This window comes from Phyllostomus discolor, chromosome 12 (genome assembly GCF_004126475.2).
Source record: "Phyllostomus discolor isolate MPI-MPIP mPhyDis1 chromosome 12, mPhyDis1.pri.v3, whole genome shotgun sequence".
Lineage (NCBI taxonomy): Eukaryota > Metazoa > Chordata > Mammalia > Chiroptera > Phyllostomidae > Phyllostomus > Phyllostomus discolor.
Genome location: NC_040914.2, coordinates 61,208,850 through 61,279,835, shown reverse-complemented (window position 1 = coordinate 61,279,835; position 70,986 = coordinate 61,208,850). Strand labels below are relative to the sequence as shown.

The 70,986-nt window shown below is 49.3% G+C and overlaps 1 protein-coding gene and 1 pseudogene across 4 annotated transcripts; both read right to left on the bottom strand.

Moving 5' to 3' along the window:
- Positions 1-17,660: 17,660 nt before the first annotated feature.
- On the bottom strand, positions 17,661-56,454 carry CDH3 (cadherin 3). Of its 4 annotated transcripts, none has more exons than XM_028501707.2 (16): positions 56,303-56,454; positions 55,973-56,093; positions 34,583-34,668; positions 33,107-33,232; positions 32,793-32,948; positions 32,556-32,700; positions 31,161-31,336; positions 30,383-30,511; positions 29,309-29,494; positions 27,925-28,166; positions 27,401-27,546; positions 26,091-26,315; positions 23,486-23,692; positions 21,032-21,162; positions 20,508-20,654; positions 17,661-18,521 (listed from the first exon to the last, which is right to left on the bottom strand). In XM_028501707.2, exons 1-16 carry the CDS (start codon positions 56,360-56,362, stop codon positions 18,312-18,314), a joined length of 2,493 nt encoding a protein of 830 aa, XP_028357508.1. In that variant the 5' UTR covers positions 56,363-56,454; the 3' UTR covers positions 17,661-18,311. The 4 variants fall into 4 exon arrangements, with proteins under 4 accessions (XP_028357508.1, XP_035867967.1, XP_028357509.1 ...); XM_036012074.1 differs by having other exon boundaries at positions 34,583-34,665; XM_028501708.2 differs by having other exon boundaries at positions 55,973-56,087.
- An 8,467-nt stretch (positions 56,455-64,921) lies between these two features.
- On the bottom strand, positions 64,922-65,706 carry LOC114488427 (annotated as a pseudogene).
- Positions 65,707-70,986: the final 5,280 nt, after the last annotated feature.

Here is a 70,986-nt window from a genome sequence, read left to right as displayed (position 1 = left end):
CTCTGTTAACCATGGTCAGCAGCTTGCACTTGTCCTCAGGGCAACAGAGCAACAGGGAGCCATTGCAGGATTTTATTTAAGACCAGGGGGGTTATCCGATCCAATTTGCAAATCCCTCAGGAGACTCCAAGAAGCCTATTTTTCCAGAGACCAGAAGCAACGTTCAGGGAGGTGAACACTCCCACCAGGTGTCATGCGGCAGGTTGGACATGGAATGGACGGAACCGCTCCCTTCTAGAACACCTTCCCCTTTGAACACCACGTGCCACGGGGGCTTCCCATCCATACACAGAGCTTTGGAGTTCTCGAGGCACTTGCAGATTACAAAGCTGTTCCCACTCATGCTCGTTTGATTTTCCACCACAACACTGCGTTACAGGCAGGGACGCCATTCCCATGCCACAGCTGAAGGGACTGCAATACAGGGAGGTTTCAAGATCTAGTAGGTAATGAAACCTCGGTTCAAATCCAAGCCTTAAGACTCCTCATCCACGTTGGCATTTGTGTTGGTCATTGTGGGGTATAAATACCGGAAACAGAAGTGGCTATTTAGAAAAAGGAAATCTGGGGGCTCATGTACTAAAAAGTTCATGAGAGATGGAATTCAGGCATGGATGGCTCCAGGTCTTCAAATTATGTCATCAAAGATCCTCCTTGCTCTGTCTTTGTTTTCTTCTATGTTGACTTTCCTCTTAGATTCTCCCATCAAAGCAGAGACAGGTTCCCACCCTACCAGTTTGGCAATCCCGGTCACAGAGAACTATACTTTCCCAAGAGCTACAGCAAAAGTCTCAGGTTTCATTTTATGCCCTGACTTGGCTCACGTGCACACCTCTGAACCGGATACTGGAGCCAGAGATAGCTGCGTGGTTATGATTGGCTAAGACTGGGCCATGTGTCCAGCCTTGGAGTCACGCAAGAGGGATCTGCCTCCCAGGACCACGTGGACTAAGGGTAGGGGAATTGTGTCTCCTCAAGGAAAAGAATGGTGCTCTCCTAGGGAACACAGATACATACTGGGTGTAAAAACTAACAGTCAAGTGATAGAACAGTTGCCCAGCATCGGGAAGAGGCTGCTCACCTGGGCTTGGGGAGTTCCTCTCTGACCAAGGAGCTCAAAGTGGTGGCTGGCAGGGTCTGCCTGGTGCCTGCCTATGGGGCAGAAGTCCTGCCCCTCCGAAGAGCCTCACCTTCCAGGGCCAGCCAGCCAGCTCCAGGCCTCACCCAGAAGCCACTTCCCTCCTGCCACATGCCAGTTTTCAGCCTGTGCTTGCTGGGGCTGGGGTGGGAGTCTGGTGCCTCTTAGCAGGCAGAACTTAGCCATGGTGGGACCTGAAAATCTAAAAATGCATAAAAATAAAATTTAAAAAGCCAAGAGTCCAAAATGACCTTATTTGCAATAAATATTCTTCACTTGTGAGTCTCTCCCCATCTCCTTCTCGATGAGACCTGTTGTTGGGTTAGGGCTTATACTACAAAACCACCCAAAAGGCAGAATTGGCTTGAGTTTGAGAATACAGACTCTGGCCCTGGCTGGTGTGGCTCAGTGAACTGAGTGTCAGCCTGAGAACCCAAAGGTCATAGGTTCGATTCCTAGTCAGGGCACATGCCTGGGTTGCAGGCCTGGTCCCCAGTTGGGGGAGTGTGATGTATCCCTTACACATTAATGTTTCTCTACCTCTCTTTCTCTTCCTCTGTCTCTAAAAATAAATAAGTGGAATCTCTAAAAAATATATTTAAAAAATGCAATTCTGACTAAGTGAATAGATTTGAAGCTTCACTAACGGTAAAAAAAAAAAAAAAAAAAAAAGAGGCAAGCCCTGACCAGTATGACATCATCTCACAAAGGTGAAAGGTTGCTGGTTTAATTCCTGGTCAGGATACACCCCAGTCCGGAAACAGGCAAGAGGCAACTAATCGATGTTACTCTCTCACATCCATATTTCTCTCCCTCTCTTTCTCCCTCCCCTCCCCTCTCTCCTTAAAAAAAAAAAAAAAAAAGAACAAGAAAGGCAAGATCCTTTCTGATCCAGATGGCTAGGAGCTTGGGCCCTGGGTGAAGAAGACTGGGTTCAAACCCGGGGACACTGGGCTGTGTTGATTTTAGCAAATTATGTAAACTCTGGGCACCTATATTTTCTCCTTAATAAAATGGAGGTAACAACAGTCCCGCTCCCTGGGAGTGGTGTGAGGATTCAATGAACTAATAGCTGCAAAGTACTAAATATATCTAGATGCTCAATGAAGAACTTTACCAAACATCATTATTATTTGAGAGAACCTATGTAACACCTTGTAAGGAACCTGGCAGAGAGTTAATGCTCAGTAGATGTATGGGCATTTTTAGAGATTATCTGAGCCTTCCTCTCCCCCTCAAGGGGAAGGGACTCAGTTTCCAAGAGCAAAGGGCACCTGCCCCAGGTCTCCAGTGAAGTCAGAGACGGGGCTCTGAGGCTGGGCTCGCAGGCAGCAGACTAAGGAGGTCCCTCAAAGAGGTGACTCAGGATACCCATGGAAAACCCCCTTTCCTCGCTGCCCAGAGCTTCCCAGATCTCAAACCTCCTTCTTTTTCTGTTTTAGCCTCCCCCCTGCCCATTTTAAACAATGAAAGGATGATTTACATTTAGTAAAATATGCCCTTTTTGGTGTTTGGGTCTATGAGTTTTACAGACACATGTGGTTGTATGTCCAGCCCTCTGCCAGACGGAGGCAGTGCCACGAGCCGAGACCTTCCGCGTGCCCCTTGCAGACCCACCACCCCGAGTCCTGGGCAGCCAACCAGCATTTGTGTCCCTGCCGTTTGCCTTTTCTAGAAAGTCATATAAATGGGATCACAGAGTGTGTGGTCTGTTGTAGGTAGTTTCTGTCCCTTAGCAAAAATGCTTTTGAGACCCATCCATGTCGTTGCATATACGTAAGAGTGTAGCCAAAGTGTGTTTATAGTTATTCGTATGGAAAAGATAATAACTGATAAACAATAACACAAGAATAAACTGTGTGTTTTGTGTACTCAATTGTAAACTGACTTTTGTCCCACCCTGTACTTTTCATTCATTCCCTCTCTCTCTCTCTCTCTCTCTCTTTCTCTCTCTCTCTCTCTCTCTCTCCCCCCCTACCCTGCCTTTAGCAGGATTCCATCCTACGGAATGGAAACAAATTGTTTATCCATTCAACAGCTAATGGGCATTTGGGCTGTTCCCAGTTTCGGGCTATTATGAATAAAGTTGCTAGGAACATTTATGTGTCTTTGTATAAACATATGTTTGCATTTTTCTTGGGTAAATAAATACCTAAGAGTAGAATTGCAGAATCATATCGCTAGTGTATGTTTGGCTTTGTAAGAAATTGTCCATCTGTTTTTGCAAAGTGGCCACACAATTTTGTAATGACGTCAGCAATGCATGCGAGCTCCAGTTGCTCCCCATCTTCTCCAGCCCGCAGTGTGATCAGTCCTTACAACGTTAGCCACTCAGATCGCTGTGTAGTCGGTGCTTCGCCGTGGTCTGCATTCGCATGTACTTAATGACCAATGCTGAGCACCAGGACATCTTTCCTCTTTCTTGATAAAAATTATATAAGTAATAAATATCCATAGTAGAAAACATTTTAATGCAGAGATACATGAAAAGAAGAAAAAATAAAATAAAAATCACCTGTTACGCTAGAGTTAACCACAGTTGACATTTTGAGCTCTAGCCAACGTGTGTCTCCTCAGACAAAGATATAGTTGCACTTTTTGTATTTATCTGCATAGCACATGCACCTGGCACCGAGTCTGACGGGAGTGAGAGGGTAAGTGTTGAGAATGAGTCTCCCACTCATTTAGTCGCCCAAGTTAAGAAGGCTAACTAAGCCTGTGTAACAGAGAACGTGGGTCACCAACCGTTCTTGGATGTGCTGGTGGGAACATAAAGAACAGTTCCAGTAAAACTAATCGTTCGCAAACCCGACACCCCGGAGAGTTCGTCCCTCAGCACGTTAGCACAGGGAACACCAGAAGCACGTGCAGCAGGAGATCCATACAAGAATGGTCACAGATGCATTATTCTCAACAGCAAAAATCTGGAAAAACCCAGATGTCCATTGACAGGATAATGGATTTTTTAAATGCAGTATATTCATACAATGGATGAATGCAAAGAAATGAGAAAAAAATGAATGGACTGCAGCCGTGTACAACGGCATCATAAATCTTAATAACATGATGTTGGATGGAAAACCTACACCCAAAAGATTCCATACAGCATGATGCTCTTCTTATAAAGGTTAGAAACAATTAAAAGTACGTGCTACATTATTTAGACTATATGTGTGTTTGTGATCAACCAAACAAAATAAGCAAAGGGAGGAAAAACAAACATCAGAAGACTGGGGGATGGAAGGGGGTGGGGTAGGGAAGCATCCCATAGGTAGATAGATGCAAGGTATCAGTATGTTCTGTTCCTTGGTTTGGATGGAGAGTTAAAAATAAATGAGTAAGTGAATTGAACTGAAAACTGGGCATGCACAGATCAGTACCAGTGCATCAGGAACCGGGGACTGTGATGGATCTGCGTGTGCGAGGCTCATCGAGTACTAAGGAGTAACTCTTCCTCTCCAGTCTCCCAGCCACTCTGCTCCCTCCCCAAGAGCAACTGCTCGCACCACTTTCTGTGCACCCTTCAACTACCTTTCTTCACCTGTTCTACAGGGTGACCTGTGTTTTTACTCAATACCAGTTCCCGGGCAGCCTGCCACATCAATGAATATAGATTTTCAGTAGCATTTTAATGGCTGTATAATTGCCCACTGTTTAGATGCCTGTCATTTATTAAACTAATTCCCTTTTTGGTGGACCTGGGTTTTTTCCAGTGTTTATTCTTATCAGCAATGTTATGAGGAACTCCTTCATACACACACACACACACACACACACACACACACACACACACATATATATATACACACACCTTTGAGGTTTGTATGGATATAGATCTTCAAGTGGATATACTCCAAGTGGATTTACTGGGCCACGGATTATGTGTGTATTTCACGTTTTTGAGTCCTACAGGGTAGGGCAAAAGTAGACTTACAGCTGTGAGTACGTGAAACAGAGTTTATTCTTGTATTATTATTTTTAATGTAGTTTTTATTTTAATTGTTTTTAAGTATAGTGTCCTGTCTTTTACTCCCATCCCAGCCCACCCCCCAACTTGTATTATTATTTTTTAATTATTGTATTATTTTCCGCATGAGCAGCTGTAAACCTACCTCTGCCCCACCTGCACACGGTGCCCACCAGCACCGGGGAGATGACAGTCTCTGAGGGGCCTGGCTGCAGGCCTGGAGCTGCGAGAAGGTCTTTTGTTACTGAAGTTGCTCCAGAGGTTACTCCTCAGCAAAGCAACATTAACCATTCCCAGGACCTCCCTGTGGGGCAGCAGGAAATGGGGTGGCTTCTAGGGCAGAGGAGAACAACAAGTCTTTATTAAAATGCTATTCACCAAGAATGCTTTATTAGCACAGCTCTTGGCCTTGCGCTTGGGCAACTCCCTGCAGACTGGAGTGGGTCTATGTCTCCTGGGGGGAGATGAGCAGGAGCCTGGGCTCCTGGGCATTGGCCCCACTTCCGTTCCCTCGGTTATGCAGTTAATATTGTGCCGTGGGTAAGAGCCGGCACTGGAGTCAGATGGCCTGGATTAAAATCCTCATTCCCCCCCTTCCTAGCTGGGTGACTTCGGGCAAATTTAGAAACTCTTTTTTTTTAAAGATTTTATTTATTTATTTTTAGTGATGGAAGGGAGGGAGAAAGAGAGAGAGAGAGAGAAACATCAATGTGCGGTTGCTGGGGGTTCTGGCCTGCAACCCAGGCATGTGTCCTGACTGGGAATCGAACCTGCGACACTTTGGTTTGCAGCCCACACTCAATCCACTGAGCTATGCCAGCCAGGGCAAATTGAGAAACTCTTTAGATAATAGCACACACCTCATGGGGTTGTTTTGGCATTTAAATGACTAAGTACATATAAAAGGCTCAAAACATGCTGAGCACTGCTGAAAGTGCTCTGCAGTTGTTGAGTATCACCAGGCACCTGCCCTGGGCTGGGCTCACAGCCCCTGCCCTCGGGCTGTCCTCAGACTGATGAGGGGAATGGACACACGGAAAGAGGCATTTACCCTTCAGAGTGGTGAGGGCGTCAATGCAGGTGCTAAGGAAATTCCCACAGGAGGGCTGCCCAGCCTGGAAGGCTTCCTGGAAGACATCACACGGCAGGAACCAAGTTGTCTGCAGGACAACACAGAGGCAACGTGGCTTTGGGAGACGAGACTAGCCATCAACTAACTCCTTTCACTGGGAATATGAAGATGGGATTCAGAGGCTTTCAGGCTTGGATTTCAGTCCAGGAATTTCCTAGAACCTGCCTGGGTCCTGTGTTCTGTGCCTGGCGCGAGGGGTGAGTACGGGCTGGACTTAATAGGGCAGAGGCCCTCAGGGAGCCTAGGGTCTAACTGGAGACGTGGACACGAAATGCCTGAGAACTAGACTCTGATGAGAGCTGCGAGAGGAAGGGGGAAAATGTCAAGGGAGCAGCTAATTTCGACACTCGCAGCATTGCGGAAGGCCTTGCAGGGAAAATGCTCCTAAGAATTGATCAGATATGGGGAGAGACAGGGCAAAAGGGACAGGTAGGGGAAGAGCACCAGCAAAGGGGAAGTGGGAGGAAAGCCCACGTACCAGGGTGGGGGGATTGTCCAGCCTGGCCCGTGGCACCCGTACCTGGGGAGAGGTGAGGGGCGGGCAGGAGTTGAGGCTATAAGGTCAACTGAGGCCAAGGGGAAGGTTCATGTGACATGCTACTGGGACTTGACGTAGTAGGTCCTTGGGAACGGAACAGAAGTGTTTAAGCAAAGGGACTCGACGAGGTCCGTGTTCCGGAAAGGTCACCCTGGCACAGACGGGGGAGGAGGCCTCGGGAGGCGGCAGGGCTAGAGGCCACTGTGGCTGTCTCAGCAAGAAGCGTGGTGGGCACAGAGAGGAAGGGTGGGGTGCCTGTAAGCAGCCCTCTGAGACGCTTGAAACCAAAACCCTGAAGTTGCTCCCCGGCGGCTCATGCGCTGAGAAGTCCACAATCCCTGGAAAAATAAACCTGTTCCTGACCCCGGCCAGCGGGAGTGGGAGCAACCCGATACGCTTGTTGGTGAGGGCTAGGGGAACTTTCCCCCCTTCACTGGGGGTCAACTGATTTATGCAGGGAAGTCAACAAGATTGTGACATCTAAATGTGAAACGACTTGATTTTATCGTTTTTCCTTAACGGAAACAATACGTCAGGTCAACATTTAAAATATTTCTCAAAGATCATGAGTAAAGTGTAGTCTCATTTCCACAGAGACACAGAAGGGAAGGGAGAGGGGGCTGGGAAGGGTGGGGAGACCTCAGGAGGAGGACGGACGGCTGGCCAAGGGGAAGCGAGGCTGACAGGCCGGGCCTGGAAATGGACTGAATATGAGGCTTAAAGTCAGGAGGTCCTGAGTTCAAATCACAGCCAAGTCTCCCCCCATGTTTCTTAGCCCCCATTTCCTCACCTGTCAGATGGGGATCGTAACATCTCTGTCATATGGAACAACGGACGTATCTGAGAAAGAGTAAATAAATCGCTCGGGCCGCCTGAGCTGCGTGGGATAAAAGAAAGTGCTCTGCAGACCACCTGGCATTTGGAAGCTCTGAGGACAAGGGACTACGATCACTATCGCTTTACTGATGGCCACCTCCTTTTGAAGTTCCGGCTGGCCGGCTTTTCTTCACAGTTCTTCAGCTGCTCTCGCTGAAACCTCCCCGGACTCACTGATTCGCGGGGCCACTCTGGGTGGAGAGTGCTCTTAGGCCTTCAGTCCTGGGGCTGCTTCAGTCCCCGACGTCCTGCTTCCTCCATCCCCAAACTAGACTTCTCACTGCTGGGCCTGCCAGGAAGCCCCAGGGGTGGACAGACGACTTGCTCCCCTGCACACCACCCCCACCCCGCCCCGTCCTCCCAGCTGCCTGGCAGCCCACAGGATGGCACAAGCAGAGTGTCTAAAGCTCTTCCTTCATGGCCATGACCCTCAGCTCTTCTTTCTCTCCCCAGGGGAGCACCCCAGACAGGACGGAGATGGGGAATATGAAACAGGAGACAAGCTTCCTTGTGATGAGGCCTGCCACTTCTCCTTCCCTTCTCCTCTTGCTTCCTCTCTGACAGCTCGCAACTTCCCTCTTCCAGCGCAGTGGGAAGCAGGGCAGAAGCTGTGGGAAGCTGGAACCAGGGCCCCTCCTGTCCCGGGTCCCCTCGCCTCTGCGCAGCCCAGATCTCTCCAGAACCCCACACCAGGAGAGCCTAACTTGCACCTGAACACCTCCACTTATGTGTGCCATGGACACCTCAGAATGTTCACATCACAGGCATGCTGAAAACCAAACTCCTCATCGCCCCTCTCCGCCTGGTCTTGCTTCTGTCTTCATTTCAGAAAACGGTGCCATTGCCAACTGGGTGCCCAGGCCAGAAATCTGAACATCTTATCCCTAGCTCCTTCCTCTCACTCACTGCCCACATCCGATCAGCCACCAAATCCTTAAATACCCCCGGAATCCACCCACTTCTGTCCATTCCCCACCACCACCTTGGCCCCAGCCACCATCACCCCTGCTTGGATGACACAGTGTCATCTGTGCTTGCCGAGTCCCCTTTGCTCATCAGTTCCACTCTCCTCTCTCTGCTCTGTGCCGCAGGAGCCTGACCTCTCTGCGCAGCACACTCCCTAGCTTTAGCTGGTTAAACTGAGGGTAGAAAATTATGGTGGGCCCTGGCTGGTGTGGCTCAGTGGATTGAGTGCCGACCTGCAAACCAAAGGGTCACAGGTTTGAATCCCACTCAGGGCATATGCCTGGGTTTTGAACCAGGTCTCCGACAGGGAGTGCTTGACAAGCAACCACACATTGATGTTTCTCTCCCTCTCCCCCTTCCTTCTCCTCTGTCTAAAAAAGGAAAATAAATAAATCTTAAAAAAAAAAAAAAAGCCCTGGCTGGCATAGCTCAGTGGATTGAGTGCAGGCCGCGAAACAAAGCATCGCAGGTTCAATTCCCAGACAGGACACATGCCTGGGTTGCAGGCCACGGCCCCCAGCAACCACACATTGATGTTTCTCTGTCTCTCTCATTCTCCCTCTCTTCCCTCTCTAAAATAGATAAATAAAACCTTAAAAAAGAAAAGAAAAAAAAAAAGAAAATTGATAGCTGGTGAGAGGTGGGATGGGAGGAGAGCTCTGGCTACCTAACCCAGCCCCTCTCTGCCACACTGAGGTTTGGCAATTCTGCAAACTGTGGCCAAGACTCCTGTCATGTGGACCCCTGGCCACAGCTCCGGCTCTCACTGGGGTCTCAAAGGCCATTTCCTCCCCCTGCCCCTTAGTCCTAAGGCTGTAGTAGCTTCCCATTTGCTAGTCCCAGGACGCCTCACAGAACTCCCACTGTTTTACTCAGTTAATCTTTTGAGTTTGCCCGTTTCTGCTCTCCCCCTGCTTCCTTCTGACAGGGTCAAAAATAAGACATCGAAGCTGCCAGTGCTGCCCCGTGAACAGGGCCATGGGCTGGGCTGGCTGCAGGCAGGCTGGCTGGGTCCGGCGCAGATGACTGTGACATCGACTGTGAGCAGCGGGGAGTGAAAGGCAGCCTGAGGACCAGCAGGAATGACAAATCTAGATGGAGAAGTAAGGGACCATGGGGATTGTTGTGGAGGTGTGGTTCTGGCTATTGCATGTTGGAACAATGGTCAGATTAAGGAACTTTGTGGTATTCATTGTAAAAAGAGGGTCATTTAACATGGAGAGCGCACAGAACTGAGGACTCAATGTTCTGACGCTGGAAGTTTGTTTGGGTTCCATTGACCCTGCCAGAGGGCTCTCTCTGGCATTGAGCTGATGGGAGAAATAACACTTAGCTATGCTTATATCCTCACAACCGGAAAACATTTCCAGAGTGCAGGGACAGGAGGGCTCCATGCCGCCACAGAAAGCCCTCACTCAGGTGGCAGTGGCACTTAACACTCGTTAAGGCAGCTCCTGTGGACCTGCGTCTTGGGTCCTCAACAAGACCCTGTGCAGCCAGGCACTCTAGGACCGTCAAGCTAGACCCGGGAGGGCCCTGTGAACAGGCAGCCCTGGGGAGACAGGCTCCCCGGTGCCAGAGCAGGTCAGAGGCTGACGGGTGGGGATGTGATCGGTGCACTCAGAACTGAGGCGCCGTGAGTGAGAGGGAACCTGCCGTCAAGCCCCACGGATAACGATCCCGTCAGAGAAAACATGCCTCCCAACCACGCATCCTTCCACTTCTTACAGGAACTTTAGCTTCATTATAATTGTATGGGGCTACCAACATATATGTGATACATGCACTAGAATAAAAACTCTAAGGCTTAGTATTTGTTGTGCTGGCCAAGTAGTTCCGTTGGTCAGAATGTCGTCCCAACACGCCAAGGTTGCGGGCTTGATTCCCGGTCAGGGCACATACAAGAATCAACCAAATGCATGCACAAGTAAGTGGAACAACAAATCGATGTCTTTCTCTAAAATAAACAAAATAAATTTTAAAAAATTTAATTAAAAAAAAAAAACCCAACATTTTAAGTGGAAAACCAGCATCCTTTGTCATACTAGAAAGTTAGTATAAAAACAATGACAACAGAACAATGTTGTTAAATTCTAGCCCTTCTTTCTCTGGTTAAGGCCGTCAAAGACTTGCTAAGTGCAAAAAGAGGGCGGACTCTTTCCTTGGTGCAAGCAGTGTTAAAAGAAAACGGAGAGTGGAGTGCCCTTCTGTGGATTCGGGACCACTTTACACATCAGCACCCCATGCGTGTGCCGCCCGAGGTCATCCCACAGCTCCCGTCCCGCCACGGGAACAGTGCCCACACCCCAGGGAGCAGTGGCTTGGTTGGGGCAGGCGGAACTGGTTTCTCCCACCTCCGCCATGCTCCAGCCTCAGTTTGCTCCTCTGTGAAATGGGTAGATCATACCCACTCCTGGGACGGTCAGGGTTAAATGAGATCACACGTGGAGTTCCTGGAGTCTCTTGGCTCTGCTGCTTAGCAACTGGGCACGACAGTGGGCGACTGGGCATGACTGCGGGCGACGTAGCCTGCCGCCCTGGGCCCCAGTTTCCTCATTTTCAAAAAGGAAATGATAAAACCTGCCTTAGAGGCTTGTAAAGCACTTTTCTTTCTTTCTTTTTTTTTTTAAGATTTTATTTATTTATTTTTAGAGAGAGAAGGGAGGGCGGGGGGGGGGGGGGGAGAGAGAAACATCAATGTGCGGTTGCTGGGAGTTATGGCCTGCAACCCAGGAATGTACCCTGGCTGGGAATCCAACCTGGGACACTTTGGTTCCCAGCCTGCGCTCAATCCACTGAGCTACGCCAGCCGGGGTAAAGCACTTTTCTTTGAAAAATATCTGAGTACCCACCATGTGCCAGGCACCTCTGCATAGGCTGGGGCTGTAGCAGTAACAAAGAGAGACAAAATCCCTGTCCTCATGGAGCTGACACTCAAGGGTGCAGAGGGAGGGAGGAGAAAGACGCCAACCAGGACAGACAGATTAAAAATATACTGTGCAGCACGGTAGGGAGGAAGACATGCCATAGAAAAATAAGGCACGGAGTGTGGGGTGGGGGTGCAATTCTAAAGAAGGTAATTCAGGACATTGAGGTCATGACTGCCTTAGGAGGGGAGGGAGCCACGAGGTACCTGGGGGAAGGGCCTGCCAGGCAGAGGGCACAGCAAACGCAGAGGCCGTGAGGCGGGAGGTGGCCGGACTGTTCTGAGAAGAGCAGGAGGAGGCTGATGTAGCCAGAGCGAGGGTGTGAGCAAGCAAAGGCAGCAGCAGCAGCAGCAGCAGCAGCAGCAGATGAGGTCCCAGAAGCAATGGGGTCAGATCTTCCACAGGCTTACGGGAACTTTGAAAGCCTTGATTTTGACTCGGAATGAAACTTTAACCTATTGTCTAGCACACGGCAAGTAGATAATTCACAGAAGCTCTAGCCCCGACTGGTGTTGCTCAGTGGGTTGTGTGTTGTCCTGCAAACTGAAAGGTCACAGGTTCGATTCCAGTCGGGCACATGCCTGGGTTGCAGACCAGTTGGAGGTATAAGAGAGGCAACTGACTAATGTTTCTTTCCCTTTCTTTCTCTCTCCTTCCCTCCCACTTTCTAAAAAAAAAGAAAGAAAAGAAAGAAAAGAAAGAAAGAAAGATGCTCTAGTGGTAATTGTTGTAATTACTTAGCATCATCTCCCGGGAATGCCTTGGTAGGTTCTGGGGTGACACAGAGGACTGCCGTGTCTTGCCCCAGCAGCTGGCCTGGGCTTACTGGAAGGCAGCGGGGATGGGCATGGATGGAGCCCACACGGAGCATTCCTGGCCCACCCAGGCCCTCTCGGGTTTCTCCCCCAGCCCGCCACTCCCTGGCAGCTTGCTGGGCAGTGGACACAGGAATGCTGAGGCGGCTGAGGGGATGGGCAGCTCACGGCCCACCCTTAACTGGGAAAAGGCCTAATGACAAGGAACAGCAACAATAATCATAGCAGTTAGTTGTTCTTTTCAAAGATCATTTCACAGTGCCTTCCTATCAGTCCTTTGAGGAAACTGAGGCTTAGACGGGATCAGGCTGGTAAGTCACCTGCATCTGAAACTCCTAGGGGCTGCACTCTTCACCAGGCTCTGCCCCAGCAGACCAGGGATCCTTTCTGCCAGGCTCCCCTTCAGTCAGGGCCCCTGAGAGAGCAGAATCCTGCAGCGCCTGCCCGCCAGCTGCCTGCAGGTCCCAACACGTTTGTTCTAGTTGCCTCCTCAGTGGCTGAGGATGAAGCAGAGAAGAATCAGGTTTCTCCAGCTCTGGGATGGGGCTGAGGTTGCTGAGTCGGGCCTTTCCCCAGGGCTTCTGAGACCAGGCCTTCCCCTGAACTGAGCCTACGTACCAGACCTGGGCCCCACCCTCCCCTTGTCTGACCTCATCTCCCACCGCATTCTGGCGCACACTCGCTCACATGCGTGCTCTCTCTCTCTCAGCTCCAGCCACACCAGTGTCCCTGCGAAATGCTGCTGAGACCCACTGAGCATGCTCCTGCCTCAGGACTTTTGCACTTGTTCCTTTTACCTAGACACAGGTGCACATTTGCTTCCCTGTATCTTCCAGTCTTTGCTTAAACGCCACCTTCTCAGCGAGGCCTTCCCTGACTACTAGAACCGAGTCCCCACCCCAGCCCTTCACTCCCAGCTTCTCCTTCCTTCTCAGCCTCGCCTGTCTGCGCACCATCGTTGTACTGATTTGTCTGGTTTACTGCCGTCTCTCATTGAATAAGGACGCTCATGGTGCAGAATGAAGCCTGGGGTGGGGAAAACAGTGGAGTCTCCTGCTCCCGGGTGAGGGGTGAACTCTGCCCACTCGGCCACACTCCGGTGTGGCCAGTGTTTTAGCAGTCCAAGAAACTGGATTAAAACCTGGCCTTCCAGACGGCACTGAAGACACGCTTGTACACACAGGGAGACAGAGTATCTTTTAATTGGCAGTTAACGACTTTGATTCATATGGTATGTTGGCCCTACACATATTTTTGCCTGGAGCCCCCCATATATTAGGGTTGAGATTTTAAGATTTTCTCACTTTTTATATGCCTGGCACCCGGAACAGTGCCAGATACTGAACACACGCTCAGTAAGTAGTTGTTAATGAATGAGTAAAACAATCCTGGGGTGACGCCCCACACATTCACGGGGACCCCAGAGGTGGTTGGAAATGCTATGGCTTCTCTGTACCAGGGCCTCCGTCTCAGCACCAGGGTGGCCAGCTCAGCCCTGGGGGGTGGGGGTTGGGGGGGGAGACTGGGCCAAACCTGAAGAGCCCCTGAGCTGCCCCCCTCACACCCCGCGTGGAGCTGGAGTCCTATTTTTAATCGTAAAAGAGCCCACACTTGGATCTCTCTGGTCCTAAGTTTCGGTTAAAAAAGGAAACCATGAAACCCCTCTCCCCATGGCTGTGAGTGGGAGAGTGTATATAATCGACTCCAGGCACTGGAAGGGCTAGGCCAGTCACTGACCGACAACTACAACTGCGACCGCCGCCACCATCGTCACCGAAGTGTCCGAGGAAGTTTCTGCCACACAGCAGACTCCTGCACTTGGCACTCGGCCGCCATTGTCAGTGCTCTGCCCGGCGGCTCCCTCCCTCGGTAGCCGAGCTGGGAGGGGCACCAGTGCTGCCGTGGCTCAGGTGAATGGCGCCCTCTGCTGGGCGCCAGGGTAAGGGCCTTCAGGGAAGCCACAGGCACCCTGACCCCTGGAGTCTGCTGCTGCCTGGCTCAGGGTGGGAAGGGCCCCTCCCACCCCAGGTGTGAGTGTGGAGGTAAACGGGCAGTAACGGACCGCCAGTTCCCCGGCGACAGTGGTGATAACTACACTTCTGCAGCACTTGTAGTGCCACGCACCCTTCTGAGCACTTTACAGACACTAACTCGATTTGTTCCTCCTTTTTCCAGATGAGAGAAAAGTGAGGCACAGAAAGGTGAAGTGACCTGTCTATGGTGTCATGCCTGCCAGTGCTGGGATGTGAACTGTGCCCTGACCCCCACCTCCTGGGTGGAGTGTTTCAGGGGGAGGTAGGCTCTGCTGTTAGCCAAAAGGGGCCCATGGCATTCCATGGAGTCTGGAACTGGACCTGCAGGGTGTGGGCTACCAAAGGGGCTTCCAGGGTGACCACCCCCCGACTGGCCACCCCTCAACATTTCCCTGCCTACGTCTTCTTGCCGTGGCCATGTGTGGGCCTGTTGTTAAAGAAGGTCTGTGCCTAATGTAGGAAACCAGACATTCAAGGCCTCAGGTACTTATCCACCTCCCTGCAAGGGCCTGAAGGCAAGGCCCACCTAAGACAGATCCTATAGGCAGCCTCTTTGGAAGGAAAACATGAAGATCGTCAGGTCAGCCACAAGGGGAAAGGCATGGTGGGAAGTGAGGTTTGGGCTCTGCCTACCTCTGCCCCGCTAAACAGATGTTGGGGAGCTCCTGCTTTTCGATCTACTATCTTTTGTCACCTAAAAAACAACAGGGGTGTACTGGGGGCAGATATCTAAATGCTCTGCATTTAGGGGTTCTTAAGGAGAAATATTGGAAGGGTAAGGCCAAAAGGTGGCACCCCAACCTCTTCTTCCAACAAAGTTATTTTTATCTTTTTGTTGTTGTTGGACTTGGGTTCTGGGACTTTGGCTTTTAAAAGTCTAGTGGAGGGCCCTGGATGGGTAGCTCAGTTGGTTAGAGCATTGTTGTGATACACCAAAGTTGCAGGTTCCATCCCCAGTCAGGGAACATACGAAAATAAGTCCAGTGCATGCGTAAGTGGAATAAATCAATGTCTCTCTCTCTCTCAAAAACAAACAAACAAACAAACAAACAAACAACAGGCAGAGGAGGGTAATCACTTAATAAAATGAGCCTGAGGAGTCCTTTCAGCACCAACTCATCATCGAAGACTGAACCCTCCACCCAGAATCAGCCAGCCTTGATCCCTGGAAAACCTCCCCACCCATGCCCCACCCCTCCCTAGTTCCACCCACGCCCCACCCCTCCCTAGTTGTTGGAAGAATGGCTGTGAAGCGTCCGCAGAGATGGCTGCTCTGGGGGGTTTTAACAGTGTTAAAGGCAAAAAGTAGAATCAATAACGCCCGTGGACAGTGGTGAGGTTAAATAAATGCTAACATATCCAACCAGGATGGGCTGGAGACAACACGGCCGCCTCCTGGTATGTCCTGTTATACGATATAATGCGAAATGTGCATGTACTGCATAGGGGGAATGGATGGGAAGGACGCACACCCACCCAACTACTGAACAACAAAACATGGAAGATTAATTAATATTCAGGGTATGGAAAATCAAACATTCAGGTGGTCCCACTGGCATGGATGGTCACACTGGTTACAGTTGGCGCCCACTCTGAGTGCTTAGCACTGGCGATTTTAACTTATTTCAACTTTTTATTCTAGGCCCTAAAGACTAGTCCCTAAGCTCCTATCTTGCAGATGAGAAGCAGGCTCAGAGTAAGAGTGACGTCACAACCATCCCCAACCATCCCCAACCCAGAGCCCAGGCTCAGTCCTTCCAAACCCCTCGGGGGCTCGTGACTAGCTCCAGCCCCCATGAGATCTAGACCCATCCAGTCTAAGCTTGGCTAGGAATGGCCACTTGCCCTCCTCGACCCCTTCCAAAATCTTAGGGGAAGAAGGCCAACCTGAACCGTGGTTGTTTGGTTTTATTATTAGTCTCCACACAAGACAGGGTTTCAAGCCTTATTCAGGTGTCTTAGAGAGGAGCTTAAGATATGAGGCTGCAGGTATTTGCTGGCTAAGACACCTAATCCTCCCTCACAGCTTCATCAGGGAAGGCAGCAGGGGCCTGGGAGGGGAATCCAAGGCTGCAGCTCACCGAACAGACAGGAGGCCCTGCCTGTGGTCTGAGGTGCTACTGACAGAGGATGGGTGAGGTGGTTTCTTACCTCAGTTCCCCTTCTGACTCCCCTCTCTGGGCTTCCGGACACCCTCAGCCTGGGAGCCTTAGTCTTAACCCTGCGTGTGCATCAGGAATTACCTCGAAGGCTGGTTAGAACAGCATGCAGGGTTCCGCCTGCAGGTGACGCGACTGCTGATGGCCCAGGGACCGCGCTCGGAAGACAGCTGCTTTACAGAACGAGTCGGTCCTGCAGGAAGGAAACATTTATTTCCACCTCAGCCGCCTTTTCGGCTTCACTTCAGAGTCTTTTCTGTCGGTTCATCGCAGAGAAAATGTAAACTCTGCTTTAACAGAGGCACACAGGAACTGTTCTCTCCCTGCCGTCTCGTCAGCCTCCTCTCTGTATCTGTCCCTGGGTGTCATCAGGAGCATCCCAGTTTCACTGACATGAGGGGCAAGTTCTCTCTCTTTCCGTCTGGCTTGATTTTGATGATGATCAGGTATCATTAAAAAATAAACAAAAACAAAACGGCCATTCTTTAAAGCAGGAAAGTCCCCTCGGAGGGGTTGATTGCAAGGATGTGTTTAAAGGAGGTAAGTAAAGTGCTGTCCAGCCTAAATGGTAGCCATTCTCAATGAACACATACAGCGCTTACCATGTGCCAGATTTACTCGCTTCATCTCCACAGGTACACCTAGGTTTACGCCTGAAAAGTCCGCAGCAGGTAGAGGTCAAGCGACTTGCTAGGACCTAGCAGAGCTGGACCCTCCCCAACCCCTGCCTTTCAACCCAGAGCCCACAGCACGGGAGAAGAAATCACACAGCACACCACGTGGGAGCAGAGTCGCCGTTCGAGGAACGACGTCACCTGCTGTGCAGGTGGGGCCCAGTGCAGGGGACCGGAGGCTCACTGGACCTCCCACACCTGCGAGCGAGCAGCTCTGACTCTGTGGGGGAGGGGTGCCGCGGTGGCAGTGGTTTGTCCCCACGGGGCCGGTGAAGGAAGCTGTGGTGAAGCGGCGGGGTTAAAAGTGCTCGTTCCCCTTACGCGGCTCCGAAAAGTCTAAAAACCACTGGATCTCTCTCTTAAGTGGGTGAACGGCACGGCATGTGAATGGTCTACGAGTGGAACTACCTAAAGAGAGTTCACTCCCCTGACAACTCTGAGAAAGTTCCTTTAATAAAAAAGTTCTATTACATGTACACGATTGTCACCGCCCTCCCTCCACAGCACTCCGCGGGGAAAACGAACACGCAGGAGAACCCAGGTGCGCACAGCATGAACACGCGGCGACCCCTTCGGACAGGAGGCCTCGGCGCCTGGAGAGCAGCGATGAGAGCACGAGGCCCGAGAGCCGAGGAGCTCCGGCCCGGGCTTCTGGAGGGCTCCAGGGACAGTTGAGGACCCGCCTCTGGCTTCTGAAAACCGCATTAAAAAAAAATCTGGGTTTTAAAAAGAGGCCTCTTTCTAGGGAGAACGGTCCGTCGCAGAGAGAACGCTGTCACAGGGAGTCGGAGTCGGTCCAGGCCCGGGACACAGGGCCCAGCAGGTCACAGCAGGGAGGAGACGCCCGGAAATTCGCCCTCCGAGGCCCCGGGCCCCGGGCTGGCAGGTGTTCAGTGCTGCAGACGACTGCCCGTGTCTGAAAGGCTCCGGCCCGACCCCTCCAATGTCAGACTCGAGGCTTCTTCCTTCCAAGTTGCTAAGGCCACTTCTCAACAGCCCCCAAGTCTTCGACTGGCGGGGGTGCCAGGCCCTCTGAAGGTGCAGCTGCGGTCAATGTACAGTCCCTGGCCCCGCTGGTCCAGGGGCCTAGTCGTCCTGGCCGCCCCCATACATGTCCGCCAGCTTCTTGAAGCGGCTGCCCCATTCGTTCAGATAGTCATAGTCCTGGTCCTGGTCCGAGGTCGAGGAGGTGAAGGAGCTCAGGGAGTTGGCTTCAGAGCCGCTGCCCTCGTAGTCGAACACCAACAGGGAGTCATAGGGCGGGGCCGTGGGGTCCGTGTCGGCTGCCTTCATGTTCTGTGGTGACAGAGAGCAGGTGGTTAGGGGCCGAGGGACGACACCCTTGGCAGCTCCGAGAACTCCGGCAGGTCGTTCTCCGGCCTGGCTGAGCCTGCGTTTCCTCACCTGTGAAGCCTCCTCTCCCCTCCCTTAAGGCTTTAATGTTGAAATGAAACACTGGGTATAGATGCCCAGCATAGGGCCCTGCCTGCAGCAAGCGCTCAGGGCGATAGTCCAGGGGTGAGGGGCGGGGACTTGAAATCAGATGTGACCCTGGGCAAGTCCCTTAACCCGTCTGTGCTGCTTTTTTCTCGTCTCTGAAATGGGGCGGCTCCATACAGTTTTAGAGGAATAAACAAATACATGGCAAGTGCTCACCAGAACAGTCCCTGGCATAACAGTGGAGCACCATGCCCTCACTTGCGAACTGAGGACAACAACAGGATTCCTACCCCGCAGAGTTGACGCAGGGATTAAATGAGGTGTGTCTGCAAACCGTCCAACAGAGATGTTCTAGAAACTGACTTCGCCTGACTGGAGGGGAAAGCTCCAGACATCTAGCTCCGAGGTGTCTCAGGAGCTACCCCAGGTGTCTCTCCCCGATGCTTTTGTTTTGCACAACACTCTCCAATGTGCTCAAGCTACTTCTCGATGGCAAGAAGTTTAGCTTCCTTTTCTGCAGAAGAGAAGGCTAAGCCAGGAGGAGTGACAAGGCGGGGGGGTATCCTGACCCCCCATTGAGCCCTTTGTCCACTGCTGCTTCCTCCCACTCCACAGTCAGTCCACGCATCCACCCACCCGCTCACCCACCCATCCTATTAAAAACCTCCATTTAGCCCTGGCTGGTGTGGCTTGATTGGTTGGAGCATCATCCCCAAAACTGAAAGGTTATGGTTTCGATTCCCAGCCAGGGCAAATGCCTAGGTTGTATGTTCGGTCCCCAGTCAGGGCGTCTGCGAGAGGCAACCAATGGATTTTTCTATCTCACACCAATGTTTCTCTCTCTCTCTCCCCCTCCCTTCCTCTCTCTCTAAAACCTATAAGCACATCTTCAGGTGGATTAAACAAACAAACAAACAATCTCCATGCATGGATGGCTAGTGAGGTACCCGGCTCACATCATTCTCTCCTGTGCACCTAGTTCAGTGGTTCTCACAACCCTGGCTCTGCTCGATGTCCTTAGGGAGCTAAACACATCAGAGCCTAAAAATATAGATGCCGGGGTCCCAAAATCCCTTAAATGTGTGACCAGAGTTAACTGGAGACACTCAGCTATTAGCAATAATAGCTACCATTACGTAGCAATTGCTATAGGCCAGGTCAGTGGTTTCCAAACTTAAATTACCTGGGAGTCTTCAAAAAATTCCACAGCCAGCCCAGGCCACATCCGGGTCAATGACATCACAGTCTTGGGGGCTGAGCCTGAGGCATCAGTTTTTGAAGCCCCCGGGAGACTGCAGTGGGAGGCAGTCTGGGAGGCACCAGGCCGGCACTGCTCCAGGTGCTCCCTCCCTCAGTCCTTACAGCAGCCTCTTACACAGCCTCCCTCAGGCCCCGCGCTTCCCTCCACACGGGAGTCACCTGGGATTCAGAAACCCGAACCAGGCGCTCTGGCTCCAGGGTTTTTTCCTGACAACCACTGTACAGAGTGGGGCAAGAGTAGGTTTACAGTTGTTTATACAGAAAATAATACAATAATAAACAGTAATACAAGAATAAACTGTTTCACGTACTCACAACTATACACCTACTTTTGCCCAACCCTGTCTTCGTTGAATAAATGAATAAACTATTCCTAGTCCATTCTTCACCACTCTGCAAGCTAAGAGTTTCAAGGAGGAAAAATACAGGCCCAGAAGTTACTCAAATGTGCTGGAGGTCGCACGGCTGGCTGGCAGCGAAGTCAGGACTTGAACCAAGAGCCGAGACCCTGGGCCCGCGCTCTCCCGCCTCTGCCGTCGGAGCCCGGACACAGGCTGCCCCGGGCTGTCCCCCACGCCTCACCTCGGTGATGAAGGTGCCGATCTCGTCCGGGTCAGCTGGTCGTGGGCGGTACATGGGTCTGAGGATAAAGGCTGGTGCCACGTCGTTGCGGACAGCAACTGGGGGCCGGGCCTCCAGGCCCCGGTGGAGCTGAGTGATGTCATAGTCCTTCAAGAAAGGAGAGCATGAGATTGAGGAGGACACCCCCACTCCCTCAATATTTACGTTTCACCCCTCTTCCCTGCCATTTGGACATTCTGGTCATGGGTAGGTCTTAGAAGACAGAAATGTCAGTGATTTTCGAAAGCCCCAGTTTCCACACCGCTCTCCCCAGTCACCTTGACTGGGGCCAAGGAGACTGCAGCCGTGGCCCAGACGCCCTCTCAGAAGAGGAGAGTTGGGGTGGGTCCTGCATGAGGACTGATGGATGCTCTAGGCCAGGATCTGGTCGGCGAAGCTAAGAGGGTTAGTTGGTTGACCTAACCATCCCTGCCAGAGGCCCCGGGGACACCCACCTCCCAAACCCAGACCTCCTATTGCCCTACCTGGTCCTCCTCGCCACCCCCTTCTTCGCCATAGTAGAAGACGTTGTCACGGGTGTCGTCCTCGGGGAGAAGAAGGGGCTCCTTGACCTTCCGCTTCTTTCTCACCAGCAAGAGGAGCACCAGCAGGAGTACTGAAAGGGCAGGGAGTGTGAGTACTCACCCCCCACAGCCACACAGCGGGCCAGCCCCCCGAGCCCTCAGAACCCCATCTGATTTTAGGTCCCTCCATGCAGCAGCCAGCGCTTAACACACCTTGATCGCTCCCTCGAGCCGAGGAAAGCCTGTAACTCCTTATCAAGTGCACAGGATTTGCCCTGGCCTGTCCCCATCCTCTGCCCAGGTCTGGTCACTGTGGCCTCCTTGGAGTTCCTTCAGTGCACGTGGTAGGTTCCCACCGCAGAACCTCCCTCTGGGCCCTTGCCTGGTCTGGAACGCTCTCCATGTGCACGCACGGCCCTCAGCCTCGGTCTCAAAGGCTGCTCCCCCCACCCCGCCCCCCTGGCAGCACTGTGACTCCACCCCCACCTATGATTCTGTATCACTTCTTGTGAGTCTTCCCTTGTTGACAGTACTGGTCCCTAGGGAAATTCTCCTCTGCAGAGACGGAACTCTTCCAGCTGATGTCACTTTTCAACAAGACTCTGTTTCAGTCCCCAGGTGTCCCCTAAATTAGCCATAGACTTTAAGTCAAAAGCAAAACAACTTGGATATTGTGCAGTAATGTGAACTCAAATGCAAGTGCTCTGTTGGAATTTTAAGGGTGGGACTAGCTTTTAGAGATATGGTTTAGATATGGGGGGATGGCCAACTAATGCCTGGCTGCTCCCCCATCGGCCATGACCACACCGTGTCCCATTGAAGAGGTACCCCTGGCCCTCTCTCTCAGTGACGATGCTGAACAGTGGCTGCCTCCGGATATGACATTGCTCTCGGCCTGCCGAGGGAACCACTGCCTCTCTCTGGCCAGATGACACAGGCCTCCTCTCGTAGGGAGCCCACAAGTTCTCAGGATGTACTTCTCACACTGGAGAGACTGTGACCTCTCCCAACCCTCTTCCTCCCCGGTGGGCCTGGGGAAAGGCAGGAGGCAAACGGGACGTCTCACCTGCACCCGAAGCCTGTGTGTCCCACTGCCTACCGATGTCCCCCCCATTGGGGCTGGACTGGCAAGCCTCCTCCCACGGTCCTGCCCACACTGGTAATGAGAACTCCTGTGTCTCCTTGCTCAGGCCTCTGATTCATCGGTGGCTCTCTTCCGTACACCACACACCAAGTGATACAGATGAACTGATTCTACCTTAAAAATATCACCACCTCCAGTGCCACCCTGGTCAGAGCCACCAACAATCACCTCCCCGCAGGTAATGGCAATAGCTCCCGAGTGGTCTCCCTGCCTCCATTCCTGCCGCTCTACAGACTGTCCAGCATTACTCAGTCGGAATCCCGAATCCCTCAGGAGTGACCCCTCTGCCCCAGACCTTTTCTGACGACTTCCATGTCACCCAGAGCCTTAATAAGAGCCTACAGGGCCCCGCATGATGCTGCACCTCGCCCACCACCTCTCGCCTTCTGCCCCCGGCCATCTGTTTCCACACACCGAGCACAGTGCTGCCTCGGGGCCTCTGTGCTTGCTCCCTAGATACCTGCTGAATTGCTTCCTCCTCTTTTTCAGGTCTTTGCTTGAAAATCCCTTTCTCAGCAAGGCTTTTCCTGCCCACCTATTTAAATCTGCACGCCTCCTTCCCCTCCACTTTCTTTTTCTCCATAGCAACATCTATTTCCCCACCAGATTATCTGTTGTCCGCTCCCTGCCATAGAAAGTAAGCTCCACAAGGGCAGGGGCTGGTCTGCTTTGTAAAGTGCTGCACCCCCGGTGCCTGAAACAGTCCTTGGTGCACAGCACGTGGGTAATTAAAGCTCGCTCGCATTGTATTCGTGTCTGATTGAGCAGGTGATCCCTGTATAAGAACTCAGCGAGTGATGAGGCAGATGTGATGGGTTGTACCTTTATAACAAAGAAACCGCTTTTTAACTGAACACTCCCGCCCACTGGCCCAGTGGTCATCGCACTCGAGCACGCCTCAGGACTCTCGGGAGGACTGTTAAAGCCCGATCCCGTCTGAATCAGCAGGTCTGCAGGGGGCCCGAGAACGGGCCTTTCTAACAAAGTCCTGGTAAGGCTAATGCTGTTGGTCCACAGACCACTCCTTCAAAACCACCGCTCCAGCCTCTAGATGACAAAGGGCAGAGGTCCGTTTTCTCACCACTGGATCCCCAAAGCCCGGCACACGCCAGAAGCTCCATAAACATCTACTGACTGATCGACACTCCTGGAATTAAGAGTTTAAGGAAGAGACGGGCAACGCTGGTGGCCCCTTTGTCCCATGTAAGTTTGGGGTGGGATCAGGTCTTCCAACTACCCCGCCCTTGGATGGGGAGGGCATGGGCACTCACGCAGCAGAGCCAGGACGGCCCCCAGGATGGGCAGGAGGAAACCGCCCTTCCACGGGACGGGGCAGCTCTCCACGTGGCCGTGGCAGTCGCACACGATGGCCCTGATCACTGCCGGCTGCTCCTTGTTGCCGTGGTCCGACAGAGACAGGTGCACGTCGTACTCATCTTGCTTCAGGAACTTCTTCAGCGACAAGACCACTGTGTCCCCTGGTGGGCAGAGAACACAGTTCGCCTTGGGGAACTACGAATGGGTCCTGATGGGGTTCGAGGGGACAGCCTCTACATGTGGGTGAAGGGAGAAACATCACCAAAGCACACTCATCCCAAGTGTGAAAAATTGATATTTGGCCAAAGCCAAACTATTACGGTAAGGATTATTTGAACCGAAAAATAACATCATTAAAAAAAAAAACACAATAATCATAGTATTTTTAAAATAGGAAGTTTTTAAAAAGTTGTCATGCACAGCCAGTAATTTCTCAGCACCACTACCTTCTCCAGGGCCCCTCGCAGCGGAAAAAGGGGCCAGAAGGCAGGGCTCACCCCGTCCCCGCTCGGCAGTGGCAGGCAGAGTCCTGCAGGCTGAGCGTTTGGACTGCCTTCTAGAGAGGCCGGCGTGGGGCATTTCACCTGAACACCCCCATCCCACCCTGCTCCCAGAAACCAGAGGGCCGATTTCTCGGGTGATGCTGCTGCTGGTGGCCACGGTGACTAAACTGACGCTTCCCATGGACCGAGCTCCACGCCCATCTGCACCACAACGCGGAGGCAGGTCCTGTCCCCTGAACTTGACCGATGTGGAAACTGAAGCCCAGGGTGGCCAAGTAACCAGCTTGACGTCACGCTGGGCAGAGTTTGAATTAAATCCCCTAACAACGGGGACAAGATTGGGTCAAAAAACTAAATTCAAACCAAGAACCAGGCACCGATACTATTATCAGGTGCCGGCAGCACTGGGCTTTGGCCGGCCGTGACACTCGCGCCCGACGGAGCCGGGTGTGACTGTTGTCGGGGAATCGCGGCGGTGCAAACGACCGCGTGCATCCACCGCGCACTGACACACCACACCAGGTACTTTTCACGAAGCCACTCCATCTCCCCAGTAACTGTGGCAGCAGGTGCAGTTATCGGGACCACCCCACGGAGGAACAGTGGGGCTCAGTAGCCTGTCCACAACCTCAAAGCTGGTAAATGGAGGGGTCAGGTCCCAGACCAAGGAGAACTGGCTCCAGAGTCCACGCTCTCCAAACAGCATGGTCAGGGAGGAAAAAATGACTTCTGGGCCACAAGGGGGTGACAGGAGACCAGTTTGGGCTCCCCAAAGGACAGGTGCTGGATATATACACCCAAATCACAGGGGTCATGAAAATGAGCCAACTGGGGGGACTTGTGTGGTTCACCCTGAGACCACATGTCCAAAATTGCAATTCTTTGTTGTTCCTGGAAAGAAAAAAAAAACCCAACCCCATTTTGCAGGAGGAAAGAAAGGAAGAAACAAAAAACCAGCATGGGTGTCTGAGGCGGACTGGGAAGTTCTCTCTGTGCTGCACTCAGCAGCAATGACAGACCCTGGGCATCTGGTTTCTTTGGGGCAGAACCTGAATGTACTGGTTCCCCATTTCCCTCCCAGGTGACCTTGGCCCCAAGAGGAAGAAGAGAGGAACATTTTACGGGAGAATGATGCAATGTTTCTCCAGGGACCTCACTGGCAGTTGGGGCTGGATCTACCTTTCTCATGCGCCCTGCGGGGGCCTCCCCCATTGATACCAGTAAGAGCCCTCTGCAGGCCTGACGAACGAGAAGCTACCAAAAGCTGGAGAAGCTCCAGGGGTATCAGAAAGGACAGAGGCGAATGGGAGCAGAAATGGTGTGGTCAGGGGCTCTGGCTTCAATCTCTACTGCTCACCCACTGTGTGCCCTCGGGCATGCTATTCAACCTCTCATTTATAATCAGGGATAATAACAAATACTGACTGCGGAGGTGGCAGAAATACTAAATAAGGACAAAAAAAAAGCATGTTGCATTTGCTAGCATTCAACAAACAGTAGGCAGCAGACTATTCCAGTAAATCAGACTGCCTGGACTCAAATCCTGCTGTCATTGTTTTCTAGCCACAGAGCCTCTGGCAAGATTTTTAAACCTCTGTAAGCCTTGATCTCCTCATCTGTGAAATGGGTGTGCACATGCATATGTGGTAACAGTACCTTCTTCAGGGGATCACTGTGAGGATAAAAAAGGCTAATCTATGTAAAGCATTTGAAGGCGTGTCTAGCACAGACCAAGCACGCTTGGTGCCTGTCAGCTATTATCACAGTGTCGGGGTCCTGACTCATGTGATACGGAGGAAGTCATGCCCTCTCTCTGGGCCTGTTTTTCCATCTGTACAGGAAGGCAGTTGGGCTACAATGGTCTTTAAGTGCGCCTGTGGAATTCCAAAGGCTTACACTGGGTTGATAATTAGTGTTGGATTGATGTTCTTGAGGAGATCGTTACCTCTGTGACCCACAAGATGCTGAGCCAGGCATGTGTGTCAAGTCCTGGTATGAGGCCAACCCCCACCCTGCTGAGCCGGCACCCGCCGGCCACCACCGTGCACGCAGTTACCTTTCTTGCTGACTTCTGCCATCCAGTAGAGGTCCGAGTTGTGTGTGAGCTGGGCCTGGAAAGGGGAGGTGTGGGGGGGCAGGTCCTTGTCCGTGATGTTCAGCACTTGGGGCACAGGGCTCTGGTTGCAGATGGTGATCTGACGGGGCTCAGGGACAGGGCCATGGTCGTTGACGTCCATGAGTGTTAGCAGAAGGGTCCCCGTGCCAGTGGTGGGAGGGCTCCCTGTTCGTAATTACACATATGACCCTTTTTCAGTATCCGCCCTTGGCTTGGGCTGATGAATCAGCGTTGACCTACTCCATCAGCCTTAGGGAGGGTCTTGTTTATCGACCAGCTATAATCTCTCAAGACCCTCCACACGCTTGCTTCACTGCAGATCAAACTGGTGATGGTGGTTATGAGGCGATCATGCCGGCATTCTCATTTTGTGTCCACAGCAGACATCACTAAGGGGTCAGAGCACTGAACTGCAGCCACTTCATCCAGACCGCCACTACCAGTCTATACACAGAGCGAAACCTACTGGCCACCTCAGGGCTAACGCGGTGTTTGCCGGTCAGCTTCAGGGCGGCTTCCCTTCACAGCCCTGTGGTGACCTCCCCCCGAGTCTCCAGGCCTGGATTCACTCACTGAGTGTCAAACAGAGATGGCGGTCGCACCGAAACCCTCGACCCTGCCACAGCGTGGTATCGCTCATCAAGCCCAGCACTTCCAGGCAGCCCTTTCCAATTAACCAAGGGGAGATGGACAGGCCAATTCAGGATGTCTCCTAACTCAGGTCTTAGGAAAATCAGAACCACGGCCAGCCATTCTGGACCAGTTTCTGAGACTGCTCTGTGGGCACGCCCTCCCTCCCAGGAACACGCCCATGCCTCCCCCTCCCACCCCACCCCCCGATGCGCATCTCCTCCTAGACTCTAAGGGACCCCACGAGACTTGCAACCAGGGAGCAGTGGGCAGTGGCAGGTCGTCCCATGCTGACCCCCTGAACTTGTCCCCACGACCCCCTTCTCTCTGACTGTCCAGTGAGCTGACAGCACCCCGCCTGGGCTCTCTCCCCTGTCGCTTCTTCTGTCCCAAGCCCTTCCTTGTCTCACTGTCCCCAGCTTTAATAAACACGCTCTCAAAATAAAGTATAAATTTAAAAAACAGACTCCTCTGAAAGACCCCTTTGGCTCTCCAGTTTGGACTGCTAACAACCCCCTCCACACACACACACCACCCTGTGCCTGTGAAGGGGACGTGCTGTGTTACATGACCTGGGAGCCAGAGGTGCCCATGAGGAGGGGCTGGGAGGAAGCTCTCACCATCGTCCGTGGCCAAGACCACAACTTCGTAGATGTCATTCCTCACGAACCGCTCATCCTCACGGTCCAAGACCCCTGCAGCAGTGACCTGCCCACTGTCTGGGTTCATTGCTAGCCACCCAGCTGGGTCTCTCAGGATGCGGTAGCTAGAGTGGAAGAGTTAAGAAGAGTCACACATACGACGCTCAGAATTGTGGTGTCGTCGTTCAAAACATCCTCGTGCCAACCAGTAGGCGGTGCCATGGCGACGCAGGACTCCTAAGCAGCATCACACACAAGATGCATATTGCCCCTAAATGAGGCCTGAGCAGCAGGGGTGGGGGGTGGGGGTGGGGTTGGTGCAACAAGGCTGTGTGAGAAGGAGCAGGAACACCTGCCCCAAATCCCTGCCCAGAATCTTCAGCCTTGGGGAGGGTGGGAAGGGGAGGCAGGGGAGATGCTCAAAATATTTAACAATCTTTGCAACAATTACAATAAACGACCCACCCAGAAGCACCAGTGCACCTGAGCCCGCTCCTGCGTACCTGATCTTCTGGCTCCCCCTGTCGGGGTCCTGCGCAGTGTAGGTGCAGACAGGCTCCCCAACTGAGATATTCTCCTGCACTGTGACGGCTTTGGAGGGTGGGACGAACGTGGGTGCCTCATTCACATCCTCCACGTGGACCAGCACGGTGGCCGTGGAGGTTGGGAGCTTCACTACAAAGCGAGCCTCGTTGGTCACTTCAATGTACAGAGTGTGCTGGTTTTTGGCCTCGAAATCCAAGCCCTGGGAGAGAGGGAGGACCTGAGCTGCCATTCTCTGAGCAGCCCCAGGCGAAGCTGTGATGTGAGAAGGAAGGGCCCATGGCGAGGGGCCTGAGGATCCCACCAGCCACAACACTGCCCCTTCCCCATGCCATAAGCCACCTGCATTTTCTGAGTGGACATCCAGTGGGGCCTCTCAGACCACCCCAAAGGCAGCAGGCTAGTAAAGCCTCAGAACTGGTTCCCAGTGGGGTGGAGACGCCCCCTAGCGGGTGCAGTACAAACTTACAGAGGCATCTCTAGTCGCAACGATTGGGGCTGCCACTGGCATTCACAAGCTGGGGCAGGGATACAGAGAACTGTCCCACACCCCATGTGACTTGCCAATGCCCCCTTGGACATCTGCGTATTCATGGATGTGAAAAATCTGTTTATAACTGCAATCCAGAACATGTTTTGGATTGCAGTTATACAAAAACAGCTTCTGGTATGGTTTAGATATATACTGAGTTTTCTAGCAGTGGAGCTTCTAAGGGGAAATGGTAATTTGATTTGTTCAGACCTTTCCCAAAAGTTGTTTATTTGTCGTTCTGGAAAGAAAACAACAACACCACGTGTGGTGTGAGCCACCTGAGCGACACAGTATTCACTTACATTTGGATAATTCTATAGAGATACGAAGGAAATCAAAGAAAGATTAGTCCTATCCTCCTAAAGCATCAATTTTATTCCAGAACTTTTTGAGAGGCAAGGGTATGCCTAGCTACTGAGTATTTTAGAACATTTTATTGTCCAAACACCCAGCTATGGATTAAATGCAAAATCAGCAAGAATCCCCGTAACACAGAGGCCCTCTGTGTGAGAGGAAAGAGCGAGGGCAGCCAGCGGACACTAGGGACTGAGACGAGGGGCCCTGCTCATCAGCTGCCATCAGATTTGTGGCTCCCACCTGTTTCATGAGCTGGGTCCCAGGTTAAGATTTAGCATGGAAGAAGGAATTCACAACACAAAGAGGATGAGACAGTGTCGGAAGCCACTGGCCTGGTGCACTCTGGTGAGTGTCCCAAGGTGAGTGTCCCAAGACAGGGGTTACCTCCTTGTCCTGGAGGCTGCAGACCCGACTGCCCCAGCCGTGGCCCTTGTCTAAAACCCAAACCGATTCACCTTCTTTGTTGTCAGGATACCCTGGTTGCTCTCGGGGTGGGTGGTGATGGTAAAATGGTCCCCATCGTCACCTTCCAAGATGCGGTAGGTGGCACGCCATGCCGGTGAGTTGGGGACATCCAGATCAGTCACCGTCAGCCTCTGTACCTCATGGCCCACTGCGTTCTCAGGCACACGGGCCTCGTACTGTCGGCGGGAAGCACAGCACCGTTAGAGCGGAGAGACTGACCACTCTGAGAGACCGTTCCATTCTTCCCCAGCCGTGAATCTTCCATCCAACTCCAGCATAGCCTCGGGCCCCTCACCCTCTCCACGACCACCCAACCCCCTCACCAGGGCCTCAGGGCACGCAGAGATGCAGAACACCCCCAGAGCCAGCCTCACAGCTGCTGGGACCCACCGCGGCAATCTTGGGCCTGCTGTCCCTACACCAGGAATCTCGCTGATCTGGGTGCCTGAGCCCCACCGTGTGTAACCACTTAGTTATCTGAGATCAGAAAGTTATAAGGAAGGTGGCAAAAAGGGCTCAGTGCCTGATCTCTCTGGGACCCTGACCAGGAATGTTTTTCCAAGTTCTGGAACAGATGGCAAAGATTGGGGAATCAGCTGCTCAGAGCATTTTTCAATCAGCCTTAAATAATGTTCAGCAGCCAGAGCTGCCTCAAGATAGAAGGGGTGAGGTGTCATCTCGACTGGCACCGAGTTCTGTCACTGGGAGTGTACGAGCATTCACTGTGAGAAGGTGGGCAGGTGTAGGTACAGTGTGCATTAGAACTTTCATCATCACCACAGATTTCCCATTATCCAGCACTTATTATGTACCGGGGATTACGTTACAGAAATTACTTCATTTAAAAGTCAGTCAGGATAATGCAGCAGGTATTGTCATTATCCCCACTTGGCAGATTAGAAATGGGGCGCCGAGGGGTTAGGTGGTTTGCCCAAGGTTTCCAGAACTAGTCAGTACTGGAACTGGAACTTGAAACAACGTGGGCCGGTTCTGGAGTTTCATTAGAAAGGAAAACCCTAGTCCTTCATCGCCTGATGAGGGAAGAAGGCAGGAAGGGGCGTTACCTTCTGGGCATCGAACATGGGAGCATTGTCATTGGCATCGAGGATTTCCACGATGGCCACTGCCGTGGTGGTGGAGCCGTTCCCGTCCATGTCTGTAGCCTGGACGGTCAGCGTGTACTTAGGGACTCTCTGCGGAGAAAAGGAGAGTGGGAGGCCACTGAGGGCTCAGCCTTGGGAGAATGCGGAGGGGAGGGGAACGTTTCTCCCTCCCACAATGTTCTCTTGACGCCTCGACCCACCACTCACCCACCACCCCGAAGAACAGAGGCAAAGGACGAAAGGGGAGGGACACTGCCATCCAAACAACACTCTCGGACCTGTCAGGGGGTGGAGCCTAGGCCCTGCCTGCTGACCGTGGGTGGATGCAGAATGGGGGCTCTGAGCAGGAATTTGGTCAAAGGTATTAATTAGGAAACAGGAGGCAACTCCAACATCCACGGAGCTAATTCCACTTTGTGGCACACAGGGGACAAATCTGGGCCGTGTGCATGTTAAGTGAGCCGTTCCAAAAGGAAATGAGAAAACCTCCAGAAAATATCAAACGTCTGCATTTTATAGCTGCCTCCTCAGCCTTAACAAGATTGTTTGGCAGTGTGCCACTGGCCCAAGGGAGCTGAGGGACACCAACGTAGGAACACAGCAGCAGCCGTTGCCAGCTGACTTGAGTCCCCACTGCTCCGCCTTGGGCTTTGGGGCAGGGACAGGGGCTCTGCTGAGGGTGTCAGGGTCTAGCCTGGACAAGCCTGGGTAGACAGCACTTTTCCTAAGGGGCACTCACCTCCCGGTCCAGGCCGCTGGAGATGACGTTGATGGTGCCTGTGCTCCGGTGGACGGTGAACATGAGGTCGTGAGGGTCCTTTGGCTCTTGGCTATGAATGGAGTAAGCAACCACCCCGTTGTAGGTGTTGATGGCATCGTCCTCATCCGTGGCTGTCACCTGCATCACAGAAGTGCCTGGAGGGGAGAAGGGATGAGTGAGCCCCCTTCCCTCCCAGCTCCACTTGCAGCCTTGCCCACTTCTGAACTGGAAGAGACTCCGTCCTGCTCAGCGGCTTGGACTCATGCTCCACTTTGTGACAGAGATTGCTAATTGGCAGCCATTTTCCATTCTCCCCCTTCTTTCTTAGGGACACGATCCTCATAACCACGTTACGCTGGGCACAGGCTCACCTGGAACAAAGACTATTTCCCAGCCTTTCTTGCAGCTAGCTGTGACCACAGCACTAAATTCTGACGAATGGGATATGCTACCTTGGGAGAAGTGTTTCTCTGAGTGTGGGGCTTATTCTTCCCACCCTTCCCCACTTCCCAGGTGTAATGGCTGGAGCTCCAGCAGCAACCATGAGGTAATGCCTGGAGCCATGCCAAAATAGCAGAGCAACGAGATAGAAGGAGTCTAGGTCTCCAGTACTTGAAAACACTATTCCATTCTGAATAGATCATCCCTAAACTTCCTGAATATAGGAGGGGTGGGGGGAGAAGCTTCTACCTTGTTTAAGGCACTGTTTTTCTTCTGGGAATTTGTTAGGGGCAATCTAACTGATTCACACTCCTCCGTACGTACTGTCCACAGCCCAGAGAGAAGGAAAGGGCACCCCTTCCCAGCAGCACCTATCTCTGAGAGCACCAACATGTACCTATTTTCCTAATTTCCTGCTGGCCTCTCCCACCCTCTCCTCCAGCCCTGGGAATTTATTTTCCATTCAACATAAACCATGTTCCAACACCCCCTAGTCCCTGCTGCTTTCCTGGGGCTGCCAATTACCGAAGAACCTCGTGTCGGGTGCTGTGTTACTTAAGTTGTGTGTGTTATTTCAAACCTTCACAATTTTTTAAGGTTGGTATTACTGCCATTTTCAGATGTGAGGGGTGAGGCTCAGAGATCAAGAAATTGCCCAGCATCTGAGTAGGTGAAGAGGCAAAAATCAAGATTCAAATCTAGGTGTTTGCGGCTCCAAAATGAGTGGTTCCTAAACCTGGCTGATCATCTGAGGCTCCTGGGAGATCCTCAAGCATACGGATCACGGGTGACCTGTCGCACAGTCAAGGAAGGCAGGTGTGAAGGGTTCTTCCAGCCCAAAAGGGCTGATCTCCGGGTGGTACCATAAGGTGACCCAAGGCCACATCTGGGCCCAGCAAACCTCTAACGGTGTCCCCTCTCCAGTCCTCTTACCAGGCAGTACCCCCTCCAAGACGCTCCCTCTGAAGACATCCTGCGTGAACTTGGGCTTGTGGTCATTCTGGTCTGTCACGATGATGGAGATGTTCATGGGCTCTTCCACCGAGGCACCGTTCTCTGACACAGCGTGGCCAAAGAGCTGTGGGCACACAGGTCTGGGGTCAGCCTGGCGCTGCCTTTCCCACAAGGCCCTGGGTCCCTGCTTCTCATCGGAGGCTAAAGGTTACTTACCTCATACTTGGCAATCTTCTCCCGGTCCAGCGGCTTATTCAGCAGCAGCCAGCCTGTTTCCTTCTCTATGGAGAAGACACCCTCAGGAGGGCTGTCTGCCCCAGGCCCTGTGATGCTGTAGAAAATCTTGGTGCCTCTGTCCTTACTAGATTTGAGCTAGAAGCAAAAAAAGAAAAAAAAAAAAAAGAAAGAAGCTGAAAAAGTGACACATCTCACGACTGCAGCCACGAACACTGCACGGGGAGGGGTGGAGAGGCGCAGCCTCACCAGAAAGTGCTCCCACGAGGGAGGCTTTCCTCTGCAGGCCCCAGTACCTGATTCAGCCTCTGAGGGAAGGGGCCCTTGCCGTTCTCAGAGACCGATATCGGCGGGACCACCCATTCTCTCTTGCGTCTTCGTAAGATACGTCCGGGTGGGGAGCTCTTCAGTGCCTTCCTTCCCTGTCGGGAGAGAAGACCCCTTCACTGGGCATGCAGACAGGTGGCACACGGCCGACACCCCTCACCCGCAGGAGTTAAAGGTGAGGTGAGAGACCCAGATGGGTCTGTTGCAAAAGGAAATTTGAGATAATCTGCATGCTCACTCACAGAGGAGGATGAGTTAAATATGTTATGATATATACATCTAGTGGAATACTATGCAGCTCTGAAGATGAGGGACAAGGAAGCTCTCTATGTGCCGACATGGAAAGACCTTTGATATACACTGCTGAATGCAAAGAACAAGGTCCAGAACAGTTTCTACAAATAGTTTAGCACTTTAATGAACACATAGTGCTTAACAGATGTCAGACACTGTTCCAGCTTTTGTGTAAAAGGTAGGAAAATAAGACCATATACTCACATTTGTTTATACAAAGACGAAGTCTAGGGGAATTCAGAACTAATAATAGTAGTTTTCTTGGGAAGGGGCTAGGCAGTATAATATATATATTTAAGTGCAAAAAGAAGCTTAATAGTACACTAGCTTTTACACAAGAGGGGGTAAGAGCCTATTTTTATATCTGTATACATATAAAATATGTAACACATAAAATACAACTATATAGGTAACATATGTAATTAAACTCCTGAAGGAAAAAATCTGGTACCAGTGGTTATCTGTGTCTTCTCTTGGAGGGGTGAAGAGGGCATTAGGCAGATGGAGAAAAATAAGGGGAGGTTATTCATTGTATAATTTTAAATATTTATTTTTAAATTTTCAAACAATTTACATATAAGCTATTCAAAAAATTAAACTAAAAGAAGCAATATGCCTTGGCCAGTAGCTCAGCTGAGTTGGTTAGAGCATCCGTCGTCCTAACAGCCAGGGTTGCGGTTCCATCCCTGGTCAGGGCATGAATAAGAATCAACCAATGAATGCATAAATAAGTGGAACAACAAACTGATGTCTCTCCCTCTCAAATAAAAAAATTAAAATAAAAAAAGCAGTTGCTGGGGGGAAAAATAGATTTTAAAATTTAAAAAGAAGAGAAACAATGTGTGGCCAAGTGCCTAATGTCCATCTTCCCAGAGGCTCATGGGATTGGCAGTTCTGTGTTGGAACCCAGATGGTAGGGGAAAGGAGAGGGCCATGGGAGAAAGAACCCAAGAGACAAGGGCATGGAGCGTTACTCTGCTGCCCCTGCTGGGCAGCTGCAAGCACTACACTGCTTGGGTCAGTACCCATGTCCACCACTGTGGGCAACTGAGGGCTCCCTCCTTTGAAAGGATAAGGTGGCTCACAATGGCAATCTGGGCACGCACAAAGAACATCTTTCTTCCGTCCTGCAGGTGGACATGGTGTTTTACCTGGAATGTTCTATCATTCAGTGCAGCGAAGTCATTGTCAGTGCTAAGTGGGGCTGACTCTTGTCCCGCGCAGCCCACGAAAGCTCCTGTGGGGAAAGCAGAAAGACAGTATTGAGAAGGGGGGCTTCTGGAAGCTACCCCAGGGAGAGAAGGCCTGACTGGATGGAGGACTGCTCCAGGCTCCGTCAGGAGGAGACTGGGCTCACTCCCTCTGAGCAGCAGTGGACCAGCTGTGAGTTCCCGATGGGGCTCCCAAGCTTGGTCTCTGGAGGGAAGACCACTCTGTGGGCCAAACCCCTTTCTTTGTTCACGAGGCCAGAACACTCAGATCATAGACACTGAGTGACATTAGTCCCCAGTGGCCTCATGAGGCTAGGAGTGACCCAAGGTTACAGCTGGAGGCAGAAGATTTTCAGCATTTCTAAAAGCCGTGAGTCTGCCTACGTGCGACATGCATCCTGGTACACCATCACGCACACAGGACCACCTCTGGGTGTCTCAGTCGTCACATTCTTTCTGAATCCCTTTGCTTGGCCACCCTTTACGCAAACACTCTGAGTTAATAACTACCATTCACCAAGCCAGAGATGGGCCTATTTCATCCTTACAACTACCCTACCAAGGTAGGTGTTGGCCCCTTTTAAAGACGAGAAAACTGAGGGTCAGAAACCAGGTCAGTGTGATCCCAAAGCACACACTAAAGAAAACTCATTACTAATGTTCTCACTCACCCTGCCTCATGGCCAGAACACGAAATCAGGGAATCTGCCAGAGGCCACACCTGGGCGCATTGGCACCACGCTCTGACCCAGCGGCTCCCTTTGTGCTGGCCCAGACACCCACGCTCACCACGGACCAGGCTGCAGCAACACCAGGACCACGGGGGACAGTGCTGTGCCCTGCCAAGGTCAGGGTGAGGTTTTCCACCTGCCCTGGTTTGAAAAACTGTCCTTTAGTCTCAAACAATGATTACAGTGATGATTGTTTTTAAAATATCCTTCCTTAGTATAACAAAGGATAACAGATTAGTTATGTGAATGTAATGAAATATTCAAACAGTGTAATATAAAAAAGAACTCCAAAGGATTCATATCCAGAACTCCTTAAAAACTCAACAACGAAAACAACCCAGTTGGTTTTGGGAGGGAGGCAAAAAACTTGAAAGGACATTTCTCCAAAGACTATATACTTTGTACTTATTCATACAAAGGGTGAATAAGCATATGAAATGATATTAATATCATTAGTCCCTAGGGAAGTGCAAATGAAAATCACAATGAGAAACCACTTCACACCCACTGGGATGACTATCACAAAGACCCCACGCATACAGAAAATAGTTAAGTGTTGACAAGATGTGAAGAAATTGGAACCCGCATGCACTGGGAATGTGAAATACTGGTTCCTCAAAAGGTAAACATAGAAATGACCTCACGATTCAGCAATTTCACCTCTAGGTATAGATCCGAAAGAATTGAAAATCGGAACTCAAACAGATACTCACACCTAACCGTCCATCCAGAGCTCAGTAGATAAACAAAGTGTGGCTTATACACACAAGGAATATTATTCAGCCTTTAAAAGGAATAAACTTCCAATATGGATAAACCTTAAAAACATTATTCTAAGTGAAACAAACCAGTCACAAAAGGTCAAATACTGTACAGTTCCACTTCCATGAAGTACTTAGGATAGTCAAATTAACAGAGAAAGTAGAATAGGGTTACCAGGGGGTTGGAGAAAGAGGGGAATGGGGAGCTATTGTTTAACAGATACAGAGTTTCTGTTTGGAATGATGGAAAAGTTCTAGAGATGGACAGTGGTAATGGGTGCACAACACTGTGACTGTGTTAAATACCACTGAGCTGTTTACTGGAAACAGTCCAAACGTCATCAGTGTACAACGGAGAGAAACACCATGGAATATGCACATAATGAAATGAATCAACTACAAGGACATTCAACAACGAGGATGAATCTTACAAACATATGGTTGCCTAATAGAAGCCAGATCCAAGAGAGGACATGCGCATTATTCCATTAACATGAAGTTCAAAAACAAGCAAAGCTAACCTAAGCGAAAGAAGTTAACATGTTGGCCCTAATTTGGGCAGAGGGGTTAGTGAAGGGAAGGGGTTAAAGGGGGACTTAAAAGCATACGGAGCTGCCTTCCATTCCCCAGAGCCCAGTGCCAGCAGGAGCCTTTGTGGGAAGGCTGGAATGTGCTCAAGAGAAGAAGACTGCTTAGGAACCAGCCCTGCCTCCTTGACGACATTCCCACTGAGGAGTCACGGGCTGTGACATACCTGCCCGGTGAGAGGGAGAGGAAGAGGGACTAAGCCTGATTCAGCTCCAGAGGGCCCCTGGGGCATAAGAGCTCCAGGGAGACCCTGCCCTTTACCTTCAACACACAGCTTTGTAGTCTCATCTTCTGAGTTATCTTGCTTTCCTTTAGGGCTACAAGGACCAGGAATGACATGTGGCAAAAATTAAATCGTCTTAAAGTAGGGCAGGAGTTAAATAATCTATGAATACTAACTCCATGGATTATTGATCCAGCAATGCAAAATGATGTTTATAGTAATTTTAAGATAGCCCTGGCTGGTGTGGCTCAGTGGATTGAACGCTAGCTTGTGAACCGAGATGTCACTGGTTTGATTCCCAGTCAGGGCACATGCCTGGGTTGTGGGCCAGGTCCCCAAATAGGGGGCACGTGAGAGGCAACCACACACTGATGCTTCCCTCTCTTCCCCTCTCTAAAAATAAATAAAATCTTATTTATTTAAAAAGTTTAAAAAAAAAAAGTTTAAAAAAAAAAAAAAGCCTTGTGAAATGAGAGGTCATTGGTTTGATTCCCAGTCAGGGCACATGCCTCAGTTGAGGGCCAGGTCCCCAGTTGGGGGTATGTAAGGAGCAACTGATCAATGTTTCTTTTGCACATTGATGTTTCTCTCTCTCCCTTCCCCTCTCTCTAGAAGTAAATAAAATCTAAAAAATAAATAAAAATTAGAAAAAAAACTTTAAAGGGAATACCTAGACTTACTAGGTGAGATTCAGCATTGCTTAAAGCTGTGTTAAGGACACACATAAAGGCCTCTCAAAATTCTATTATTTGGAAACATCAATATGTCAATGCAGAACTTGAATTAATTTATTATGACTGTAGGTTTTCTACTTTGGAAGATGGAAATTAGAGTTCACATAGCCATCTTGAATATCAAATAAGGTAGAACCCCAAAACACACATTTGTAAACCCCAGAACCTTTTACAAATTCTTATAGCACGTGAGGAGACTGGGGTGCAGGTGAGATGCCTTGCCCAAGGTCACACAGCTAGTGAGTGGAATCAGAATCCAGGGTGATCAGATTCTAAAGCCAGGTTCTTCAACACAGCATTCATTTAAGAACTACCCAGTGTCTCCTAGGTATGTGCCCAGCATTCTTCTAGATACTAGGGGTGCATCCGGGAACCAGTGTTGACACTTTATTACATTTAAATTTTTATAGGATACTACCTCCTATCTACAATCACTTAAAAAAGTTTTTTATTGTTGACACTTACAGATGTCCCTCGTTTCCCCCTCCCCCAAGCACCCCCCAGCCCGCCACAGTCACTTTTCCTTAGCTATCTAGCAAACAGGCCAACAATGAGTGCATTGCTTGTTTGTCCATCACTAAGAGGTTAACTTTGTGTGGTGACACCATGTATACAAGAGAAGATGAGGAAGCTCCCATGTCTTGATATGGAAAGATCGCAAAGAGATATGTGTTTTTAAAAAGATATAGCCCTGGCTGATGTGGCTCAGTGGATTGAGCACCGGCCTGAGAACCAAAGGGTTGCTGGTTGAATCCCAGTCAGGGCAAAGGCCTGGGTTGCAGACCACATCTCCAGTACGGGACCCATGAGGGACAACCACATACCAATGTTTCTTTCCCTCTCTTTCTTCCTCCTTTCCCTTCTGTCTAAAAATCAATAAATAAAATATTTTTTAAAAAGATAAAGAACAATGTAGCCTTCGCAAAATGCTAACATTTGTATTTTTAAATTGTATTTGAGAAATACTTCAGAAGGGTGAAGAAACCAGCAGCTAGGGAACAGGGCGGAGACTTTTTAGTACACACCCTTCTGAATTTTGACCCAAGTGAATGTATTAGCTATTCAAGCACTGATTAAAAAAAAAGGTAAGAGTCACTTTTTCCATTCTTAAAACAGCCCTCTTCCTAAGGGAGGTCTTCAGCTAGGAGAGGGCTGGAGTCTGTCTGCAATTTCCCTTAATGACAGATTCTCAATGAGCCCTCCAATCCTCCTCTACCAGGTTACCCAGCAGGAGGCTAATGGATTGACTCCCTTATTACTCAGAAGTCTGAATCCTCCAAACTCCAAAAGCTGCCAGGCACCCAGAAACTCTCTTTCTGGTATCTACGAATCTGCACCCCAGGAATGCAAACACTCTTCACCACCACTTGCCAGAACATTTCCATTGTTCCATGGTTCCACACACTTGTGGCACAGTATCTGTAGCACATCTATTCTTAGCGGGGACCGTGCCAACAATCAAGAAGCCAGTAGCAATGCACTCCAAGTGTACATGCCTCCCACTCAGGCCGCATACTGCGGTTGCACCTGAGGGCCTGGCCCCATCAGCTCAAGCCCACGTTCAGCTGTATGCAGAACACAACCAAGGGGCAGGAGTCAGGCAGGCAGAAACAAGTTTTAAAAGCCTGAGACACCCAGCTAAGTGTTCTCCTATCCAAATCCTCAAAAAACAACCTGCAAGGTGGATATTACATCCCCCTCATTCTGACAACTCTGGAAACCAAAGGCTGCCCGGGGTTGAAGTACTTCAGGAATCGGCTTCAGACAGGTAGTTCATGAGGTCCCACAACCAAGAAGCAGCAGGACCACATTTCAAATCCTAAAGGCAGGTAAGTGATGAAGAACATGGGATTTGGAGGCTGAAAGACTTGGGTTCAAATCCATATTGTATGAGCATATGGAAGCTGTTCCCTCCTCTGGAAAGTGGGAATAATAATACCTATCTCATAAGCTTATTGAGAGGATTAAGTGGGATAATGCTCACACAGCACTGAGCACTGTCTAGCCCAGAATAAGCCTTTAATAAAAGGTACCTTTAGCCTACTCACAATTAACCTTGGCTTCTAACTCCAAGTCTGGGCCTGCCTCTACATCACTGAGAAACCGTCTCTCAAACTGGGTAAGGGCTTAGCTACAGCCATTAAAAATGCTTTACTCGAGGGATGAAGCACCAAAGGGAGGAGGAGACTCGTGGGACCGAAGAACATAAAAGGGTTTGGAGAGCACTGTTTTGCAGGGGTGCTCTGTGGTTTACTAGGGAAGGGAGAGGATGCAGATCTCACAGACAAGCTGACCTGCCCACCGAAGTCTGCTGAGGCAACTGTAGAAGTATGAGCAGTGTTCTCTGCAAGCCAGAGAGACTGGTAAACAGTAAGCCCTGGGGCAAAATCGTTACAACATCCTCCCATATGCTTCCTGGCACCACTGGCATGTATCATCGGTTTCAAAATGAAATTGACCTGAAACCAGGCCTCATAATCACTCATCCTCCTTCTACCCCACCTTCTTACAGCTAGTGAAGTAAGCTGATTTCCTGTTCCTGACTGCAGCCCAGCTCCACAAGGCCACAAACCTTGGCCAAGTCACAAAGGCACGAATGGGCTGGTGTCAGACTTTTCTGGGGGCAATCTGGTGAGCGCTGACGAACACCTGGGGCAACAGTTCAGCTCTTCGGGCTGGAAAAAAAGAGACCTGAACATAACTCATATTCTACACCCACCTGGGACTTTAAATAGTCATTTGACTGCTTCCCATTCAGTTTCTCCCATAGAGATTCTGAATCCAAGTCAATGAACCTGCTGAAAAGGTAGGCATTTACACCAATATAAATTAATAGCTTTCAACACTGAGCCTAAAATTGCCCAATTCCTAGCATACTGTTGGGGAAGGGAGTTAATAACCTGAAACTGCTTCTAGCGAAGTTAATTTTAAAAAGCCAGAGCTCAGTGTCTCTGCACTCGACAGAAGACATCCAATGGACCTGTCCCAGGACCAACAGTCCCTGGCCTCTGCTCCAGCCTCCTCTCTGAAGCCCACCCTGCCAAGCCTGGCCTCAGGTCCTGAACTGGCGCCACTGTAATGAAACTTGGTCAAGGAGAGTCAAGTCCCTGGGGTACTGGAGCTGCTGCAAAAAGAAAGCTTTTAAATTGACTTGTAAGAACTGATGGATGTTGGGCTGAGAACACATTCCAAACCTGCTTTTAGGTTGAATTGCCTAGACATTTCCAAATTCTCCAGGGAACACTCGTGAAGGTCAGGAGCTTGTCTTCCCAGCCCTGACACGGAGGTGATACAGCCCCAGCATGCAGCCTCAGTGGATGTTCCGGCAAAATACCACCACCCATCTCTCTGGGGACAAATGTCCTTTTGGTGATCAATCTTGGCCAGCTTCCCTACTGATTTTTAGGTATTCTGACTAGAAGGGAAGAGTGCATGAAAGTGTAGTGACAGGAACATTTGAAATCTTGCTCCCCAGCACATTGACAATTTGGCTCAAATAAATTCTTATAAAAATCTGAAAGCAAGAAAAGAAAGAAAAGGAAGAAAAGAAAGGGTTTGTGACAAAGCGCAGCCTGTGGGGGTTGGGGACGACCGTCAAAAGAAGTCTCCACTAGCTTGGTTTGGGGACATCACTAGCTTACCCAAGGACAAACGCAGTTGTCCTTACCGCTGTCATTACTTTCTGTTGGGGGTGGGATGGGAAGGCATGGGGGGAGAGTACGTGGAATTGCCTTGAAAAGAGCTCCTGACATTTTCCTGAGTAAGACTACACATAGAAGACAGGCTCATTCAGTAAGAAATACAAGAAGAATGGGTGTTGCAGAACATTCGGGGAATGGGTGCTGCTATACACCGCCGGGGGCGGGGAATGTGAACTGGGGCAACCTCTCTGATAATGAAGCCTTAACAAGCCCTGTGACCCGAGAATTGTGCCAGGAAGTCATCCCAGATGGGACAAAACCGTTCACTGCAAGGGTGTTCGTGCCTGTTGCTTAAAGTCTTTTTAAAGCCTCAACAACTGAACCTTCAGCAGAATTAATTATGTGTTGAAGTCGCTCAAACATCTAATCTATAGCCTAAAATGTCATAAAAGAAGACCAATCAAGGAAAAATGGAGCTCTGTTGGGGTGAGGAAGGGGGCAGGTCACAGAACAGCCACTTAGAGTTTATAGCATGTGCCTGGCAACTTGAAAGAATATTCTTATACATGTAAAAGACAGAGATGGAGAGATGATAAATTAGATATGGGCTGAGCCTTGGCACCAGGAAGGCATGTTAACTCTCTCCAGAACTAATGAGCTCGGGGTGGGGGCAGCGGAGCCCGAGCTGGTGGCAGGAGACCAGGGCCAGAGGGAGGAGGCACGGTCACCAGGCGTGCTGGGAGACAGATCACTCAGGGCAGCTCCGCCTTTCCTGCCAGAGCCCCGTGGTGCCCTTCTAGAAGCCAGACTCCTCTTCCAGAAAGCTGAGGGCAGAGTAGGCTGACCCGCTGCCATGGAAGTGTTAGTAGTGTTAGTGATAATCTGTCACCACAAAATCCCCACCTCTGGGGACCCCGAGGAGCAGAGCAATGTGCTGGAGCTGGAGCGCTGGGTGGACGCTATTCTGCAGTGGCTGCAGGCGCAGCAGCGGCTTTACAAAGATGACCCACTGCTGGACAACTGCATGACCCTGGTGGAACGCGGCTCTGACCCCCATCTGTGCAGTCTTCACCCTGAAATTGGACCTTCCTGCAGGCAGGGCGGACGGGCGTTGGAGGCCCTCCGCGTGGAGCCCTTCTCCCACCCCCAGACAAAACCATGGGACTCTGGTCTACACCCCCAGGTCGGGCACCCTCCGTGAAGACTTGGTTAGGTAAATGGACCTGAAGGATCTATTGAAAATGTTCATTTGAAAAGACAGGTCCTCTGTGAATGTTACCTCCATTTTGCTTATTTTCCAGTTTTTCCACAGTAAACATTTATATTTGATTTGCAATCAAAATGAGATATTGTGATTTCCCGTCCCCTCCTACCTGCCCCCTCCCCGCTGCCACTAGAAAAATTATATGGTAAACCCTGTTATTCAGAAAGCAGTTCTTTCTAGGAGAGTTAAGTTTTGCCTCTCTGAATATCTTGGGAGAAAAGCTACGTTACCCAGGTTCTTCCTTACCCTGGGGAGGTGGGTCCTCCCTGAAAATCCCCACAGAGAAACCCGACTGCGCTGCACTCCACAGCCCTCTGGGGGCTTGAAGCACCGGCAGACTCAAAGCTCAGCATGGGCCGCTGTGTGGCTCACTGGGCCCTCCTGTCAAGGACCGCACCAAAAGAGAGAGCCTGATGATCAACCTGGGACATCTGGGATAGCAATTAAGGATCTGCTGGGTAAACGTGCTGCATGCCTTCAGCTAGTCACTTCATTTTTAAGCTGTGTAACAGTAAGCACTCAACAAATGTAAGCCCTTGTTAATTTCCAGTCTCTTTTTGGGGAACACACACACACACACACACACACGTTCTGATTAAGGCCAAACAAGATGTGTTGTACTTTTAAAAGCACAATTAAGTTTTCAAAACCAGGGATGGTGATTTAAAAAAGCAAAACAAAAGAACCGGAAGGTGAAGGTCATAAAAAAATCCTGATGTAAGGACAAGGTTAAGAAAAAAATGGACCAACTGCCACAGAGACAAACTTCGGAAATTAAATTCAAAGTGCTATGTGCGCCTCTTTCATTCACATCTCACCCATTTGTTCCTTTTTTCTTTTTTTATCCTCTCTTAAAGAGATACATTTAGCTCTTCACAATGGCCTTCATGATTATCACAGAGCAATGGTTCCCAAACATTGTTGATAGAATCACTGGAAAACCTTTAAAAAAAATCCAGATTCCGTGCTTTCGTCACTTCTGAATCAGTGCCTGGAGGTGGGCCTGGGAGACCCCATTCTCCCATTTATTTCTGGTAAGCAGGTAAACTGGTGCGGCTTTTGAAGGCACTTCAGGGAGTTCATCAGAATTGCAAATGTCCTGACCCTTCCCCTGACCAGCACACAGTTGTCTATTCAGCATTGCACCGAGCTGCTTTAATGCCATCTTAAAATCACTGTCAAAAAGCACATTCATGATCTTCTATATTCTTAGCCTACATATGCTCCGCCAGCATCACCACCTTCCTAGGTTGTTTCTCCCTCAGACTCCCCCTCCCAGACAATCACCTTCATCTCTGTCCCCATCACTTTGGTAAATACTACAACCACCTTTAGTCTGAGTGCAAAAATCATCTTTGAGAAATGCAACAGATCATACATTTAGGAAAATGAAGTAAGATTACTTCCTTGTTTGAAGCTCATCAATGATGTGCCATTGTGCTTAGAATTAAAAAAAAAAATCTTTAATGGGCTCAATCCTTATCTTTACTGTCTAGTCATATTAGGTCTCTTCTTAAATACATCATAACCCCTTACTACAAGCCTTTTGCACATTGTTTCCTCTATCTAGGACAGTGTCTACCTATTTTCCCACTCCAATTTTACCCAGTTAACCCCTAGTATCTTTCAGATCCAAATTCAGAAGTTACTTTCTCAGGGAAACTCCCTCAACTCTCCCAAAGTAGATCAGTTTCCCCTTTTAAAAACTCTCCTAGTTCTATGTAACTTCCTCCCATAAGATCCTTCATTTATAATGTATCATTTTGTTTACTTGTAATTAACTAATTACCTATCTTCCCTATTAGTCTCTAAAATGCCCAAAGGCAAGGATTGTGTTACATTTAGCTTATTTTTGTGTTCCAACACTTAGCACAGTACCCGGTAGGTGTTCAATAAATTGTTAAATGAATGGTGAAAGTCCTTTAATCTGGAAACTTTGTCTCCAGGAATGCATTCTCAAGAAAGATGCACACAAATCTGTCCAGCTGTAATAATACTATTATTACCACCACTAACATCTTACATTTATTTATTTGCTACATGTTTTTTTTCCTTTTTAATGCTTTTATATATTTACTTTTATTTACTTATTATTTTTAAAGATTTTATTTATTTCTGGAGAGAGGGGAAGGGAGGGAGAAAGAGGAAGAGAAACATCAATGTGTGGTTGCTCTTTGCATGGTCCAACTGGGCAACCTAGCCCACAACCCAGGCACATGCCCCAACTGGGAATCGAACTGGTGACCCTTTGGTTATCAGGCTGCCACTCAATCCACTGAGCCACACCAGCCAGGGCTATTTATTTACTTTTAAAGAGGGAGGATGGGAAGGAGAAAGAGAAGGAGATAAACATTGATTGGTTGCTTCTCAGACACCCCCAACTGGGGACCTGGTCTGCAACCCAGGCATGTGCCATGACTGGGAATTGAAACTGCGACTTTTTGGTTTGCAGGCTAGCACTAAATTCACTGAGCCACACCAGCCAGGGCTCTGCATGCTTTCATACATTAATTCATTTAATCCTCACTACAGCCATATGAGGTCCCCATTGTTATCCCTATTTTACAGATGATAAAACTGAAGCACAGCCCTGGCTGGTGTGGCTGAGTATATTAAGCACCAGCCTGCAAACCGAAAGGTTGCTGGTTTGATTTCCGGTTGGGGCATATGCCTGGGTTACAGGCCAGGTCCTCAGTTGGGGCTGTGTGAGAGGCAACCAATCTATGTATCTCTCATACAGCAATGTTTCTCTCCATGTCGTTCTCCCTCCTTCCCCTCTCTCTGAAAATAAATAAAATCTAAAAAAAACAAACCCTGAAGCACAGGGGTTAAGCAACTAACTCAAGTTTCCACAGCTAGTAAATGAATAAACAGATTTAACTCAGGCACAGTGGCTCTGGAACTCTAGCTCGGGCACTCTCTACATTACAGTGCAGTCATATTTCATGCAAACTGCAATTAAAGCAATTTGAAATGGTGCCATAAAATATATTTTTTAATCCTCACCCAAGGATATGTTTTTACTGATTTTAGAGAGAGAGGAAGGGAGAGAGAGAGAAACATAGATGTGGGAGAAAAACATCCATCAGTTGCCTTCCATACACACCCTGACCGGGGCACAACCCACAACCCAGGTATGTGCCCTGACTGGGAATCAAACCCACAACTTTTTAGTGTACGGGACAATGCTCCAACCAACAGAGCCACCTGGCCAGGACAAATGGTGCCATAAATATTGTCTCACTCTATACGCAAAATGCAAATTTCCAAAATTAAGAAAAAGTGCAAAAAGTCACGTAATTTCAACACTGGAGGGGCTGGTGAGTTGTAAGCACCCCCCTACCTTCCTCGCCCCACAAACACACTTCACACATGGTCATGAAAATATGTCTTGAATCATGGAAGTTATGTATTTCTGAGGTTTTCAAAAATGCGTATTTTACATCAGTGTGACCACCCCGAATAACTGTTCATTGCAGCAATACTTGGGTTTAGGAAATAACCCAAAAGCCCCTCTTTCAGGGTTGGGGGAAGCCAGACTAGAAATGAACATGCTCTTTAAGAATGGAAATTAACTTTTATTCAGCATAATACTTGCTAATTAGATTTTGAAATAAAAGAAAACTTGAGAAAAAAATACCTTTTTGCTTTGAATGTCACATTCTCAGTCTCTCAACACTCCAGAAAAATAATACAAGGGCTAATAAATTTGAGTTATGCAATTAAAACGTTTTTGGTGATTTCAAATGCTTTTGAAAACAATGCTTTTGAAACATTCAGATAAGACATACAACAATGGTTAATGTGAAAACTAATGATTTTTAAGTGGTATAGTAACCTTATTAAGCTTACAGCAAAGCTGTAAATTTATGTTTTATTCAAACATAAAAGCTTAAATTTTCTGGTTGGGGTTAAAATGAACAATGCATTTGATTTGATCATCTTTCTACAGCAGTCTTTCCTAATAAGGTGAGTCCTGAAAGTTAGATTTTTCTGAAAGTCCAAACAATTTACAATTTTTATGTTAACTCCTCCCCACCTCCACATCTGTAGAAGATAAAAATAGAGGGTTAGCCATATAAATCACAGCATATCTACCGTGTAGAAGATCACGGAGCTGTTAAAGAACAAGATAAATGTGTATTTGGCCGTCTGGAAAGAAGCCTGATTCAGTAACTTGAAAAAGCCAAGTTGTAGAGTAACATTTGTATCCCTAGTATAGTCCAATCTTGTTCTAAAATTTTCTGTATGCATCCGTAAATGTTTCATAAAGAAAAAGGTCTACAAAGATTCACATTAAACCATTAAATCGTGCTTATCCCTGGGGAGTCGAACTGAGGGAGAACTTTCATGTGCTCATTTCTGATTTGCTTCTACTGAGACGCAGCGAAGTTTCGTAGTTAAAGCCCAGGCTACTTAGATTTGAACCCAAGCTCTGCTATTCACTAGCTGTGTGATCTTGGGCAAGTTACTTAACCCCTCGGACCTCAGTTTCCTCATCTGTAAAATGGGGACAATATAACAGTATCTACTTCAAGGGGTGTCATGGTGATTAAACAAGGTAACACACATGAGATGCTAAGAGCAGTACATGTCACATAGTAAGTGCTACATATTTTATTGAAAAATATGGTTTTTACAGTGAATATATATTCATGTATTAATGTAAAACCCCAACCAACCAGCCCAACCCTACTTAAATAATATAAAAGAGTATATATGGAAGGGAGTATGATAAAAAAAATAAAAGGCTCCTGCCCTGGCCAGGTAGCTCAGTTGGTTAGAGTGTCATTCTGATATTCCAAGGTTGCAGGTTCGATCCCTGGTCAGAGCACACACAAGAATCAACCAATCAATGAATGCATGTATACATTAAAACGTAGAACAGCAAATCAATGTTTCTCTCTTTCTCAAATCAATTTCTATAAAAAATAAATAATAAGGAGGGGTGGAAGTAGAAGAGGGTATGAGGAGGATAAATGGTAATAGAAAAATACAATTAAAATAATGTAAAATAAATACACAGATAAAATAAAGTAAAATAAAATACTCCCTAGGCACCCTGGCTTGTGTGGCTCAGTGGACCGAGCACCAGCCTGTGAACCAAAAGGTCACATGCTTGGGTTGCAGCAAGGTCCCCAGTTAGGCGCAAGTGAGGGGCAACCAATCGATGCTTCTCTCCCTTTTTTCCCTGCCCTTCCCTTCTCTCTAAAAAATAAATAAAATCTAAAAAAAAACCCCAAAAAACTCCCTAGGCAATTCTGATACTCAGTCAAGCTTAAAAATTATTGACTCAGACGCCAAGGGCAGGGGCAAACCAGTTAAGAATGTAGTTGAGCCCCAGTTGGGGAATGCAGGAGTATTCTGGAAGCGGAAAAAGACCATAAAAGACAAGAAAATAACAGGGCTTGGAGCCCTGGTGGGAAGCCCCAGCTGAAGCTGACTCCACAAAGAAAGGGCAGGGTGCGGGCCTGGCGTCTTGTTCTGGCTTGTATGTGGACAGCCCACAAGTAGCTGTCTTTTCTCTCTGCCTGAAGCTACAACAAGACAGGGCTCGTTGTAAGAAGGCAGCCTGAGCAAGATACCCAGGATGGTGGCTGACCTGCTGGCATCGCCCTCTCGCTGACCAGCCAGCAGTCCACCTCCCTCCTAGCTCCAGGGCCATGGGGGCCTCTCCCACATACAGGACAGTTGGAACCTATCCTATGGTTGCAAGGTGGGGACCAGAGTAGTTTGCTTCAGATTACCACACAGTCTGGGAAGAGGAAGCAGACCTAAAACTCCATTTTCCCTTGTCTGTGCCCAGATGCAAGGGTTGGACAAGAGCGTGAAGTACCTCTGGATGGACCTGAACTGGGGTGGGGGCAGACTGGGGAATATGCTATGGTTCCCAAATTTGGGGGAGGAATCTTCTCAGAGAAGTACACAGGCACTCGTACACAATTAATTACAAGGGAGCACAGACTTCCTAAAGGTAATGTGAGACCCAGAGGTTGGAACCCCGGGGTGAGATCAAACTACCTCTAGTCTCCAGCTCCAGTTTAAGGTTTCTCGGTAAGAGATGTAATTTTGAAATCCCCTTATGTGCTCATAAGCAAGCAAAAGTGGGGTTTTACTGAGGCTGAGGGGGAAGAGGAAAGCCGGCGATGGACAGTATCTCCTCAGCCCTATCTCCCCCTCTAGCCCTTGAGATGCCTGAGAGTGCTGAGGGAGAACCAATCTCTCCTCCCGAGGCTTCTGTGTAGCCTGGAGATGCTCCCGTGAGGGGAGCAGCCACCAGCCCTCCGACCTCCTGGCCTTGTCGTCCTGGCTGGAAGCTGTCTCCTCAGAAGTCAGAGAGTGACAGAGCCAGAGGTGAGCTCAAAGATGGGCTAAAGGGGGAAAGAAAGGTGTTCATTTTGCATTCTTTCCAAGGACAGGGCATTTGCGTTCACTGAACAAGCAGTGGGACCCCAGCACCGTGAAGTCCAGTGGGGCCATGGCCGCTGCAGCCTGGCGGGGATGCTGTTAGCTGGAGGATTTGCAGCCGACTGGTGCTCTAGGTAACTCAGAACAGCAAGGGTGCCCAGATTTGGCTGGAGCAGTGGGAGGGGGCAGAGTATACCAAACTCCTCCACTCAGACCAAGGCTGGCCTCCGGAGGTCTTTGATGCTGGGCAGGGGAAGGGTGAGGAGAGGCAGATGAGCAGCCAGAGCAGATTCTCAGCTGAGAATGTCAGTGAGAGCCTATCAGGCCTGGTATCTGAACTTTCTCTGTCCCTCCCTACATCCTAAAAGGAAAGCCAGGGGTCCTGGACAGAAATGCCCCTCCCCCCAATTCCAGCTCCTGGTGATTAACAGAGGTCTGAGGAGGAGACAGGAATTCAAAGCTCTTGGGTCAGAAGTTAACTATTTCCAATCTTCTTCCAGCTTGGCTGGGGCCAGAGGACCCCAGGCCCAGCTTCCCTTTCTCACCCTGACTTCCAAAATCGTTAGCACCTCACACTCAGAGTCCAACCTGGGTTCAAACCCAAACTCCACAATTTACTAGCTGGGTGACCTTGGATAAGTTACAATGTTAAAAGCCTAGGTTTCCTATTCAGTTAAATGGGGCCAATTCTACTCCCTTCCTTGGGCTTTTAGGATTAAAGAGGCTCATTACATAAAGTACATAGTGTACTTTCTGGAACTCAGGCCTTGGCAAAAGGCACTTAGGTTGTGTTTTTGTTTTGTTTTGTTTGCAAGTTCTTCCTCATCCGCCCAGCTACCTGGGTTGACAATGCTGAGTAACTAAATGAAATGAGGGGGGATCCAACTGAGGCTGACAATGGCCTTGTCCTCAGGTTTGGGGAAAGTCCAGAAGTGACGGTTGGTCAAGAAGGGATGCTGGTGGGAGGGCCCAGTGTCTTGGTTCCAGAGGAGACTTCTGCCTCCGTGGGGCACAGCCGGCACTTCAGCCACATCTCCTGCCTTCTGCGAACACCTCGCTACCTCTGATATGAGGGGATGCTAATTCCAAACTGGGCTGAACCCTGTCTGCTTCTCCTCTCACCTCTCCCCACCTTAATCTCCATGGACCACCCAGGGACATGTACTTAAGTTTCTGGAACTCAGATCCTGTTCCCTCGCCAGAATACTCCCTGTCACCTCTCACACCCCAACCCCCTCGCATAACTCCTCCCTAGCCTCCGGCTTGGACATCGCTTCCTCTAGGCCCCCCGCCCCAGAACACGTCAGCAGCCCTTCTTACGTGACTCTGTATTTTTCTCCCTCACCTCTCATTCAGTCACATGTGTATATAAATAAAATACACACACACGCAAATAACTTAAATCATCTGTCTCACTCCATGAACAGGTATGTATCTCATAAAGCCTGAGTGTTTTTCCCCACGTTTGTTCACTAATGTATCCCCAGCACCTAGAACAGTACCTAGAAATACTTGCTGAATGAAGGATTCACCATTAAAATTGCTTGGTGACTGACCTGCTTCCCCCTCTACTCAGGAGCCCCCTGAGGTTAAGGAGCTGTGGGTCTTGATCACTTACGAACATCTAACACCCAGTAGTAGGTATTCAAGACATTTGTTGTCTGGATAACCACTCAACTTGGCTTTGGATCTCAGATACTTCATAGCCTCTGTATTGAGGGAGGAGCTGGACTTGACCACTTTGGTCATATGAGGCTGTTGACCACCCATACACTGACCAGGATAAAAATCGTCATCCAGGAAGAAGACCTCACCCAAAAAGTTCCGGGCCCTTTCGAGATTTCCTTTCTACTTTGGGGGAAAAGTAACAAGCATTAGCTTAAGGGTAAATAAAAGGAAAGATTTCTCCCCCAAGATAAAGGAAGTTACCCTTAGAAGTTGCCAAGTACATAGTTAAGACTTGCCTCTTAGCACAGCGCCCAATGAGAAGCTAGAATGCAGAAGGGATGGGTCTGGTGAGGAGACTGTTGCGGGAGAGAGGGTGGCTGAATCCAGAAGACACTCAGCTACTTCGAGACACAGAAAAGCTGACGTTTCAGCACACGGTCACAGTACTGAGAGCCTCCATTAACCCAGCAATTATGCTCCCAGGTATGTGCCTACCAGATCCCACATACAGTTTCACCAAGAGACTTGAACAATAGTGTTCACAGACAGCAGCACAAGTCTTTATAGCCCCCAAATAGTCACTCCTCAAATGCCCAGCAACAGAACCGTGGAGAGCCACATAATGACTATATGACATAGTGAGAATCAACTACAACTTCATCCAAAACTATGCAAGGGTTTCACATACGCAGTAAAGAAGCCAGATCCAAGACAATATTCTCTGTTATTCTTTTACATAAAGTTCAATTAAAGGCAAATTATGGTATTAGTACCAGGAAAGTAGTTTTCTTGGGAGGAAGGCAGAGACTGGGAAGGAAGGGGCATAAGGTGCTGGTAATGCAGCTTTTCTTTGTCTTGTTTTTAAGTGTGTTTTTTTTTTTTTATTTTTTAGAGAGAGAGGAAGGGAGAGAGAAACATTGATTTGAGAGAGAAACATCAATCAGTTGTCTCCCGTAGGAGCCCCAACCAGGGATCAAAACCACAACCTAGGTATGTGCCCTGACTAAGAATCAAACCCCCAACCTTTTGGTGTAAGACACGAGCTCCAACCAACTGGGCCGCGCCGGCCAGGGAAGTGATGCTGTTTCCTGGTCTGTGTGCTACACACATGGATGTTTCCCGGGATGTCCACCCAGCTGTACACTTACTTGGGCACTTTCCTCCCCATAGCGGTTTTCTGATCAGAGACATTTCAGTCCCAGAATTAAAGACTCAACTGATTTGGGCAGGGGAGGCCCTTCTCTCCCTCGTTCTCCATCTCTCCCCAAATGCTTTGCAGAGCTGGTTTCTAGCCCTAGAAACTCATTGCTCATCGTAAGCCATGCCTTCCTCACAAAGCGGAGAGGTGTGGGCACTCTGCACCGGGTAACCTAGGAACAGTGTCTTGTGAGGAGGTAGGAAGGCAGTCTAGAGATCTGAGGTCTGCTCCCCAGGCACACACACGTGAACCGTGACGTGCAACAGGCCTCGGCAACCGACTCTCCTCCACTGCTGAGCCAGAGAGGCAGCCACCAGGCCCGAAGCCTCAATTCCCAAACATTCATGCTTCTGAGGCAGATCTTTTGTTTTTTTAAAAAATGTATTACTTATTGATTTTGAGAGAGAGGAATGGAGAGAGGAGGGGGAGAGAGAGACATCAACTTGTTGTTCCAGTTATTACTTATGCATTTATTGGTTGATTCTTGTATGTGCCCTGATCGGAGATCAAACCTGCAACCCTGGCACACAGGGATGACGCTCTAACCAACTAAACTACCCAGCCAGGGCCTCAGAGGCAGATTCGCCAGGCATTGTGGAACCCCTCTGAGTTTAAATCCCGGCCGGCTGCTGGCAGCCCCAGCAACTTCATGCCAAGTTCCTTACCCCATCTTACAGCTAAGGGGAAAATACCATCACCTGCACTGCAAGGCACCCAGTTGTAAGCGCAAAACAATTAATACTAGACTGTAAGCATCCCAGGGGCAGGATTTGGTTTATTCATTGCTTTAGCTGCAGTTCTAGAACAGTGCCTGATATATACAGTGCAAAATATATATTACTAAAAGAATAAAATGTAAATAAAGGGTATAATCCAGAATGGGGGCTGCAAAACAAAAAGCAATTTTTATTCAAGTTGAAATAAGCAAAACTATCTGGAAGTCAACTTGTGTACTGAACTTTGAAATTAGCCAAAATGCTGACTACGGGTGAGGCAGACCTGCTGGGAGACCATGTGAAGTGCTGGATTTCTCGTACTGTAATTAGGCTGCCGCTTTCAACTGTTCCCCATTATGGATGTACAGACCACTTCAGGTCACTCACTTTTTTTTTTATTCCTCACCCAAAGATATGTTTATTGATTTTTAGAGAAAGGAAGGGGGGGTGGGGGAGAAGGGAGGAGGAGAGGGGGAGAGGGAGAGAGAGAGAGAGAGAGAGAGAGAGAGAGAGAGAGAGAGAGAGAGGGGGAGAGAGAGAGAGAACCATCAATCAGTTGCCTCCTATATGCGCCCGTGCCAAGGACAGGACCTGCAACCCAGGTATGTGCCCTAACCAGGAATCAAACTAGCAACCTTTTGGTTTACAGGATGACGTTCCAACCCATGAAGCCACCCAGACAGGGCTAGGTCGCTTATTTTTTGTTTGTTTGTTTGTTTTAAAATTTTAGAGCGGGGGAAGAAAGGGAGAAGGAGAGTACCTTCATTCTGTCCACCTCCCACTTTCTGGCAGTAAAAAAATACCAGGGGACTTGGAAGTAAGAAACTTCCATTCAAGTCCCAGCAGTGATAAGTGAAGCCATAACCACTCGGGTTTCACCTGTAAAATGGCCAGACCCTTCCCAAGGTTGTCACGATTCATGCAAATACCCACTGGGCATCCTATTAAGTACCGGGTCCTAGGCATAAAACCTACAGGTAAGTCATGTCTGTGATGCTCAAGGACGCTCAGAAGCTGCTAAGCTAAGCCACTGAATCCATTAAGCTGTTCCTCCACCTCTCCACCTTTAAAACCCCCAGCAGGGCTGGGCTACAGGTTTTCTGAAGTCCCAACTCAGATCAAGAGCTGAAGTTGTTTAGTATTTACCTTACCAACTTCAAGAGAACGTCAGGAGGATTAAGCAAGCTCAGAATTGTGGAAATGCTTTGAAGAGGAAAGTACTCATACAGACAAGGTATTAATTATATCTGATAACTTCTCTGAGCTCTACTTCATAGGCACCTGTGATATTCATAACCCAGGGGAGAACAGGGGCGGCTGTCCCTTGGCAGCATGGAAACGTAAGAGTTTGCACGTCCCCTCGGGATAACCCTTGCAACAGGACTGGACCCATCCTGTGTGCTGAGGATGGGGAGCTGGGGTGGAGAGAGCAGGTAGAAAGATGTCAGCAGCTGACGTCGAAGGGGAGAAATACCAACATTTTTTATTGGGGCATCCCAATTAATGGGCCCAGTCAGGTCCAGCAACTTGCTTTTACTTAAAAAAGGCAGCAGCCTATCTCCCAGGAAGACTGCTCTGAGCACTTGTCAGTGGCAGCGAGGTAAAAGCTAGCCAAGCACATGAACCCACCCTTTGTTTTACAACCCAGGTGTGCTTCTGGCATAAACCCACGCTTTTCACAATCATAAACCACACATCTGACGAAGTGGAATTTTCTCAAAAGATTTAAAATGTCTGATGTCACCGGGAAGCACTCACCAACTGGACCATGAAATTGAAAACCTGATCACTGCTTCCTCCCAACAACCTCAAGCTTGGTGAAGTGACAGTTAATCTGATATTTCTTGCCTCAGTTAAGAAAGATAAGGCAGACAACACTCAAAGCCATAGCTTGCTTTCCAAGAATGTAGTCAAAGAACTTGACGACGAGGGGGAGGGGCAGACACTTGGCAGCACTCTGGTTAGCACTGAGGCTTCCTCAGGGAGCCGGAATTGGATTTGGGGCCCTGCCCAAGTTAACATTTTTTACAGGTTGGCTGAGTTGTAGTTTGTTAGGCAGTAAGTAATAAACCCATGCACAAGAATTTAAAGTTTATGAGGCATGGCCTCTTAATGCCTCTCCTCTGCTCCTTACAGCCAAGAGTTTAAGGAGCCTGGCTTAGCCTGAGTGTTAATTGTTTGTCAATCTGCAGAGTTACTTCGGAAAAGATTGGGGCGTGGAGGGGGGGGGCGTGGTATGGAAAGGCTTCCACAGACTTAAGGCCTCCAATTCTCTTTTGGAGACACAAAGGGGAGCCATTCTGTCCCCCAGGCATCAGCACCTCCACGTTCAAACTGTGGGAAATTTGTACCTGGGGTGAGGGGTATGCAGATGCGGGGAGGGGGGGGTGAGAAAAATGCTGGATAGCAGCGTTTCTTAATTGTTTTGAAAGCCAGGTAAACTGTAGATCTCCTCCTAAGAAAAATGCATACAAGAGTTCTTAAACAATTTTACAGGTTAAGAATCCTCCAGAAGCCCACTCAAGGATCGAGGTTACACCTCTGTTTCAGAACTTGGAATTGATAGGGTGGAGAAGCAACCTCCCTCCCCTTCCCCGTGGAAGGAAAGAGGCCCCCATCCCATCAGCTGCAGCTGCCTGGGTCTCATACAGTGGCTCTCCACACCAAAGTGGTCCCCACCCCCATCCTCTAGTTTTTGAACTACAGAGGGGTAAACAAGTACTTGGGAGATCAAAAATGTGCTTTGATCTCCCATACACCGCCCCCTCGGCTCAAGACCTTCCGGCTTGGGACCCCTACTACCCCAGTGCCCTAACATTCCAGTCCCAAGACACTGGAGGCGCGGGGGTGTTCCCAGTGCGTGATGGCCCCAACCCAGGTGTGCCAGACACAGTTTCCAGGCAGGCTGCAGGGGCGCAGACCCTCCGGGAAGGGCAGGGTTAAAAGTGCATTCCAGCTGCCGGGGAAGAAGGGGGGCGGGGGAGGGGAGCGCGAAGAAGAGAAACAGACCCGGTCTGTCTGTCGGAGACACAAAGCACGGTACACAAAGGGGGCCCGAGAAGGGCGAAGGGGGCTGCCCGGGGCACGATTCATCCCCACACCTGCGCGGGGGGCTGGGGGAAGAATGTGGACAGCGCATTACTGAGCTGGGGACAGCGAGGTAGAGCCTGCCACATACCTGCTGGGTGGGGAGCTCAGCCGCCTGGTAAGCAGCCGCCACGGGGCAGGGGGTGGGGGGGCCTGAACGTCAGAGGGCGCTACACTCCCCGATCTTATCCTTCGGCCGCTCCTCTACATCGCGGCCGCTCCGATGCGGGCCACACCGGAGCGGACCACGTGCGGTTTCCATCCGCCAGGCGCCCCGCGGTTGCACGGGGCAGGCTCCCTTAAGGTCTTACCTTTCTCTGGAGCCTGGCCCAGCTCCAGATCCGCGCCTCCTGCCTCCAAGGTCACTTCAGCCCCCACAGAGCCCGCTGGGCACGGCTCGAAGGCCGCGCACGGCAACCAGCAAACCTGAACGTAAGGAAAGAGCGGGGAAAGAGGGAGGTTGGGTCACAGGCGCGCCCGGCCCCGAACACCCATCCCTGGTCTCCTCACAAGGCTCCCCAGGGTACCGTGGGCCTCAAGGAGCCCAGCCGGGTTCTCTCCCCGACGCCAACGCCGCATGCGGACCCCGCCCGCCCTCCCAAGAGCGTCGAGGCTGGGACGAGGGCGAGGCAGTAGGGTACCTGGAGAAGGAGGAAGAGGAGTAACAGGAGAGACGCGAGAGACCCATTAGGGAGCCCCATTGTGGGAGAGAGGGGTGAAGATGCTGCCGCAACCGCGGGACACTGCTCCGCTAACCTCTCCGCGCCGCTATGAGCACCGCAGCTCCAGGCGGCCAGCGGGAGGAGGCCAGGTGAGAGCAGGTAGGTGCTGATTGGTCCAGCACCGCGAGGTCCCGCCTCCCCGCAGGTGGGCGGTGGCTTGAGCTCTCCTGGCACCCCGGAGCCCTCTCTCTTCCCCCTCCTTCATTCTCTCCGATTTTCGGGAGGCGATCCCCGCAGGGGCACAGCCGTCTAGCAGGTTTGGGGTTCGAGAAAAAAAATACCCACCCCACTTTTCAGCCTCCGCAACAAGCAAAGAAGAATGTTTCTGGGTCTTGCGGCAATAGCTAAAAAAAGTGGAGCGGCACCCGAACCTGAGTGGAAACAGGCGCCGCACCGAGGCTCCCCCGAGGCGCCGTTACCCAAAGCTTTGATGGAGACGGGCGTGTGCGCCCTGCGCCCGGCTGCAGCCGGGTCTGCCCCTGCCTCTTTCTCCGCCCCCCACACCAGCCTTCGTGGGGGACTCCGAGGGTTTAAAACTGGCAGTGAGTGGCGCGGGACCGCGTTACAAAATCTGCTGTAACCTGCAGAACACCTACCGAACAGCAGAAGAAATGGAGGCTGGGAGGGATGGTCCCAGAGTTCAGAAGCCGTGGTGGCGCCAAAGGCTTCATAGTCTCCAGCGACAACCACCCCCGCCCGCCACGCCGACAGCCAATAAGAGGGTAAATAACACTTTCTTAAATAAAGGCATTTTTTTCAAAAATGCGGCTTTTTATTGGTCTGAAATAACTGAATATAATCTAAGCAAAAACTGCCTAAAGCAGCCTTCTAGTGAGCCTTCCTCGAACACCACTCTCCTCCCTCCTTCCTGGGAGCCACGCGACCACCTGAAGCGCTTCCCTCTTCCCGGCACACGCAGATTTTGTCGGCTCAGGTGCTGCACCCGGTACGCCCTCTGCCCCGCCCTGTCGTTCCCTGAGGCCTCTCCCTTTTCTTTCTCGTCTCCAGCTCAGATTTAGGAGTTTGAGGAGACTGAAGTCTCTCGATTCTTTGGCCCTCGAGGGGTAACGTGGTGGTCCCTTTGTCCTTCCCACCATCAGATTGTGACTTAAAGGACTCATTGCGCTGCGACCGTGGGAGCCCTCTCTCTAGCCAAGTACTGGCTCTGGGTCGCACCGCCTGCCTCCCAACTTGGGTTGCACAAATTATTAGCGCTGTGGCCTCAGGCAAGTGAATTATCCCTTCTGAGCCACAGTTCTGCATGCGGCAAGTGGGGTTATTACGACATCTGCCATCTGTAGTGCTAGGATTAGATAAATTAATACATACAGGCGAGGAGTAAATTAACACGTTTAAAACGCTCAACTCAGTACCTGGCACAGAGCGAGTGCCCAAGTGTTCCCTGGTACTACTGCGTTAGGATCCGGCTCGTTTGTCCTCTTCCTCCGCCTCGCGAGCCGTTCCTCTCCTTACGGCAGCCTCACATTCCCCCAACTCAGAGAACGAGAAGCGCCGTAATCCTTCAATTTCACGGCTCATGGTGTAGCGAGCAATTGGTATCTGAAAGCGCCGGAGCGCGGGGCCACCCGCCCGTGGTCCCTGCGGGTGGGGTTTTGGGGCAGACCAAGCGCAGGAAAACTCGGGGGCGGCTCGAGGAATCTCGCGTCTCCTTTGCCTCGCTCACCCTCAGGGCTCGCTTTCCCGGCGGGGGCGCAGGTAGGTACCCGCGCTTGGGGACAACGTGACGAGGCAGGTCCCAAAACGTACCCTGGGGCCTCACCTAGCCTCGCCTCGCCGGTTCCCTCCGCTCGCCAGGAGCCAGATGAAACCATTAGGCGGACAGTTAAACACAAACGAGCCTCGGCACACAGGCCCTAATTAAGTAAACACTCGGCTGGAGGGCTGTTGAGCGCACTCATTTCCGCCTCCTTCCCGGGCACTCAGCATTCCGGTTGGAGGCGGGGAGAGGCGAAGAGCAGAGAAACCGAGAGTCAGCTCTTTTGCCTGCAACTTGGACCACACTGCGGTCTTCTCTGTAGCTCCCTTGTCGATCGTTCATTCATTCATTCATTCATTGAACAAACAATTGCCTGCTATGTGCCAAACACTGCAGATGCAATGGTGAATAAAACAAACACCTCTGCACACTTGGACCTTCCATCCCAGTGGGCCGGCCGCCAAGGAAAATAAATAAGTAAACGTGTACACTTATTTAGCATGTGTGTGTGTGTGCGCACTAAGATATATACACTTAGATAATACGTGCTGTGTAGATGAACAAGGACAGAGTGGGGAGTGCCAATTCAGAAGGCAGTGCTGCAGACTGTAGATGAAGTGCTCTAGAAGGTGTTTGGGTCAGGGTCTAGCCGACAGGATCCGGCTTGGGTGGGGTGGAGGGGAATGCAAATCTTAGTGAAGGGGCTAGAAAAATGGTCAGGGTTCGGGGAACCAACAGGAGTCTTGAGCAACTGCAGAAACCATTACAACTTTAAGGACTGAAGGGCAAAAGGAGGAAATGATGTCCCTGAAGTTAGGGTTGTGGGGGTGGGGAACTGGGGGGTGGGGACCACCCCTTCTAAATAGAGCCCGGGCCTAGGAGAGCTAGGAGAGCGAGGGCCACTGCCCAGAGCAGAGCAGGGATCAGAGCAGGGGAAAAATTCCCAACCATCTCCTGGCAGTGCCTCCTCTGTGAAAGGCCAAAGCCAGCCCCGTTTGCTACCGTGGCACCATTTGCCTAGACGGCCTATGACCTTGTTAAACATGGCTGTCATTTTACTCTTCCGAGCTTGGAAATTACGAACTGGAAATTACGGTTAAGTAAGAACAGAAATAACTGCTCCCTACAGCCACAGACAGAAGATAACATCGGAAGGAACTGCAGCTGCAGCCTGGTGTTATGATGCCTCCACAGCCCAGGGGCCACACAACCTCCCACCCTTTTTAAATGCAATTATAATCCAGTAGAAGCGCAAAGCTCCAACCCCTCAATGCTGATGTATCTCTCCACACCATGCCCCTCTCTTTTCTTGGAGAGTGAATAAAAACTTTATTCTGTACACTTTCTTCTTTATGTGAATTCTTTCACTGCCCAAGGACCAAGGCTACCTAGAAACCTGAGGGCAAGTAAGGCCAGGTGGTAGGGTCTACAGGAATGATTTCTCACAGAAAGGGCAGGGACCTGCAGAAAATAGGTTAGGGTAAATAAGCAATCAGGAAGCCTGGAGGCCTCACTGAGAAAAGGACATCTGAATGAAACCTGAAGGAAGCAAGGAAGGTGCACTATGGATACCTGAGGAAGCAGTATTCCAGGTGGAGAAAACAGGCAAAGGCTCCACTGGGGCAGGAAACAGATTACTTGAGCAGAAACAACAAACAAACAAAAAGCCTGTGTGGCTGGAACACAGCCTGTCAGTAGGGAATGCGTGCGAGTTGGGACAGTGGGGAAAAAAATGCCATAGACCCTCTTAGGCCATTTTAAGAAAAGGCAGAAATTCCAAGGCTACTCAAGAACCCAAGGACCACCATCAGGAAACAAGTTTTCAGTGAAAAAATCCAATATAGTACCTGAAACTCCTTCCCAAGTGACCTTTTCAAGAACTTTTCTTCAGCACACTAAAACTCAGGGCCAGGGGTGGAGATTTAACATTAAAATGAGATGAGCAATGTATGAGTAGGCATGTTCTGAGCATGTTTAGGAATGCACGTGCTCCTTTGGGAATCCGAGAACTCCCTTTTTCACTCTTTGTCAAGAACCCCCACCCCTGAACTCACCTACTTCCCCCCAGAGCCTTTAATATTTTCCTAATTCCCCAGAGAAGAAATCATTAGGCATTTGATTATCCTCCATTCCTTGGCCAAGGAATAGTGTCTGACTTTCTTTGCCAAATTCTGTCTTGTCCTGTTGATGTGAGTGACACCAGGCAGAATGACCATAATTTGAGAATCCCTGACCCACAGGGGATAGTGACAGATGTACTTCATGCCACTGAACTGTATGTTTTGTGTATTTTATCAATATTGCAATTTTTTTTTTACAAATTACTAAAAGAAAAAAAGGAAGTGATCAGATTCTGGGTATATTTTGAAGATATTGACAATGAGCTTGTCTAAAGGATTGGACACGGGGTGTGAGAGACAGAGAGCATCAAGGATGACTCCAGGGTCTGGGGCCCGAGCAACCACTGGGATGGCCATGCCATTTCCTGAGATGGGGAGGTACGCGTCATGGACGCTCGCAGGGCATGGCTCAGATCCCCTGGGATCCCTCTGACTATTTCTGAACTCCCCTCCCTTGGCTTCTTCATGCTGATGCTCCTGCCAGCCTGCCCCCATGCTGTTGGAGTCCCTTTGCCCTTGCCAGGAGGTACCCAGCAGTTCGCCTCCCCAGTCCTTAGCCAGTGACCAACTGGTACAGGAGTGTGGAAGCCCAGCTTCCTTCCCCACAAACTCCTAGTGGTAACTTACACCTGGCATCCCCTGTAGGATCAGGCTGAAATCACACTTTTGCTCAGTTTCTTGCCCTCCTTTATTTAAAAAGGAATATATTGGTCTTTTAAAAAAGATTTTATTTATTTATTTTTAGATAGAAGAGAAGGAAGAGAGAAAGAGGAGAGAAACATCAATGTGTGGTTGCCTCTTGTGCACCCCCCTACTAGGGACTGGGCCCACAACCCAGGCCTGTGCCCTGACTGGGAATAGAACCAGCAACCCTTTGGTTCGCAGGCTGGCACTCAGTCCACTGAGCCACACCAGCCAGGGCAGTTTCTTGCCCTCTTTATCCTGCCTCTCCCACTCCTTTACGTGTTCCTCCTGGGCGTTCTACCTTAACAACTCATTCAGGCACATGAATCCTTGTCTCAGGGTTGGCTTCTTGAAATCTTATTGCAAGTAGAGCAAGTTTGGGATAGGGGGAATGTCAGGACTTCAACTTGGGGCATGTTTAGGGATGCTCAGTAGTGGCACGGTGAGGAGGCTGTGGTTGGAGACATTAGTTCAGGGAAGAAGTCTGGCCTGGAATACACCTTTGTCATGGGGAGAAAACATCCATCTGTGGAGAAAGGCTCACCCAGGTAGAACCCAGGGCCTTCCCAGTTCCAACAGAGCATGGCCTTCTTTGTCAGAACGGTCGCACCGACCCTGACACAATCCACCCGAGCAGGGCTGGGACTCTCAGTCTCTTTGCTGTTTCAAACAGAAATGCACCTTCCCTGTGCTTCTTGTCTGCATTTCATATGTGCTACTTGCTGCCCTATAGACTCTCTGGCATCCTCATTTTCCTCTGAGTGTCTTCCTGCCTCACTCTTCACTACCTCTCTCCTTGGCCTTCTTGGGGTCCTGGGCAAGGACTATCAGAATATAACTTCTCCATATTTCCCCAGAGCACCCGACAAGGCAAAGGTCTGTGGCACTGAAGTCAGGGGTCAGCAGACCTGAGTCTGAATCTTTCCTCTAAAAACAACTGTCTGCTTGACCTGAGCTATTTAATCTCTCCAAGCCCTCTGGAGCTAGTAATTTCTGTCTGATGGGTGATGATGAGAATTATCCCAAACTAAACTTCTGACCTACCTACCTGCCCCACCCCCGCCACCCCCTGCCACAAACCTGCTCCTCCCCCAATCCTTCCATCTCAGTGAAAGGCAATTACAGACATCCAGCGGTCAGCCTGAGTTGTCTTTCACTCTCTGACTTGTCTTTCATATGTGGTCACTCTGCCCCTTTTACATCGGCCTACCTGCGGTTCTCCGAACACACCAGGCGTGGGTGTGCCTCTGGCTCTTTGCACCTGTGCTTTCCTCTGCCTGGATCGCCTTCCCCACTGGGTCCTCCTGCCTCTCCCTCACTCCTTCAGGTCTCCCTGCTCCTCAGAGAGGCCTTCCCTGACCTCCTGCATAGATGGCACTCTCCCATCACCCTCTTTCACTGCTTTGCCCTCCTCTATTTTTCCATAGTACTTATCATACCCTGATTTATTAGTATGTATATACTTTTATTTTGAGAGGCAACATACAGTAATGATTAAGAGGCACACTGTCCAGGTTTCAATCTTGATTCCAGCTCTCCTGAGCTGTGAAACCTTGGGTAAGTGACTTTCAACTCCCTTTTCCTCAGTATCCTCATCTGAAAAATGGGGTAAGCACAATAATTCCTTCCTCATAGGTGATGAATTAATATTTGTAAAGCACGTTAAAACATAGTAAACATAAGTGTTCATTAAATTGTATTTATTCTTTCCCTGGCTGGTGTAGCTCAGTGGATTGAGTGCTGGCCTGCAAACTGAATGGCGGCCAGTTCAATTCCTGGTCAGGGCACATGCCTGGGTTGCGGGGCAGGTGCCCGGTTGGGGGCATGTGAGAGACAACCAATCACATATTGACTTTCTCCCCCGCTCTTTCCCCCTCCCTTCCCCTCTCTATAAAAGTGAATAAAATCTTGAAAAAATTAAAAAAAATATTATCAAATGAATGAAATCAATGGGATAATAACTGTTACACATTTGGTAGGGTGTTAGACATATAGAAGCAAAATCATAGAAATAAAATCAACGTGGGTTCCCTGACCCATCACCCAGAACCGACACGAGATCCAATGAACTAGTATAAGGGAAAGGATTGTGCAAAGTATTGTACAAATAATACAAGTCATAAGAAAATGCTCTACTATTGTTTTCAGAGCACACACTGGATTCAGACTCTGTGCTGAGCACTGGCATGCATGACCTCATTCTAATCCTCACAGCTCACACATAGCATTCCCTTTACACAGACAAGGAAACTGAGGCTAAGTCCCTTGCCCAAGGCACACAGCTGCAGCGGAGGCAAAGGCACAGTATTCTGTCTCATTCCAAAATGCATTGCCTGATTCAGTTGCCAACCTATCATCCACCAATATTTGCTGAAATGATTAATTTGGGGAGCACATATTAGGAAGAATTCTACAACATTTGATCCTTTCTCTGAAGAATCTCTTAAACATATTTGCATCTGGTCCAAGGTTAAATTCTGAGTCCTCCAAAAAACATTTAGAAAGAGCTTTTCTGCCCATTTTTGGTAGCAAATTTCCCAGAACTTCACTCCCACACTACACACTTGTAGGGATGTGTTCCAAAGACAAGGGGGATTTCAGTCTTTTTTAGGAAGTAGCCTTAAAACTGGGTAAGGCCCTGTTTTCCACCTCTCCTCCCCTGCCCAGCACTCTGCACAAATGATTCCACACTCTTGCTTCCTTATGTCTGTTCCTGGGCTTTCTAGGACTCTCCTTTCTGCCCAGTGATGTCATGGGCCAGCTCTTCCCACCTACCACTTTTGAATCATTGAAGGTGCTGAGGCAGCTATTCCCCAGTGAGAAACCTAATCCACGTACCTTCCCTTTCCCTGAATCTCAGTCAGTGCTGTGATGCCTTAGGCATTGGTGAATTTTTGCCAAGGCCTGAGCTGTCAATTTCCAGATATCAGAGGCCAAGTATTTATGTATATGTGTGCAGTGAGGGCATGGAATCAATTAATCAATAAGCACTCACAAAGCCCCAGATCCCTGTGGTTGGCTTAGGTCTAGAAACTTTGACAACTGTAAGACCAAAAAAGGGAACTGAAAGAAAATAATAATAGTAACAACAACAAAGTAGGAATAATCTGTACTCAGACCCATTCTTTTTTTTAAGGTTTTTAATTTATTTTTTATATTTTAGAGAGATGGGAAGGAAGAGAGAAAGAGATGGAGAGAAGTATCAGTGTGTTGTTGCCTCTCACGTGGCTCCCACTGGGGACCTGACCTGCAACCAAAGCATGTGTCCTGACTGGGAATCGAACTGGTGACCCTTTGGTTCACAGCCCACGCTCAATCCACTGAACCACACCAGCCAGGTCAGACCCATTTTTATCCTTCCCCTGAAAGCCAGGGGTGACCTCCACAGATTAGATTTCTCAGGTTCACTTGAGAGATGACTTCCTGCTGGGTTTAGCCAGAGGGAGAGTGGAGGGTGGATGAAGAAAAAAGCCAGGGTATTTCTCCTGCTTCAGCAATGTCCTGGCAACAGCTGTGTCTCTTCTCCAGCTCCAACGCCCACTGTGGGTCCAGGTTCTGCCAGACTCTGGGTTCGAGGACACCATCTTTTCCCTCTCTTCCTTCTGCTAGGGGGTGGATGACTTCTTGTTGCCTAATCTCTAGGTGGCATCACTGTCCTGTTTGGCTTTCCAGCTTTTCCATCACTTCTGCATTAAATTCCCTCTGCTTTAAATGCTCTCTGATTTCGTCTTCCTGATTGGATCCTGACAGAATAGTTATAACTTACACAATACTTACTATGGGTTAGACATTCTAAGTGCATTATGTAAATTCATTTATTTAATTCTACCATCTGAGGAATGACTACATTTTACAGATGAGTAAATTGAGAGTTTGATCAACCCCAGTGAGATCCCAAATCTGGATACATATCAAAAATTGCTCAGGAAACTAATTAAAAATAGAGGAGATGATGGATGCCATCCTAGCCTTATCGAATCACATTTGCCAGTCCATGGGGCCCAGGAACCTGGACACTTTTTTTTTCTCTTTGACAAACTATTTATTGAATTTTGCTCCAGTATGGGATGTCTCTTATTGTATCTCAGAATCCTAGGATTCAGGGAGGTGGTAGAGTGGCAATGGTGAATATGGGGATCTGGTCTCCCAAAAGTACCTGCCACTCTACCCCCACTTCTTCTGTGGATGCCAGGCGGGTCACCCCTCCACTGAAGCCTTCCCTCTCCATGGCCAAAGTGAGAGCATTAGCAGCGAACTGCAGACACTCCTCCTTGGTCATGCCTTCTCTATAGGTAGCATCAACACAGACATAAATATAGGAATTCCTGGAGCCTCTAATAGCAAAGGACTGTCTTACCATCATACCCGCCATGGGCACTGAGTACACCTGCCCTCCTTCTTGGGGGTCCCAGCACGCAGTGATGATTCCTGCCATCAGGTCTTCCCACTATCAGTAACACATCTCCTTGAAGAAACTGGCTGCTGTGTGCACAGCAGAGGCTCACTCAGCTCAATACTGTGGAAACCAAGCTGACAGGTAACATCATCAGCTACTGCCTGGATGTCAGCTGCGGAGCCTGAGCGACAGCAGAAACTACAATCATGAATAGGGGTCAGCTTGTCAGTCACTTGATTGGGGATGTAGGACCCAGCGATTGTTCTGGAATCAGCCCCCAGAACCACACCCTTGTCAAATTGCAGGGCCATGATAGTGGTCTTTCATATCCAATCACAAAATTACCACAAGGCATCCTCAGGATACCTCTCCCCTGCCTCCAGCACAGCACAGACCACCTCCCGCCCACCCCCACCCCAGTTCTCCCAACACACTCAGGCCTATTCTTCCATTGCATTAAGACTTGTGCACATCTCCTGAACCCGGAGTCCTTCCTCGCCCATGGAACCTGGAGATACAATAAGCTCTCCAGCTCTGACCAGTGTGGCTCATTTGGTTGGCATCGTCCCGCAAAGTGAAAGATCGTAGGTTCAATCCCACTCACGGTGTGAACGAGAGGCAGCTGATGGATGTTTCTCTCCCTCTCTTTCTCTCTCCCTTCCCCTTTCTCTAAAAATAACCAAATAAATAAAATCTCTTTAAAAAAAAGAAAAGCTCTGCCAGTGATTCTGATGCAACTACCCCAGTACTCCTCCATGAACTGGTATTCAGTATTCAGGAAACCCTGCCTTTGTTTTGGTGATGAGGACACCAAGACCCATATCCAAAATGCAACCTGTCCATGGCTGCACAGCAAGCTCGGGAGCAGATAAAAACACCACCAAGGACAATGCTTCCTGTGCCCGCTGCGGGTCCACTTCCACTGCCTTCTCCTTCAAGGTCACATGGCTGGTTCTGATGTTTGGACTTGCACTCCCTGGGAGCCATCCAAAGCAACTTCTTTTTGGAAATATATTTTAAAAATTTGCTATATAAACAGATGTGTATGCAGGATAATTGAGTAGTTGATCAGTGTTTGGAAAAAGGAAAAAGGGAGGCAGCTTAATCCACTCAATCTCTTATTTTCAGTCCTTTCTGAATAACTTCAGGGAGTTAGGTAACCCCCCATTTTACCTTCCCCATTCTGACCAAGACTGTGGTCAGGCCAAGAATTTGTATTTTTTTACCCTCCCTCCTTCCCTCTCTCCCTCCCTCTCTTCCTTCTCTTTCTTTCTTATTTTGAGAGTGCATTTATTAAAGCTAGGGACAATGAAACAAGGATGGCCTTAGGATAGAAGAAGCAACAGGAGAGAACCCAGGCAGGGCTGCTGTCAGCTCACTAGAGAGTCAGAGAAAAGGAGCCTTGGGGACAGGTGCAGGGGATTAGCTTAGGACAAGCTGCCCTGCCCATTGCTCCCCTGGTAGCAAGTCTCATGGGGTCCCTTAGAGCCTCCCTAGAAGATGCACATCTGTGGGGGAGCAAGGGGGTGGGGGAAAGGCATGGCATACTCCAGAGAAGGGAAACTCTTAGAATCTGTACTTTTAATGCACCCAAGGTGATCTGGCAATTTGGAAAATATGAGCAAAATCAAAAAACACAGAATTTGAGTGGACTTCCATAATAACATCAATCTCAGAAGGGCTGAAATTTCGTTTTTTCTCTCCCCATTTCTGTATGCTCAGCACCAACAATGGTGCCTGGCACACAGTAGATGTTTCATAAATATTTTTTTCTTTTTAAAATACACTTTAAAAATAAATATTGAATGAAATAATGTTTTTTCTTGCATTTTGAAAATATTTCTGTACAGTTATTCGCTGATCTTCACAGAAGGGGTATCACAGTCCTCATTTTGCAGAAGATAGCCCTGGGTTCAGGGAGACTGGGTGCCTTACAAGGTCCTATGACCAACAGGACATGTTAAAGCTTTCTCCATGCACTTCTTCCCTCCTGGCTGATGGCGACGAGAAGACACACAGGTGGAACACAAATATAAATGCAACCAGGATACAGGTCAAATCACGTGAAAAGGATAAAAAATTCTAACATTTATCACTGGAGGAGGGGGTTGGAATCTCAAAGATTCCAGAGATACACGAGTCTCTCTCCCTCTCTCTCTGGACTCTGCGCTTAGTCACTGACTCAAGCAGTCCTTGCTTGCCTACTATATTAGTAACAGTAACTCCCTGTCATTCCATATCATTAAGTGCTAAGTGCTTTGTATGTCTTATCCTTTTTAATTCTTTCATCTCTCTTCTGGACTACAAGAGCTTTCCTTAGTCCACTGCAGCCTGTTTTCCCCATTGCCGGCAGATTGATATTTTATTTTATTTTATTGTTTTATTTTATTTTATTTTAATTGTTGTTCAAGTACAGTTTTCTGCTTTTTACCCCCATCCCAGCCCACCCCCGAGCCCTCCCCACCTCCCTCCCATTTCCACCCCACCTTGTTTTTGTTCATGTGTCCCTTATACTTGTTCCTGCAAACCCTTCCCCTTTTCCCCTGAAATTCCCTCCCCTCTTCCCTCTGGTCACTCTCAGCCTGTTCTCAATTTCAGTGTCTTTGGTTATATTTTGCTTGGTTTTTTATTTTATTTTTAAAGATTTTATTTATTTATTTACAGAGAGAGGGGAAAGGAGGGAGAAAGAGAGGGAGAGAAATATCAATGCGGGAGAGAAACATCAATTGGTTGTTTCTCACACAACCCCAACTGGGGGCCTGGCCCACAACCCAGGCATGCGCCCTGACTGGGAATTGAACAAGCAACCCTCCGGTTCACAGGCTGGTGCTCAATCCACTGAGCCACACCAGCTACAGCCCATTACCGGCAGAATGATATTTTAAAACCACCAAGTCTGATCACTGTGCACCTCTAATTAAAATCCCTAAATGCTTCCCCACTGTGCTCTGTCAAGGTCCTGCCTGGTCTAGTCCCCACCTACCTCTCCATTTACCACATTCAACAAATATTTATTGAGGGTCTACTATGTGTCAGATGCTATTTTGGGCACTGGGGATACAACGGTGGATCAAATAGAAAAGCCCTTGCTTTCATGAAATTTACAATAATAAATTCATGTAGAATGGGGTAGGGGTTGGTTAACTAATTCCCTGAAGTTATTCAGAAAGGTCTGAAAATAAAAGAGTAAATGGATTAAATCAACCTCATTTTCCTTTTCCCAAACATCAAGTAGAGATGTGAATAAACAAAATATTTACACACTATTATAAGTGCTAAGAAGAAAATAAATAAAGTAATAAGATAGTTGCTGGGGAAGCCCATCTTTGATAGAATGGCCAGGCAGATGCTCTGAGGAGGCAACACTGAAATTAAAACCTGAAGGTTGCCCTGACTGGTGTGGCTCAGTGGACTGAGTACTGGCCCGTGAACTCTAATCTGAACTCTATCTAATTTTCCAGAGTGTGTAATCCAGAACCTATAGATTGAAACCAGAAAAAACAATGTCAAGATTTCCCTTTGGATGTAAAACCCTAAGCTAAGATGAGAGATGTCTCCAAACAAATCTGATTCCCAACACCCATCCCCCACGAACCTGTATTCTGTAGGTCCTTGCAGCAGCCTTTGTTCTCACACCTCATACACAACTGTTAAGGACACCAAAGCTGATTTATCTGCCCTCCTCAGTAAAATTGTGACAGCAAGACAAAAACATTTCCAACAAGTCTTTAAAAATTTAAAGAGCCTGAAAAAATCCTCCATTCAACATCTGCCACGGAAGGAAATTGCCTGTGGCACGCGCCTTGGTTGTGCTCCCCCTTTCCCAGACACCTTCTGGACAAGCACCCACCCCATAGTTTACCCTCAGCTGCTTGCAGGGGTGGGTCTAGGTTCCTTGCCAGAGGAGTAGGGGGATGGGGAATCCCCTTGTAATTCACAGACGTGAAACTAATGAGTTGATGTTCTTTAAGCATGTTGAGCATCAAAGCCTGAGATCTGAAGCTTTGGCAAGAACACAGCTACCTGTGGGCATGGGTGGGTCCAAGCTGGGAGGCCCTGGATCACAGTGCCAGGTGCTATGCACACCAGGCTGAGCCTGCCTGAGACAAGACAGGTGTCAGGGCTGGCCCAAAGGGCAGGTCCCTAAGCTGATGCTGTAGAAGAAGAAGGATTTGAAACCACTGTAATTCAATTGGTATGAGACTTTGGGAGGAAGGGTGCAAAAGTAAACAACATGGAAGAAAACAATCATATCCTCACCAAAACAAAACAAATTAACCAATGTTAGATTTTAGGTTTTTTAAAAAATATATTTTGATTATGCTATTACAGTTGTCCCATTACCCCCCTTCATTCCTCTCCACCCTGCACACCCCCTCCCACCCACATTCCCCCCCTTTAGTTCATGTCCATGTGTCATAAGTTTTCAGCTTCTACATTTCCTATACTATTCTTGCCCTCCTCCTGTCTATTTTCTACCTACCATTTATGCTACTTATTCTCTGTACCTTTTTCTCCTCACTCCCCATCCCACTCCCCCACTGATAACCCTCCATGTGATCTCCATTTCTGTGATTCTGTTCCTGTTCTAGTTGTTTGCTTACTTGGTTTTTGTTTTAGTTTTAGGTGTGGTTGCTAATAATAGTGAGTTTGCTGTCATTTTACTATCCATGTTTTTTATCTTCTTTTTCTTAGGTAAGTCCCTTTAACATTTCATAAAATAAGGGCTTGGTGATGATGAACTCCTTTAACTTGACCTTATCTGGGAAGCACTTTATCTGTCCTTCCATTCTAAATGAAAGCTTTCCTGGATAGAGCAATCTTGGATGTAGGTCCTTGCCTTTCATGACTTGGAATACTTCTTTCCAGCCCCTTCTTGCCTGTAAGGTCTCTTTTGAGAAATCAGCTGACTGCCTGATGGGAACTCCTTTGTAGGTTACTGTCTCCTTATCTCTTGCTGCTTCTAGGATTCTCTCCTTCATTTTAATCTTGGGTAATGTAATTATGATGTGCCTTGGTGTGTTCCTCCTTGGGTCCAACTTCTTTGGGACTCTCTGAGCTTCCTGGACTTCCTGGAAGTCTATTTCCTTTGCCAGATTGGGGAAGTTCTCCTTTATTATTTGTTCAAATAAGTTTTCCACTTGTTGCTCTTCCTCTTCTCCTTCTGGTACCCCTATAATTCGGATATTGGAGCGTTTCAAGATGTCCTGAAGGTTCTTAAGCCTCTCCTCATTGTTTTGAATTCTCATTCTTTCCTGTTAGGTTGTTTCTTTCTTCCTTCTGGTCCACTCCATTGATTTGAGTCCCAATTTCCTTCCCATCACTATTGGTTCCCTGTGCATTTTCCTTCATTTCACTTAGAGTAGCCTTCATTTTTTCATCTAGTTTGCAACCAAATTCAACCAATTCTGTGAGCATCCTGATCACCAGTGCTTTGAACTGTGCATCTAATAGGTTGGCTATCTCTTAGTCACTTAATTGTATTTACTGTGGAGCTTTGATCTGTTCTTCCGTTTTGGCCACTTTTTTTTGTTTTGTTTTGTCATGCTTATTATGTATCAGGGGCAGAGCCTTAGGTGTTCACCAGGGCAGGGCAACCCAGTTGCTGGGTTGTGACGTTGTATGTGGGGGCAGGGTCCCAGAAGCAACAATGGCGCTTGCTCCGCACTCTGTCAGACTTCAGTAC

Bases quoted from the DNA above. Each gene is read 5' to 3' on its own strand.
- CDH3 (XM_028501707.2), bottom strand. From the start codon at position 56,362: ATGGGGCTCCCTAATGGGTCTCTCGCGTCTCTCCTGTTACTCCTCTTC. The intron at 32,949-33,106 runs GTACTGGGGCCT...TTTTGCTTCTAG, and splicing joins TCCCTCAGAGGCTGAATCAG to CTCAAATCTAGTAAGGACAG. The intron at 31,337-32,555 runs GTAAGAGGACTG...TCTCCCCTCCAG, and splicing joins CTTGGAGGGGGTACTGCCTG to GCACTTCTGTGATGCAGGTG.